This window comes from Centrocercus urophasianus, unplaced genomic scaffold (assembly GCF_019232065.1).
Source record: "Centrocercus urophasianus isolate 14NV4802_14NV808 unplaced genomic scaffold, USGS_Curo_1.0 seq_34, whole genome shotgun sequence".
Taxonomy (NCBI): domain Eukaryota; kingdom Metazoa; phylum Chordata; class Aves; order Galliformes; family Phasianidae; genus Centrocercus; species Centrocercus urophasianus.
In genome coordinates, this window is record NW_024884911.1 from 7,569,876 (window position 1) to 7,641,387 (window position 71,512).

Here is a 71,512-nt window from a genome sequence, read left to right on the forward strand (position 1 = left end):
AGAAGGCAATATATAAACTTATTTATAAGTGTTTCTGTGTGTCACAATCCCTCTTCTAATATTACTTTTTAATATTTGATAAATAAATCGATAATTGAGAAAGACTGAGCAGGAGGGAGAAGGAAACAATGCTAATGACCAAACCAACCTGTAAAAAGCAGCCTGCTCTGACTGGAGCCCCAGCCATCAGCTGAGTGTCATGTAGAGAGGCAGGAAGAGCTGGGGGAGGCTGTGGAGGGGTTGGCGAACTGAAGACTGGCAGCATCATTGGTTTGAACAGGCCGTGATTGATTTGTCACCGGAGGCCCATTTGACTGGGCAAAAAGCCCTTCTGATCTCAGTCTCTCTCTGTCTCCTTACCTCTGCTATCCCTTTCTCCTTCTCTACATTTTGACACTGGCACAGCATCTGGGCAAGGGGACTCAAGTTGTGGCCGACACAGAGCAAAAGGGTTGAAGGTCATTGCTGCCGAAAACGTATAACGACAGACAAGAGAGATCCAGCTCATCATACTTCTCATTTTCTATCTTGCCTTTAGATCTCCAGAGGTTTACAAAGCCCCAAATACACATACAGACAAATACAAGCACGCCATTCCCCACGCAGAAACACATAACCAAAGCCTCTGTCCTTCCCTTTCCCTCTCTCTCCCCCTCTCTCTCACACATACTCACGCACACACACACGCACACATTCTCTCCCCACCCCTTCCACCTTCTTGTTATCTGTGGCTGGGAGAAACATCTAGATCTACAAATATTAATTACAAAGGACAACAAAAGGTAAGAAGGCATAAATTATCAAAGGTGTCGTGATGTTATTTCAAGTCAATTGCAAATGTGTGAGAGGGGAAGATTTCACCCCAGTGATTCCTGTTTGCCTGTCTGATGGGGACCGGAGCCGATTCCCTCCCAGAACTGCTGCAGCTATGCCTCAAACCACACACTTTCCAGCAGGAGCCATCAGCATGGGCCTTTCTGAATTCTCTCTTTATTTCATTCATTAAGGGCATTAGGCAAGTTGGAATTTGTATGAAAAGGATCCTATGGGAATACTGTCTCCAGGGTAGGTATTTTCATGACTCTCCACATCCTGGGGCTTTCTCTGTATCTCTTTCTCTCTCTTCTGTTAGATGGAGCTTTAAAGGAGGCTGCACTCATCTTCCAGCTAATCTGGGGGAAGGAAATAATCTGAGCTGCATATATTGAATGAAAAAGTATTTTATTTTATAAAGTGATAGTTACTAAGAAATTATGAGACCTTTCCTGCTTAGTTTTGTTAATTGGCTTTGTTACTATTATTGTTACTCCTGATTGTTTTCAGGTTTTTCTCACATGGGAAAATGAAGATTGCCTTCGTAATGCAAAAAGAAAGATATAGCAGACAGGACAACAGCAAAGAAATATTAGTCAAACAAAGGCAGACTTTAAATTAAATGTGCTGTCGTGTTCCCATAAAAGCAGGACGATCTCAGTGCAGTAGCTCATTTCACTTGGCAAAAGAACATGGCATCAGTTTTTTAACTTTAAAATAGTTTAATGAACACGAATGGAGAAATAATTTTTCTGTGTATTTAGCTGCTTATAAAGAAGAGAGAATGCTTTAACTTTGATCGCCACAATTAGTTCCCTGGGTATCTAGAGGGGAACAGGGCAGCCCTGGGAGCCTCAGTTCTTTAGATACAAAAGCATTTAGATCGCTTTAGAGCAGTTAATCCTGAGACTGGCTAGGGTCCCTTTTGTTTTCTAACTCCATTGTGGGTTTTGTTCAGTTTTTTCTATTCGCATGATTGACTGCCCAATGGATGCTAATTATCCAAATGTCGCTTCTGTCCTTTGAGTGACTTTCTATGTATTATGGGCAACTGTCATGCATTCTGTCATTCTATATCATATTACATGTATTATCATATGAAAATGGTACTCTGCATAAAGGAAGGTGTCTGAACCAGCAGATGCTGCAGATATTTAAAGGACTTGCTTAATCTGAATGGATTTTCTATAGAAAAAATTGGTCAGAAAGCATATAGGGGAGAGTCAGAAATGGAAAGTTTATCAGGTAATTATTTTTGTCCTTTTGCTGTTTACATGATAATGCACAACGCATTAACTGTCTGTGCTTCTGAAATCTGCAGCCACCTTCCTCCTCCCGAACCAGGCAACCCGTCTGTATTTATTAGAGTATGACAGCTTAAGCTAATTAAACTGATATCTGTCTAAAATAATAAGCCCTGAAACTTAGAATAAACATTATGATTATAAGCTGAAAAGGCAGCTATACAAATGTAGCATCAATGCAATATTTTAATGATAATCTGAAATTCCTGTATGAAAAACATAGGATGTGGGACTGCAAACAATAATAAAGTTCTGCAAAGAGATTTTCTCTATAAATATTTTTACTTGGATCATTATCTCTTTACTTGATATTAATAAGACTGAGGGCTAGCACACATGTGAACTGGCATATTTTTTTTATTTTGCACATATGTGAACGTATATTTGAAAGGATATAAAAAGAAAGGTTTTTGCTACAATATTTCCACTAAAATAAACTTAACACACCTCAGTGTAACGTGCATGTCAACACTTAACAGGAATGCAAGATTTATAGCAATAGGGCTTTTTAGATTTGTACTCTGGGGTCCATTGAATCCATAGGCACATCTAGAGTTTCCTCTCCCAAATGTTAGAATAGCATTCTACGTGTGGCACTGATAGAAATACAGTGGATGTGTAACACTGAAATTAATGATCTTGTCCTGCATCAGATATATTTGCAATACGTTTCCATTAATTGTAAAGCTAAATCTTGTGAAATCTGTACTTTATGAAACAACAAAAAGATCCCATAGAAAGACTTGCTCTGCTGCATCAAGATGCTTTGAAATTTTACAGTGATCAAATATACATGATCAAGCTGTGCTTGTTAGGGTATGAGGGGCTCAAAACGGTCAATGATTATTGATCAGACTGTTAAGTATTTGTTCACGATTCTTTATATCCCAAAAGATTCAGGGAAATGAACAGTGAAAAATTGCATCAGAGTCCACCTTTGTTTGAGATTGATGTATTAAAACAGAGTATTCATTTGCCAAATCTGTGGGAAAAATTGTGTGATAAATGATGACACTATAACTCAAAGTGCAGAAATCAGGTTCTCCCTTTTTAAATTATCTTTGTTTAATTTTAAATGCTAATTTGAAAATGTGAAGACAGTCTTTGTAGAACATGAATAGTGAATTATTGATAAGAGCAGATTTACGCAGAAAAAAGCCAGAGGTACAAGCGTTGCTAATCCACTGACCTTTACTTTTCATCTTACATTGTGCTCGTGCAAAAAATTTCTGAAGTCGCAGTGAGAGGGATTTAAGAGAATCCGCAATGGAAAAGTGGAAATTTCTGTTCTTTTTACAAAATAGCAGATTTCACCGAGGTGCTGTTACTGTCTTCTGGTAGTTTAATAAATATTACTTCTCATGAGTACTTCCAATTAAATGTTTTCTTACCGTGTCACCATTTGGCAAAAGTCCCAAAATATTTGAATAATAATTCCTTTTTTGTTTCTTGATATTTCTACTGCATCTGTTTCTTCAAGTCCTCCTTACATACTATTTATTATTTGAAGATTGACTATAAGGTTTGTTCCGTAATTCAGAATATTGCATGTGTTGAAAGGGAGTGCTAATGTATAATTCTTGCAAAATCAGTAGGCATACTTTATTTGACTTCGTTATGCTTTACATTCCATAAATTCACAAGATCTTCCCTGAACACAGAGATCAGTTAAGATAAACTTACTACACATTGAGGAAAACTACTGAACACAAAGAATTATTTCTGCAGATATTTGCCTCTAAGAAATGATGGCATATGTCTGTGTCTGAATCTACAAATAGATAGATGGATATACACACATATGCTCACTCACACACACACATAGCCTCATAGTCATGTCTCTTATACATATTTATATAAACAAATTTACATACAGAGTCTTTTGTAAATTTTAAAATCAACAACACGTATCTTGTATCTCATTTTTAGGGGTTAATTCCCTTAAAGTTACTTCCTATCTCTCTAAATGTGAACTACCTTGAAAATAATCAGCCACGTACACACTTACATAAAAAGTTTGCAAAGTATAAAATTGGCAAAGCGTCACCGATTGGTTGGAAATGCCCTTTCACCTCCTTGTGTCTGACCTGCCATTTAATTAATCTGTTCTTGTCTGAGAGCAGACAGTGTTAAAGATAAGCAGCACAGTGAGCAAAGCCTACAGCACTTTGAATATCTATTCAGCTTTTCTATAAAATGATTTCACTTACTTGGCTATATTGATAAGATTCATAATTTCTACTTCAGTTTGTATCTCATCTGATTTATCCTGATTGCAAATATTTACACGTAAGAGTCTGCATTTGCCTCTCTTCTTTCAGCTGCATCTGTTCTAATTACCCAGGCTGGTGCTGTAAAGTTTGCATCTGCTTTCCATACCTGCTTTCTGTGTTTTCAGATCATTTTTTCGGAGACGTGCAGTGGGCTTTCAGGTAGTCCAGATAAGGATTTATAGTGACAAAATATTGACTGGATTTGGTATTCACTTATGAAGGATGACGTTAGTGCCACAAAAATCCCTGTGATGTACAGGGAATAGTTAATTAATTAAAGGACCTGCTAATTGCTACTTGAGGTACTGTGTGGAGATGATGAAGAGTGCTTGGTACAAGGTTAGGTTCTCAGTTTTGACTGAACATTTTCACTTAAAGGATTTCTTTAAAGTACATCCTAATTTTTTTTAATTTTTTTTCCAGGTTACTGTATCTGGTTCAGACTCAAGTGTTCAATTGAGCCTCAATTAATTATAATATATAGTCAGGGTGCTTTAGCTGGGGTAGATTGATGGAGAAGCTTTGTTTCATTTGGTGCAGGTGGCACTGTTTAATAAGCACAGGAGAGAGTGAATAATGTAGTGTTTGCAAAGAGAAATAAGTGCAAAATAGAGAGGTGCAATTAGATCAGCTCAGAAAAAAAATAAAGGACAAATATTAAATGGTCAGGTATCTTGCAAATAACAGATAAAATACTAATAAGTATCTCATTGAAAACTGCCATTTTAATTTATGAATATGTAAAAGTATTCTCTTAAAATAAATCTAGCGAGCCAGTCTTCTGCCTTCATTAGGCAGGCACATTTCCATATCTGAAAAATGCCAGAGTACTAATTTTTAAACACTTCCTATTATTTTTCTCATACTGAAGTATAGGTAGGATTCTAAATATAAAAATGACTTCAAATATGAACTTCTAACCTGTATTATAAAATACTCAAACCTTTGGCATTCTTTAATTATTGCTTTTTTATAGTGGAGAAAAATTACCCCATGTAAAATTAATCTGTGCAAACTTGTAAATCTTTATCAATAATTTACTAGCAGATGAGTGGCTTCATGCTTCTCATTCATGCACTGAAGATAAAATAAAGTTGCAGATTATACAAAAGAAAACGAGATTGTAGATAAAAATAAAGCCCTTGAGAATGAAAATCTCCTTCTAATTGCACACAGAAGAATAAAAAGAAGTATATACCACTGAAAGTAATGTTATTCGACTTAAAAAAAGAAGTATCTGGTAGCCAAGAGGATACTCTTGTGAGTTACTTAATAAAAGTGTGTGTATGTATTAGGCATTTCAGCAACACTTCTGCATCTAAAAATTTCAGCTGCAGACAGATTTTCCACAGACGATTCCCCCCTACTGCTAACCTCTTAAATATACGTATAAAATACAAAATGTTCCCAATCACCTCCAATAAAGGAAGCTTCCTTACATTAAATGCATCTAATATTTGTGTTGGAAATCTGAAGTGCTTTCTGATGTGGTTAAACTCACGAAGAAATGCGGTTGTAGAGCAGAAGGGAATGCATTGAGCACATCACTCTGAATATTTGCAGATGGACGCAGAGCTGTGGCAGTTTACTTATGAAATATGGAAATCATCATATTCTTAGCCTCTGATTATTCAGCAGGGGTAACACTGTCGGACTCTTCATCTACCAACCTTATTTTTGCTATGTAGCCATGTTTACCAAATCCATGATATACCCAATCAGGGCAGCCTCCCAGAGCTCCAGGATTGGCTGGTATTGAACTTGTAAAATGTTTATGAGTGAGTGTTTGCCTGGTAATGTAGCCCTGGGTGCCCTGCTGTCAGCACGGAATTACTGATACTATTACACTCGCAGGGTTTGGAGGGAAGAGAAGGGGAGCTGGGTAATGGCAGGGAACTTCCTCATCTGAAGTCTTGGCGTGCATTTAGACAAAATAATTTTCACCAAAAAACTTCACTGCTTTGTTTAAAAAAAATCCGTACACTTACTCTAAAAAAATGTTGTGCTACAGATTGCAGGTACGCGAGCTCAAACTGTGTACTGTCTATATAGGATAAATTAAAAATAAATTATTAAGAACCAGCTGCACTGCCAGATTCAAAAAGAGACGTTTTTGCAATCTTTACCATTTTCTGTGCATGAATTTTGCCAAATGACTAAAAATTAACAATTCATATTATGTAAAAATATTATATTATTTACTACGGTAGAATCTCAAGTCAGGCAATCAAATCTAAATACAGTATCAAAAATCTATATTCTCCAGAAAAACTCTCCACAGCTATCTTGGATATACAGCCACTGACCTTCAGAATCCTATTTTCTTTACCAATTCACTGTAATAAAAATGAACATTTTGTCATCACTTTGGGAAACTGTGCCAAACACCTTAAAACACATGTCACATGCCAACTTTACTTCGTTTTTCTCCTCAGGGAATAGATACATCTGGAATCATAATCACAGATAAAAACCTTGACAAAACTGCACATGAGCCCAGCCCTTCTCTCCAACACCTACCTTTTCATAACATTTAATACAATATTAATATCAGTTACTAAAAAGGCTTCCAACCTTTACATTTCTGACATAACATGTTCAAACCCATATTTCACACTTCTTGTTCTGTTTTAAGTTCAGTGGATTTAACAGGACTCTGGAGAGAAGATCATGTGGCTGAAGATTTCCCTCCCTCTCTAACACCCGTAGAGGCAGTTTTGGAATTGTTTAAATAGCTGTGGCTATATAAACTGAAGTATTCAAGATTATGGGTATCTTGTTTCTCTCTTGCACACACAGATAGATGCTTGTATATTTATCTGAAATCTACCGCTTGTACCAGCACCAAACAATTTCTACACAACATCTGGGCAAAACATTCTGAATATTTTCCTTTGAAACTTTGTGATTTATTTTTCCTGCGTATTCTTGGATTATCAGACAAACATTATTAGCTCTTATATAATGATACTACTTGGTCTTTTTATCTATGATTGACAGTTTTTCAAATCAAAATAAAACCCATTCTTAGCCAATCATCTTCTTGAAAGCATGTTGCTGTTTTAAGCTCGGTTTGCTTCAGAGACAGCCAGAGATCTTATTCAGCCAGGGGTAAACGGTGAAATTACAGATCCAACAGATTCCCCACTCCCCCCAGAATGCCTGGCTTAGGTAATATTTAATGGCTAATTCCTAGACTGATGCTTTTACTGTATGTTTTTTTATAACAGTAATCAGCTGATGCTGCAAAGAAATGGAATTTGAGAACTTTGCGAATTTTCATTTTTTATTGTGTTTGCAATTAGTACCATGCTGGAAGTACCTCAGGCAGCTCGCTGTATGGCTTTGTTCATGTCAGAATGGTGATAGCAACCTCTTTTTGTTACATATTTAACAGCTTTGAAAGACATTTTTTATACAGCAAATGTACTAGACAGCTTTAAAGCAAGGGACATTAAATAGGTTGCCAATTATTCATTCAACAGCTCTACATGCATCAAAAAAATGCATACCACCAAATTTTCCTGAGACAAACCACTTAAATTTCCTGTGACTCATGCACCATTTCTGCACTAACTGGGTAGGGACAGCAATCATTTAGACAGAGAAACAGATATTAAATCTTTCTTACCCTGGAATACTAAAAACATCTATAAATATGCTCATTTACAGTTTGGGGACAGCATCTGTGGCAAGAAGAGTCTTTTTTTAAAACTGAATGGTGTTTCTTAATAAGCTTATTTCATTATTTTCTTTCACTTTAAAATCACCCAAAGTGCCTCATTTGGCATATAGCAAGTGCAAAAAGTGATATATGAATGGAGCAATAATTTCCCAGAATCGTTTCAAGTCAGCCTATTGAGCAAGTGAATCTGTAGCACACTGGTCTGCCTCCAGCAGCTCAGGGAGATGAAGCTGAGCTGAGCTCCACTTGCTGACAAGAAGCAAACTGTCTCGCATTTTAGGAGAACAACATCATTGCCTATAAAAATGAAGAAGAGACAAAATAAATAAAACCAGTTAATGTTGTAGTTAACTTGCAAATCAAGTAAATCTGTTGATACAGTATTTTAGAAATAAATGATAACAGCATCACACCAAACACACATTTCCGAACGTATAAGCGCTCTGATTTTGATTTAATGGTGTATCAGCGTCAACTATTGCTTCCTTTGCTGGTACACACTTCCTGATGCCTACTGTGAAGGGTGCCCATATTTACAACTGAGTAAGATGATTAATTACACCTTGTCAATCACGGTGCATGAAGACATAACACCACAGCAGACAATGAAGAAGATGCCTGAAGCTACAATTACATTTTAATTCATAGTTTATTGTATGCCCCCATATATTGCAGTCTAATAACCGTAGGGGCATCAAAAACATATGAGATATCAATCACTCTGCCCCCTGGTTTTTCATGTTTATATTATTTCACAGCCTTTAAATTACCATAAGTAGTTACTTATTTCCTAAGCTTTCTTATCTCTTACCTTTTGCTTCCATTTATCTTTTATTCTTAGTACCTTTATCCAACAGCTATAAGTATTTGATGGAAGTTTGTAGCTCACTTAAAATCTGTAACAGACAACCTGAAACCCAGCAATTAGCAAAGACAGCTTAGACTTGTGTTCCTTTGTTGAAGGAGGCGTTGAGTCTTTTGTTCTGATTTAGTCACGGTAGCTGGGTGGAAGCTGGTACCTCATTATGTGGTTGGTCTGTTTGTCTGGTAGGTAGCAGATGGTGCTGGAGATGACGTTACCAAGAGAGGCAGGGTAGAGAAACTCAAGACCTGTGATTTGTTCACCTGTCACCTATAACAAAATACAGGTTAAAAGACTTTATTATTAGCTGCACCATTTTTTAATGAAAAAAAACTCTTACTTCAAATGAATCTGCAGTTGATTGTAAAGATTATTTTGCTGTAGCAATTTTTCTGCTGCTCATTATTCAAGAATACCCTGGATTTTATTCTGAACAATGTAAATGTCATTCATGTGTCAGTGTGTACATTAGCAGCTTTGTGTTTACATTCTGCTACTCTCCCTGTGTTTTGGTAGCAAGGGTTGGATGTCTTCATGTGTTTGTATATGCATTTAGAAGGTAATCAGAGATGGCCTGTGGTTGGAAGTCACGGCTTACCTGCCTGACATGCTACTGGTTTTAATGGTTCCAGCCACTTAGGCAATACATAAAATATCGTATTTTAATTTAAAAAAAAAAATCTTTTAGATAATCGGTATTGTCAGATGGAGTGTACAAATCCATGACCTTTCCCACTTCCAAAATCTGTGTGATCAGTTACATGACACAGAACTGAACTGCATGCTGCTGTTGCACGGCAAGATACGGTGTCCATGGTGTCAAGTGAGCAGTACTCCACATCAGCATTACTGGAGGCAAACCTCCCGCGTGAGACGGTGTTTGAGATGTCTTGTAATTGAAGGAAGGGATAAATTACTTTATTGACATAAGCATTACACAGTCCTAGTAATTCTTTGTAGAATTCTAATCTGAACTAAAACATGAACATCTGCTGTCTTCAAGATGTGGTTTTAGGACAGTCTTTGACTAGTTCCCATGGATGACAAACTAGCTTGTGTTCTGAACGGTTTCCAGTGCAGTCCAGTGGCAATTTCACACGCACCTCTACCAGAGACTTTGTTCTCCTCTGTGACATGCAAGTATATTTAACTGCTCAGAGCAATTCACCAGAAAGATGGTAAAAAGCCTTGATTATTCTAAGAACAGAACACATAAACCTAGCCAGCTGTGAATCTAAATGAAGTCACTCCAATTGTAGCAAAGACAGCGATACCTTTACCGCACCTGGAAGAGGTACATCCCTGCTTCAGACCCGTAATTCTGGTGCCCCAAGTGATGTAATCATTTGCAGGCACGGACAAAGCAGCGGGTCTCATCATCTCAGATGTACGTTCAGGTTTACTTTCCATTGCTCTACTTTTCTAGTATAATTCTAACTGTGATATTGGCGTCTTTAACACTAATTACTGCACCCTTAGTATCCACCTTCTGAGTACATACTAAGACATGATGAGCGCTTTCCCATTTTGCACTCCCCGTCTTTTCTGGAGGTTTCCCGAAGCTTCTCCTGAAGTTCAGGGCAGGCCTTTCTGGCCCAGCGCTCCTGCGGCCGGCTCGGGCGGAGGAGCAGAAGCCGCCACCAGCAGAAGGCTTCGCGGCCAAGGGCGGCACAGCCGGCCACGTTCTCGTGGCAGACGTTGTTCGGGAAGGGCCTCGTTGGAGGCGCTCGGCGTGCCATCAGCGGGTTCGGTGCCTCCAACTCGGAGGGCTACCGACCTCCGCAGTCCCCAGAGCGCCGCCAACGCGGGACGCGAGCCGCCGTGCACGCTGGGCCGGGAGCGGAGCGGCCGGGAGCGGGGCGGCGGGGCCGACGAGGGCCGAGGAGGGCCGCGGCCCCTGCGCGCCTCCCAGCCCCGAGCACATGCCGGCGGGCCCGGGCGCGGCGGCAGCCAATGGCGGCGGGGCAGGACATGATGTCAGAGGGGCTGTAGAAAAGGCGCGGAGCCTCGCGCGGCGCCCGAGCTGCAGACGCGCCGCTCGCAGGCACCGCGGCGGGCGGCGGCTCCGGCTCCGCTGCCACCGCCGCCGCCGCCACCGCCGCCGCTTCTGCTACCGCCACCGCTTCTGCTGTGCTCCTGCTGTGCTCCCCCGCGGTGCGGCGCGGCCGCCCCCCGCCAGCAGTGCCCCGCCAGCAGCCTCCCGGGCCCGCGGGCCGCGCCGCTTTAAGGAGAGAGGGGGGCCGCCGAGTGCCCGTCCCATCTGGTGCCCATCCAACTCTTCCTCCTTCCCCTTGGCTTTTTCTTTTCCCAATGAGCTCCAGCAGGCTGGGGGAGGAGCGGGGGAAGGAGCAAACTTTGCCCCTGAGCTGCTGCCGCTGCCAGCCCTCTGGACTGTGAGTGCGTACGGTGGGCACCCGCCCCATCCTCTTGCAGCATCAGCCTGCTCTCCGCCTGCCGCGCTCCCTCTCCCTCGCTTTCTAAATTTCGCACTGTACGATGTAGGGGCTGGTCATCACTCTTTTTATTTCTCACCGAAGATGGTGTATTTTTTTTAATATATATTTATCTTATTTATTAATTCCTCCCGATCGTATGCCTGCCCAGCCTCCTGTCAGCTGGGCCAGAGCATAAAGCCTGGGACTGCACCTGGGGCGATGAGCCCTGCGCTGAAGAAGCCTCCCGGAGGGATGCGCCGGGGCCGCGCAGCAGCCTAGCTCGGCGTCCCGGGGCGCGCAGCGCCTCTCGGCCCCTCTCCCTCATCCCCTCCGCTCGCCTGCTTTGCACCCCGTCCCCTTGAAACCTCGGATCAGAGCCTGCGCCCCGCTCCGGAGATCTCCGCCGGGTGGAGAGCCCTGAGCCCGAGGAAAGACGGGGCGTGCTAGATGCATGGGGGAGGGCTCCGCTTAATGCAAGTTCTGGGCTCCTGCAGGGACCCCGACAACTGTCAGCTGAAGCAGCAATTCGGGGCCTCCTCCTCGTCTTCCTCAGCGATGCTTTTCCACAGCCTGTCCGGCTCGGAGATGCACGGGGTCATCGACGAGATGGATCGGAGAACCAAAAGCGAAGCACCGGCCATCAGCTCGGCTATAGACAGGGGAGAGACCGAAACGGTAGGAGGCAAAGGAATGGGAGAGTCGTTCAACTCCCTAAACGTAACGAACCCTTCAAAAATACAGCTTTTCCCTTAAAGTAACAGATCGGGGGGAAACGTCTGCATAATACTAAATCGGAAGAAATTTAAGCATGAAGGCACTCCAAAAGATTGAGTAAAACCATGGGGAAAGGCATGAAACTGTTAATTATTAATAACATGCATAGTAATAGTAACGCTTGGGTGGAACAAACGGTGCTGCTCTTGCAAGAAACAGAAAGCTGGAGCAGCCTTTTGGTAGCGTCCACGCACGCCTTCCCTTCCCCCAGCCAGTTCGGCCTTCAGAAGTTTTTTGGGAGAGGCAAAGTATGCTTTTGTACAGATAACGTTTGGGCACAGCAAAATTTTTGTCTGCAGAATGGAAATAAATACCAGAGAATCCAATTCGGTGTTGTTTTTCAGGTGAGATATCTACACTGAAGTAGACATTATAGCATAGAAAAGCCCAAACAAAAGCAAACAAACAAATAAGCAAAACAAAATCCCCAAATTTCTACCATCTTTAAATCATGATTTCTTGTAGTAGGAAGATCCATGAGCACTGGATTTCTGAACTTGGTGAACGGATCTGGAAGACGAGTTTCAGGGAAATGGATGCAAGTCTTTGTAACTTTACCACATCTTATCTTATATCTGCTGGTGGGCAGTGCTTTTAGATGATAAAAGGATGCATCCTTCGAGCCAGAATTAAGCAGCAAAGCAGAAGAAATTTTATAAGAATATTAATTTAACTGAGTCAGTATTTATCGTGTACTTTATTTTTTTTTATTTTTTATTTTTTTTAAAGAAAAGAAATTTCTGGAGTGAAATTATTCCATTTAAGTAACTCTGTCCTGTAAGGTGATGTGCAAGGAGGGTGTCTGATCGTGGCTTTCAAGGCTTCAGCAATGCGTTACGTCTAAATGTTATGTAGAAATGTTCTTAAAAGTGACAGTCAGATTATTTAATCCCAAAATATGGGCTAGAGCAGCCTTTGTACAATAGCATGATTTCTCATCTGAAGGGTTTGGTTGGTTGTTTTTTGTTTTTTGTGTTTTTTTGGGTTTTTTTGGTCATTGTTTTTTTTTAAGTTTATATTTCTGCATATAATTAAACAATATCAAGTTTTCTTTACTGGAATAAATATTGTGGCACGATATCTTTATCTATTGATATAATTTATTTACATTCACATGTGGATGCAATGAATAGTGGAATAGAATACTGGATTCTTAAATACCAATTCCAGGCATCAGAATATTTTTGATACTGGATAAGCAAAGCAGAAAAGTTGCGTTTCATTTGAAGTTGGTTTATGAGAAACTACTTCTTGTGTAAAACAATCCCCAGTCGGAGTTCAGTTCATGCCTTAAGGAAATTAGGCATCAGTGGACTCGTGGCTGTCGTAGTGCCATCGTTGTGTTCACATGCACTTCTGATAGTGGAAATGCTGTACTGCAAACAGTGGTGCTCACAGCGATGGGGTTTTGTGATCTGCTGGGTGGATGCAGCCGGTCTCGCCTGTGCTGGAACAAATAGCTCCTTTCTTTTGGGTCTCCCGGTTAGCTGCATTCTCTCTTCTCGCTTTGCGCAGGGACTTCAGGCTCTAGAGGAGGTAAAAGTAAACAAACAGATCGCCCCCCTTCCCGAATCAAAACAAACTGCGTGTTTGGGGGGGGGAAAGTGTTTGGAGTTGTCTTGCACAAGGACAAATCTGCAGTGTGGTTTTGAGCAGAGTGCCATGATAACAGTAAGTTTAGAATGAAATGGGCATTGCCAGACCTGCCGTAAATATTGCTCTGTTCTGCACCTCTCGTCTCCAACTCTGTTTTGGGGTGCGGGGTGAAACACATGAGAGCACTTAAACGGTTTCCGATATTTTTTGCTTTTTTTTTTTTTTCTCCCTCTTGGTAGGAGTTGACAGAATTTGTATGTATTTGTTTTTCTTTCTTTCTTTCTTTTTTCCAGGGGGTTTCGATTGGATTGCGATTTGACACTGAACTATTAAATTATATAGGGGTTACATTTAGTTTTATTGCTTCCAAGTTTATCCCAGCATAATCTAAAGCATTCTGTTGTTTCGTCCCACTTTATTTCTCACTATTTCGTTTTCCCGGTAAAACATTCTGCACCTCAGATTTAGTAACGCTCGTCTTCTTCACAGTTTTATTTACCGATCCCTCCGGTGCTTTGGGTCACGGCAGCTTTGGGTACATTTGTTTGGAAGCAGCTTGCAGGGAGCTGCGCCTGTGCCACTGTGGCTGCTGGGGGTTTGATCGTAATTCACTTGGAGTTTTATTGCTAGGAAAATACACACGCGGACACGCTCCACATATACGCACTCACGGAGCATTAACTATGCAGATACTCTCCGTGTATCCATAATAATCAAATTTAAAATGAACTGTCTGCGATTTTCCCTGTTCTGATTGTTGCACCTGGCTGGTGAGGAGCATCTTTTCTCGTTCCTGGGATTGGCAAATTCATAAAAGAAAAAAAAAAAAAAAAAAAAAAAAAAAAAAGAGAGAGAGAAAAAAAAAAAAAAAGAATTCCTGGGTCTCATCCAGACGCCTCCCAGGTTCCTTCTTGCTGCGTTTCCCCCTCCCGCCGGGCCGGGCAGTGTCTGCCCCCGGGGAGCCACGGGGCCGGACCGGACGGAGCCCCAACGGCGCGCTCTGCGCTGCAGCGGGGGGACACGCGGCCGTGCAGAGGCGGGAGAGCGCAGCAGCGCCCGAGCTTCTCCCTCTCGCTAACGGTCCGAAATTGTTTTCCCCCAGCAGACCATGCCTTCCATCAGCAGTGACCGGGCTGCCCTGTGCGCCGGCTGCGGGGGGAAAATCTCCGACCGTTATTACCTCCTGGCTGTGGACAAACAGTGGCACATGCGCTGCCTGAAGTGCTGTGAATGTAAACTCAACCTGGAGTCCGAGCTCACCTGCTTCAGCAAGGACGGCAGCATTTACTGCAAGGAGGATTACTACAGGTACAGCCCGTCCCGGCGCGGGGGGACCCGCTCGGACTTCTCACGTCCGGTCGGTCCTGGGGGCTGCGTAGGGGTCGGAGGGCGCGGGTCCCCGGGGGCGGCAGCTTCCGAAGCGCCGGCGGGGGGGATGGCGCGGGGAAGGGACGCGGCTCTCCCCGGCTGTGCGCGGGGCAGGGAGCAGAGCCGTACCGGGAGGGCTCGCTGTCCCCACGCGTGTCTCCGCGCGGGGCCGAGGACTCGGGGCACGCTGTCCTCCCGGCCGGTTGCGGGCCCACCGCCGGGACCGTTCGTGGGGTGGGGGGCAGCCCCGACCGCCGCGATGCCGGTGGGAAGCGGCCCCGAGGCCGCTGGCGGCTCTGTGCGGCGCCGGCTCTGTACGGCCCCGGCCCGCGGCCCCTCTTCTTCTGTCGTCTCCCAAGCAGACACGACGAAGAGCGGGATGCGCCTCTCACCGCCTCCTCTGGCCGTTCTGTTTTGCAGGAGATTTTCCGTGCAGAGATGTGCGAGATGTCACCTGGGGATTTCTGCCTCCGAAATGGTCATGAGGGCCAGGGATTTGGTATACCACTTAAACTGCTTCACTTGCACCACTTGCAACAAGATGCTGACCACCGGCGACCACTTCGGCATGAAGGACAATCTGGTGTATTGCCGCCTCCATTTCGAGACTCTCATCCAGGGGGAGTACCAGGTGCATTTCAATCACTCGGATGTAGCCGCTGGGAAGGGCCCAGCGTTGGGTGCGGGCTCTGCCAATACTTTGGGACTGCCTTATTATAACGGCGTGGGGACTGTCCAGAAGGGGAGACCCAGGAAAAGGAAAAGCCCAGGGCCTGGGGCAGATCTGGCAGCCTACAATGCAGGTAAGAGACCCTGTCTTCCCCCAGCAACAATTCAAACGGTTTGTTTCTGTTCACTTCCAAAGGGGGATTTCCGTTTATTTTAGCTTAAACCGTTAATAATAGTTTAGCTGCAGCATAATTATTGAGATCAAGTGCTGTCAAACTGCAATTACAGAAGCTAATATGTTAGCATTTTTCACTTCAGCTGGAAATAAAATGTTTTGAAGCAAGGTCATCTGGTTAAGGAGGGGGAGAAGGGGGGGGGGGGGGGGGGTGTAGCCTGAAATAAAATCTGGAAACCAGAGATTGTAAGTTAGCACTTCAGAGAGCTGTGAATTTTCTTTAGTAGCTACACCCTCAAAGGCTGCTGATGAGTGAATGTTTCTGTCCTTCTCCCGAGCTCTTGCGCCTCGGAGTTTTGGAAGGAAAAGGAGAGAGAGAGGAGGGACAGGGGTGGCTGTTTCCTGGCAGGTTGGGCTGCGGTGCCCGCGGAGCCTGCAGGGGCTGCAGGAAGCATGTGCTGCAGCAGCCTCGAGTCTGCTCCTGCGGTGCCAGACTCGGCCGGATTTGTGTGCATCAGAGGTGATTCAGAGGAGTCAGGAAACTCACAGCATCTCCATTCGCTGCCCCGAGTCGCAGCCTCTTCCTCTTAACTGAGAACAGCAGTAAGAAGAAAGTGGGCAAACCCGGTGACAGCCACAAGCCTGCGGACTGCGCAGGAACTCCGTGTCTCAGGCTCTAGGCGCTCAGCTGCTGAGCTGATGTCCTTCCTCGTTTAATCTCCCCACCATAACAGCACTGTAATTCCGTAGGTAAAGGAATTCCGGCAGTCTCCTGCCTCCCTCCTTCCCTCGCCAGAACACCGTGATCGCCGGCGCTGCTCCTTGTGTGCAAAAGGGAAAAGTTCTTGGACGGTAGAAAACGCTTAGATCTAGGTGCGGTTCGAACTCAAGGCGGAGGTGGGGTTTCCTTCAGACCTGAGCACCCATAAGCTGTCCCGTTAGGCGCCCGTTTCGTTGTGCCACTTCCGTATTGTTTGCGATGTTTCCCGTTGTTTCGAGCGCGTTTTCTCTTCAATCTGCGGGGCTCAGATTCGTCCCGTAGGGCTCCCGTCCTTCCGTCGCGTTTTGCCTCCCCGAGGTGGCGCCAGATGGGGGGGGAAGGAGGGAAGGGAGCATCCGGACCGGGCAGCGGGCAGGGAGAGAGAACGCGTGGGGAACGGGGAGCCGGAGCCGACGCTTTGTGCTGAAAATGGCAAGGAGAAAAGGAGCGTCTCCGAGTGCCAAGTACGCCTCAGGAATAAAATTGCCACCAATCGCGGGTTTTACCGATAGCTGAATAATATGGAAATCCGTACAAAAATCCGTAGGTGTCCCGTGGTGAAAGGTGTGTGCAACTGCGAGCTTTCAAACGCTCAGAAAATGTGCGTCCTGCCCGTTTAGAAATGTTTCCTTTTCGGAGGGATTCGACTGTAATTGCCGTTCCGCTGTCCCCCTGTGCAGGGCAGATGTTCGGTTTCAAAGGACCTGTAACCGAACCGGCGGCATCTGTCCCGGCTGGGAGCAGCCTGAGAAAGCCCTGCCGCTCCCTGACCTCCCGAAGGAACCGTCCTTAAATGTACCTTAACAAATCGTTCAAAAATAATTGCCCTCCCGTTTTGCTTTTCTAATTTTGGGTTAGACCCCGTAACTGAAGCTTAACAGGTCTTCGAGGAATCTTCAGCTTCTCTGCTGAAGCTATTTATCTACTTAACTGCTTACTAAACCAATAATCAATTAATTTACATGGTAATAAGTGCCATTGAGCTTGGAAATCAGAGCGGGTGTTCCGTTGGTTTAAAATTTCACAAAGCAGGAAATGATTGCAAAGCCTTCTATTTTGTGTCTTCTAAAGGAGACCGTTGAAAAGTGCGTGATGGTTTCTCTCGAGTTATTTTTAATGGACCTTCTCCTTCCCTTCTGAGAATTGCACTAGGAACGAACAATATTGTCCTTCGAGAGTGTTTGTTGCTGGTAATTTGTGTAGAATACTTTGTGTAAATAAATCTACACCCAGAGGTGGTGGGAAAAGGGGGACCCGTAAATACAGCCGGAGTTGAGATGGGAATTATTTCGTAAGTAGCAGCAAACATTCATCTGCGACGTGAATTGGTCTGGCTCGCTGCCTCTTTTTTTCTACTTAAACGAAACGCTGTTTGCACGGGGACGATGAGTTCTGGATGTGGATGGAGCCTGACAAGTGGAAAATAGCTTAGAAGGATGCCGAAACTTCAAAAAGATTTCGTGGTTTTTTTTTTTTCCCTCCCCTCCCCCCAACCCCCAAAGTGTGTTCTGTGATCATCGCTCCTTTTTTCACTTTTGGGTTGGATTCTTGATTATTTTTTTTTTTTTTTTTTGTTTGGTTTTCCTTTTTTTTTAGGTCAGTAAATCAGTGGCTGAAAGCTTGCTGAACACAGACGCACCTGTAAAGAATTCTGAACGCTCCCTTTGTGAATTAGGCCCCAAACCTCCCACAGCTTGCTATATTTTATTCATGTCTATCTGGTCTGTCTTTAATATGAAGACAGTACAATAACCCTTAACATGATAGTTGTAGGGGCTGGGGGCGGCACGAGCTGGTAAAACACCCGCGATCTGTGCAAACAGCAAAGGTGTCGAGAAACATTTCCTTCCATCGCTAGCTGCGTGCTGCGGGGCGTTGCGGGGCGTTGCGGGGCCGGGCCGCTCCGTGTGGCAGCGCGGGGCTCTGCGGATCGCCGCCCTGCAGGCGCCTTTGCGGAAAGTTTTCTCTCGACGGAATTCGGAAAAACCCGGAAAGTTTCGCAGAGCTGATTTCTCTTTTCTCTCCTCACGTCCTCCGGGACCGAAAGCTCAAAATCAGCGTTCCCGCGGGTACAGTAGCAGAACGAGCAAACAGAAGCCACAGCTAAAATAGGGGTCGTTTCACAGCAGTTTCCTAAGAAAAAATGAGAGTTCCGTCCTTTCCCTCCTCCTTTTCTTCCCCCGGCGCTCGGACGGGTCACCCCGGGCGCAAGCAGCCGCTCTCCAGGGCGCACTGCCGGCCCGGGGCTGCCGGGGGCTCCGCCGTGTCCCGTGGGCGCCCCGTGCAGCCTCCGCCCGCTCCGGACCCTGCGGGCAGAGCGGATCCGCGGCCGGCCGGGTTAATCGCGGAGCGCGGGGACCGACGGCGCGCTCGCACCGGCCATTCAGCGCCATTCAATTGGCTTAATTGAGGGGAAAAGCCCTCCGCGGACGGCTCCTCCCGCAGCGCCCGGCCCGGCCGCCTCCCGCCCTTTGTCCGCTCCGGGCCCGGGCCGCTCTCTCCCCCTAGAGGCGCCGCGGGGCCGGGCCGCTCTCGGGGTGCCGTGGCAGGGCCGCCGTTCCGCGCCCCGCGCTCTGCGGCCCTGCCCGGTGCTTCTCCAGGGTGCCGCCGGGCGCCCCAGCGGCAGGGGGGAAACGTCGCGTGCTCCGCACACCACGGAATCCTTACGGGAGCCGGGTTAAATTTTAATCCTGGTTGCGATGAGGGTTCCGGTGACTGAGTGTCTCCTCCTGCCACTGGGGAGGAAGGCTGCTTCCGACCCCACTGTTTCTCCACAGAGTCCTTCGAGTGCTCCTACCCAGCAACAAACGGGGCCGCAGCCCTGCCCCATCTCCTTAACCTAAGTTCTGTCTCCAGGCAGAGGTCTCTTGCAGAAGGAAAGGGGTGCATGTTCCAGAGCCATTGGAACGGCTAGCTGATACGTGCTCCTAATGTGCTTCTTGTTTCACCATGCTTTCAGCATCAGGATTCATTTGTTTTCTTTTTGGGTAACTTGACGTGTCAAACAAACTACTAAGAAGAGAAGTTCCTCCCAAGGAAATTCCTCTTTCCCATCTTCTTCACGTTCCATAACTTTTCTACCTGCTAGCAAAGCACGTGCTTTGCTCTGACTCCCAGCACACACAATCTGGTGATCGAAGTGTGAAGCAGTGCTCCTGAGTTTTCTTCTTCAAATAGTATTTACTGTAAGGATAACAGTGCATCCCTCTTTGTTCTCACATTGTTGGTTTTAGAGACAGCTGTGCACATTATTCTGTAGATGATATTTTGATCACCAATATTGATCTTAGGGAGCAGGACCCAATTTCTAGTGATGTTCTCAGTGGACTTCACTTTCTGTGGCCAAAAAGAATCTCTGTCACAATGCTGTGGTAAGGCTGTGAGCTGAGAGCAGCTGGGGGACGGCAGGGTGATGGTCTGGTGTGGGACTGTTGAGGGTTGGGGGGCAGAAAGGGCCTAGAAATAAATGGTCTGGGATCTAAAAGACACTTGGCACCACTTCAGAATTTGTTTTATCACAAAGCAGAAATGAAATGGTTAATTTAAAACTCTTCAGTTTGACCTGAATTTTGCCAGTTGTATTTCTGAAATTCCCAGCATGAGTCCTAGGCACTGCAATTGAATGGGAACTGTAAGCATGGGTGGTTGAGCAGTTCCTTTGGGAGACACAGGGATGCCACGAAGGAACAGGGAGCACGTGCCTGAAAAGAAGCTGGCTGCAGGAGGAGCCTGTATGGTGTCTGGCATCGTGACACCTTCTGCAGAAACTCCACTCTGCAAACCTCCTTGTGCTTCTGTACCTCCACACCTGCAATGCCCATAGACATGGCATGTTGATGTAAGAGATGTACCTCGGATCAGATCTAATAAAACAGCATTTTGGAGATGGTGCCAAGTACCACAACCACATGTGAGACTGGCGCTAATGTCAAGCTGGGTGGTGCCTGGTGAGGAGCAGCTCATGCTCTCACGCACTTCAAAATCTGCTTTGTGACTTTCTTCCCAGCAAAGGACAAGAGTGGTGCATATTTACTGCTATTTTAGTATTATTTTTATTAAGAATTATGAGAAATTCATAGAGCAAATTGCTCATTATCAAGTAAGGGCTTGATGAAAAGCTGATACCTTCATTCCCTTCTGGGAGCGTTTAGAATCAAGTCTATTTTCTTGGGTCCTGATTGTATATCATTCTTTACAGAAGAGGATAAGATCCAACTACTAGCAGCCGTAGGACTTGTTTTGTTGCATATCAACATGAACAGATCTCAGTCCTCCAGATAGATATTTTGCTGCATTTTCTCCTAGCTCTTGGCCTTGTTATTTCTGGAATTTGAAAGCGTTTAAGGGAACACAGAGATCTTTTCTATTTCTAATATATGAAACTCTGTATGTTTAGAACCAAACACCATGTTGTTCCACATTTCCATAATGCCATTTGCTATAAGCAATATAGTTTCAGTTATTCTTCACAGTATTCTTCAGAGGAAGAACTTAGCTGTGAAGGATTCTGGGGCTGGTGGGATTGCTGCAGCTTTGCACCTTGGATCTCAGTTCTTCAACCAAAGGACAGATCTTGCTGCACTCTGTCCAGCTCCATGGATTCTATGATTTTACAGTCTCCTTTTGTATGTCTTACACCTTCTAAGTTCAGGTGCTCCAGTTCCTCCATACACGACAAGAAGCAGAAATGCTTCTTATTACTAGGAATTGGGCATAAGGAAGCTGACTGTGAAGGGTTTATACAGATGTATGCACACACACACTTACATGTACAGCACAATTTTTGTCTTTTTTTTTTTAATTGTAGCAGTACAGAAGCACAGAGATGTTGTAGCACTGAGCTCTCGCAGGCCTCGTTTGTACTGCACCATAGCTTGTAAAAAGTTTTTGAGAAGCTGAAGTTCACAAAGCAGCTACAGTACATGCTGCTGAACTGCTTTCCATTGTCTCTCTTTGCACGTTTTTCTTATAAGAACACACATTTAATGTAGGTTTTTAAAAAGCAATTTTAATGCATGCCTTTCAGAAATCGTATGTATTCAGCAGGGCTAAAAAACTGATAAATGATATGAAGTTAAGTTAGACTACAAATATATGCATGTCCATGAGATGGACTCCATTGTAGCAAACGAGCTGTAGTGGAGAAGTGAAAAAAAACCTGTTTATCTGCTTAAGAGTTTCACCAATAATTCACATTTTAAAATGTGTTTGTGAGAGGTTTTTTTTTGCATGCAGCACAGAACAGACATTGGTGAGTTGTCATTACTTTTAACATAAAACTTATAGGGAATTAAAAGGGAGTTGCAGATATTGGTGCAGAAAAAGTAAATGAATGACAGCTCATCAGAGCTCATTTTTAGATAGATCCATGATTTTTTTACTGAATCTAAGCTTGGTGCTTAATGGTTTGTTTTTTTTTTTTCCAGAGTTTTTCTATGACTTGCTGCATGCACATATAAATCAAGATTGACTTTTGGTCCGTGAGACTGTTTTGCTTGGCATTCAACATGCAATACAATTGGATAATTATTGCAGTGTTCCTTGGTTGCAGAGGTCTCTTGCAGACTTTAATTTATGCAAATGTATCAGTCATTCCCATTCAGTGATTTAAAAGATTTTAAGAGAATCAATCATTCAAACTATTACTTTCAAATACTTAAAGAGTGAAATATTAATAATAAAAAAAATTAATTTTGAATTTGGTGCTGATATATTGTATTAACAGCTTTATTTCTCGAGCTAGTCAAATTATAATTTGCTGTCTGGTACCTACAAACTTTATTTCTTTTATAGTGTTTCATTTAATGGTCTCTCTTGTACTCTACAGGGTTTAGTTTGATGGAGGAAATAATTATAATTTTAACTGGTCTGTTCCATCGAGGTTTAAGTGGACTCTATTGTGCAGCTTTCTTTGTACATTACAATGCAATTTATAGTGATACAAAGTACATTAAAACACTTTACAGAGTTGAGGACAGCTACTGTCCTACAAACAGAAAGTGGAGGAAAGGCTGTGTGGAGATGGAGGAAAGAAAAAAGGAAACAGACTTGACATTTTAAAAGCCATAAAGAGGCAGGTGAGGGTCCTTGCAGACTGGTTATTGTAAGGGAAACATAGAAGATGCAGAAATGGAGGGGAAGGCAAGTAGGGTTTGTACCAGTACAATACATGCCATGGTATGTTATTTTAATTGCTGCACTCAGATGAACTGCAAACAATGTTGGTCACGGAGCAATAGATTTCCACGCCTTTTCCTCTTGTTGCCTTAAGCTTTAAGCTGCAATGAAAACGATGGTGACCACCTGGATAGAGACCAGCAATACCCCAGCAATCAAAAAACAAAGCGAATGAGGACATCATTCAAACACCACCAGTTGCGGACAATGAAGTCATACTTTGCTATTAACCACAATCCTGATGCCAAGGACTTGAAACAGCTAGCTCAGAAAACTGGCCTGACCAAAAGAGTTCTTCAGGTAAGAAGAGCAGTCTTTTGTCTTGAAAAGTAAATAAAATATCAATTTTATGTTTGGAATGCTGTGGATTTTGCTTATCCTCGAGCTTTTCATAGTCATTCATACCTCCTGGGAAAATTCAGTTCAATTCTGGAAAGTATGAGAAAAGTTGTTTAGTTTCAGCTTCCCAAAAGCAGATCGCTCGCGCTCTGATTTTTAATGGCAGTTGTTAAGGTTTGGGGTCTGCTTACTTTCCTGAAGTTAGTTAACTCTGGTGCATGGTTTGACTTCTGATCTGCTGCAAGAAAAAGTAAATTATTTCAGTTAATGTAAATAGGTTTTAATTTAGAAATTAATGTGAGCAGTTGTCTTTATAAGAAAGTAATCAGGCATTTGGATCTATTTTATCTGGACAGGAAAGATCTCTTTTCTGTCAAAATGCAAGAGGACACATTTAATTTCGCAAAGATACATTTTGTTTAGTCATAGCATAGGGCTTAGAGTGAAAGAAGACTGCTTTGAAAGTACTTTTTCGAGTAGGAGGGTACATGCTCTGAGTTTTTATGGGAAGGAAAGGTAAGAATATCAGTTGGCTCAGTTCCATTTTAATTTGTAGTTCTGATTCAGTAAGTCCATTTTAATGAGCACTTATTCAATAACTGTAACTAGAGATAAATTTAGGCATATAGGAGCTGTGATGCTCCAGAATCCAGAACTGAAATCTTTAAATAGATCTTAATAATAGAAAAATAAAGTTTGGGGCCTCATAGAGAAAGCTGGAGCTCAGAGATGGACTCGTGGGAAAGCACAGTGGATAGCTCTTGCAGCCAAACAGAGGGCAGTAGACAAAAATACAGAAAAACCTGACTTTACTGGAGATATTGTGGGTCTTACAGAGTTAATACCTAAAGGTCTGTAGGCTTCCTAATAAAAACTGCTAATAAAAGACTGTGTGTAATTCATTTTCTTGGCTAGATCCCCCAGAACTGGATTTTGTTTGTTTTTTGAAGCTGATTTGCGGTGGTGGAACGGATTCCTCCTTCATTACTGGTGCACATCCTGGCACTTGGCATAGTGTCTCTTACAGCGGCTCTCCTTTATCCACGCATGTGGAGGAAAGGATTTTCAGCATTTAGCTATCATTATTTTGAAACTTCTTCATTTCATCATCAGTTTGCACACTTCAGTAGTATCTGCTGTCTGTTACAGTATATTCACACCTGAATTATCTTAGAAATTTCACACAGTGTGTGAAGAAATCACTTCCGTGTCTGGAAAACACCTCTGTCTTGGTCATCTTTCTGTTTTCTTTCCTCAACCTGCACCACCACCTGACTTCCATCTCTCCTTTTATTTCACCTCACAGGTCTGTCCTTCCAACTGCTTTCTAAGACATTTTGTCTGTCCCTTCCTTCTTATTTACATTTCCTCATCTCCGAAACTGAACTCCATGTCTCCATTCAGACTCTATTTCATTTTCTTGATTGCTTCTGTTTCCATATTAAATACAACTTCCTGTTTTAAGGTGTGCTTTTTTTTTGTGCCAATCCCTTACAATTTCACTAACTTTTTTTTCATGGTTTCAGTAATTAGTGTTTCACTTCTCTTACTTCCACAGTTAAATACTCCTTTATCTCTGGGTGTCTTTAGATAAAGAGAGTTGCAAGGTAACAGTTGGTGGTGGGGACTGCACACAGAGGATGATCTGTTGGAGGCACTTCAAGAAAATGACTCCGAGTGATACCTTGTCTCGTATTGCTTGAGTTTTCCTGTCTGCTAGGAGCATTCTCTACTTTATACTTTGCTGGTTGTTTGTGTTTGAAAATTAATTTGGGCCAGTTAAAAAATATTTATTTTAAAAAATTTTGGAATCTTTGTGCCCAGTTGGCTTATTTCTAACCTTTGAGAGCAAATAATGCGGTCTTGTGAAGCTGTGGAGGTAATTTTTCAAACACTGAAGTTTACCTGTACAAGTTTCAAGGTTGCTCCTTGCTGGGGAAAACTCTTCATGATGTTGGTTACTGAGATAGTGTCACTTGTTAATTCTTCTGTACCAGAAAGGTTGGCATTCTATCTGTGTCATTTACTGAACACAAAGTAATTCCCTGACACTATTGATCTAAACAAGCACCATTAGTATTAGTCTGCCTTACATATTAGAGGCGCACGGACTCCCAGATGTATGCGCACACATTCCAGTGGTGAGAAATTTTCTGTTTTCCCTGTGTTGTTTCTAGGTGTATCTGTAAGCTCTTCTATTTTCTGTATGCTCAGATTTCAGTTCAGCAGATGAAGGATAATGACTTCATATATCGTTAGAAGAATGTATTTTAATAGAAAGCATAAGGTAGCAGATGAAGGGACAAACAAATTCTGAAACCGGTGGGATTTCCAAACACACAGAGCAGAGTTCCTAATGTTTTAGAGCCCTTACTGTAGAGGCAGTGCCATATAACATGTAATGAAGGTGGTTTATCTGTAAATCAGAACCGGGTTTGTCCATCTTCTTAATGATCTATAATATTAGACCTGGAAGACCTGACTTCTGTCTTGCCTTTGTATACAATCAGTCATCAGCTGGCCAAATCCAGAAGCAGAATGGCAGGGAAATGTAACACACTGCTTCAAGAATGACGTTTCCTTCAGTGGCCCTGTAATGCAGACTATTTTCCTAAAGTAAACACATTAGAATTACAGTAAGCCTCTTTATACTTTTACTCCCTGTTTGATTTATCTTGACTCTCATTTAGCCTCATGTTTGCAATTTAATGCAACTGCAGCTAGGGTGCACAAGCCCATTGCTGTGAACTATCATTTGTAATTAAAGTGACCAGTTAATGGTAAGCCAAGTAAATGTCATAAATGTTACTCATTTGGAATTGATCTTTATTTTTATGAGTTCAGAAACTGAAGGTGGAAGTAGATAGACATAAGGACATAGGATTTGCTGGCCATAGCTATGCGTACCTCCTCTCTACCCAGGAGTCTGCAATACGGCCAGGTCTGCCGTACCCCTGGCAGAAGCAGTTTAGGAACATGAACCATTGTTTTTCAGTGGTGTCTTTACACCGCTCATCCTTTTGGAATCGCTCTCCAATAATGTTGCTCTGAAGACCTCCCAAAGGTTACTGCATACATTTGCACTTTGCTAACTTTCCGCTAGTTGACAAATATGAAAATTTTCTCAATCACGCATGAGTTTCCTGCACTCCTCTGTGGTGAAGGTTTGCTGTAGGTCAGCATACTGCGGACGACTTACTGAGACTTTGTTCCTATAATATCCTACAGTTCTTTCAACTGTGCACTTAATAATAGGGACAGAACAGCCAGAATGTGTGTGCAGTGACTGAACAGTTTGCTATGTGCTGGCACATCCTTTGCATTTTTATTTGTACAACCAGCATATAACAATTGCAACAATGGAGACATTACAAAATTAAGTTATCTCAGACGATTACTTGGCTTCATACATGACAGTATCAGAATTCTTTACAACACTTAGCATATTTATTATCAATACTTTCCTTTCTTATGGAGATAATATTTTATTCCCATTTTACAGTTGGAGAATGGAGACAAAGAGAGCTGAACTAGTTGTGCAGATCTCTGAAGCACTAGCATGACATTTTAACTGCAGCACCACTCTGCCTAGCTGCTGAGTGCCCAGCGACAGGCATTCAGCTCTGCTCACCAGAATGTAGGAGCATCAGTGGATCTCACAGCTGCTTTTATTTTTCACTGGGAGTTTTTAATCCATATTTTTCCCCTTTGATTTGAAATAGCTCAGCCCTATAAATGATACAGTTGGACAGAAAAACACTACATACTTCTCAATGATTTTGTTTATTTTTTCAGAAGGCCAGATTCCTAATTGTGTAATTGATGTGAGTTAAGTCCTTCTGGAACAATTCTTTCAGTTATGTATATTTGGATTATTATTGCTTTACTTCAATGTAATGCTGTTCCGGGTGCAGCACTGCTGCTATTCTGCACGGGGCAGCAGTCCTGCCTTGGCAGCTCCTGCATGCTGCTGTGCACAGCTCTGAGTAACAGTGCAGAGCAGCAGAGAATCAGGACTGCCTTCCTACAGCTCAGAAAACAGTAGTTCCAATTCTTTCACTGCTCTTCAATGTGAAGCCTTTGCTAAATACTTCTGTATCTTAATTGCATACTGGAATATCACTGTTACAGTAATTATTTTGTTATTCATTTCTATAATAAAACACAGCATTTTCAGAATTTCAGCTAAGAAATATTTAGATGCCTTTTCAGTAATAACTCAAATATTTATTGTTAGACGAATTGAGAGAGCTCTACAGTCATTAGCTGGAAAACCTTGGCAATAACTCAGTGAGGAAGAAGGAGAAAGGGTCATATTGTCTATTTTTTTAATAATGCTTGCAAGAATATGAAATATTTGCTATGCCTGATGTGAGCTAACACTGCTAAAGAGAGGATGAACCACCTCACATTCACAGCTCCTGAAAGCAGCATTAGTGGTTGAGAGCCATCTGGGCTCAGGTTTTCATGTTTAGTAGAAGATAGAGGGGAATACAGAAGCACCAACAATCTTGCTCATTTTCTTACTACATTTCAAATCAGAATCAGAAATAATACCATAGAGTTTTTTGCCCTGTGAAAGTTAAGGAGCAGCTGGACTGAACAAAATGCTGTTCTGCAGTTTCACATACTTTACACAAGAAAATTGTCTGTGAGTAGGAATGGAAATTTTACTCATATTTGAGACTGACATACGTAAACAACTGTATTTTCAGTGAACACAAATGTGAAATTTTGCAGAGGTGTGTGTATACACAACTGGTCTAGTGATTTTTTCTGCTTTAATTATGATGTAACTATGGTACATATCAACAGTGGCACCTCTCTAAATTTACATTTAAACTTCATACACGTGATCCTTTTTGGAAAGGGTATTTAAAAAAAATCAAAGCCAAATAAATTCATTTGTGGGACAAATATAAATGATCTCTTATAGAAAAGTAAAACAATCCCAAAAGTGATAGAATTGCTGATTTTTACCATTCCTACTCATTGGTGATTGAGACTTTACAGCTTGAATGACCAGAGCAAAAGTAATTTGGTTCACCTGCACACCCTGCACAGGATGTTGGCTCAGAGCCGTGCAGTGGCTCTTCCACTTCTCCTTCTTGCAGGCTCTGAATGAGCAGCCATGTGAGAGGAATGTGCTGGCTGACAATGTTTCAAGCAAAAGTACTGCATTTATTGTTTTCATACAGCATCACTGGCCTTTAATAGCATCACTGCTATTACGGACTGTTTAAAAAAATAATACATATATTTTTGCCAGTGCTGATCTAGAAGATTTTTGTTTTCTTGATATATGTAAAACCAATATTTACTCTTTAAACCAAGTGTTTTAACAAAGGGAGTCATAAAATGCTTTGAAATACTAAACTTCCAGAAACAAGTGAGGGTGTAAGGTATGAATGCAGCTCTCATGGCCACCAAGAGAACCAATGCCTGAGAATCATTTCCTTGTGGCACTGATGGGAGGAAGTGCAAGAGGGAGTGCGTGCACTTACAGATCCTTGGCTGGGGGTGATGGCTTTCCTGAGAAAAAGCAGGAGTGCATAATAGGGGAAACTTGGGGCTGGACCATCTGCAGATGAGAAGCAAACCAGTCAAAGGAAAAATGGTCTGAGACATCTTCATCAATTCTAACTGCAGCTGGTGAGATGAGAGGAGAAAGAGGAGACTTCACAGGACTGCAACTTGTGTATTACTCCTCTGCTAGCAGTCTAGCTTAAAGCAGATCTTGCAGCAGGAGCTGGGCTGGCTCAGAGTTAGAAGTCAGAGTTTCTGTGTAGGATGTTGTGACCACATCACAGCCTCGTGAGCTCTGCACACTTATTTTTCCTCTATGAACCACCGGGGAGAAATCTGATGGAATAAGGCTGAGCAGGTACTTTGACTCTCTCAGTTCCTTTCTTTGACAGACACAGAGATGATGAATTTAATTACACCTGGAATTGAAAGACCCGATCTTATTCCTTAAATAGGTCAATGTGAGAACAGTGGGATCAGCACTGAGTCAATTACAGAGAAAGTGGCAGTGACAGAAGGCCTCCTGATAAACAAGCACTATGGAATTTCGGCTAGTTGCAGCAGTAGAATTGGATGGCACCAACAAGTTGAATATGGAGCATTTAATGACATTTTCAAATTTAATCCACGTAATATTCTGTTCCTAGATTTTGTGTGAGTTTCAGAAATAAATTTTATTATATCTATTTTCAAATAGGTCAGAAAAGTATTATATCTTTAAACAAACTCTGCTTGGAGAGGGTTATTAACTTTGACCTAAACGCAGCAATTTAACTGAAAAAGCTGAAGTCCTATTTTTGTCCTTTACATACAGTGAGATAATAAATAATGCAGGAAGTAGAAATCTTGGAAACAACTTTGCTGTATATGGATATCACCTATTCTGAAATCACATTTTTTTAATGTAATGTGAGTATTTAATACCACTCAAGACACTTTTTCAATCATTATTCCAGGATGGAAAAATTTAAAATAAGTTTGGCATAGGAGCTGAAGCATTTGAGAAAGAAGAGTAAGAAAGAGAGGCAGAAAAAATGAGAGCGCTGCTGAGGCCGAGGCATGAGAAAGCTCCCAGGAGGGCTCCAGGAGCACGGGCAGGCAGGGCACTGCAGGCCAGGTCACTGCTGCATGCCATGGGAGGCAGACTTGAGATGTGAGGTGCTCAAACCCATTAGCTTGTATTCATCAGATGCTTGATTTCCATCTCATCCTGAGAAGTACTTCTGGGAGCGAGAGAAATTGAGCGTTTGCAGGAGCCCCCAAACCTATCGGCATCTTCACAGGCAGCCTTGACACAACTCCCCTCCTCCCTCCTCAGCCTGTTTCTGCCCCAAGCAGACTGTTTACACAGAGAACTGCAGGAAAGGGAAAGAGGAAGGCTTCATAGGCATCCAGAGGACACTTTTCGTGACTGGGGCTACTTTTCTTACATGTTACCATAAAAGCATCTTCCCCCATTCAAGCTTTGATGAATTTGTGAGTTTGCTTTTGCTTTCTAAACACTGCAGCTCTTTAAATGCTACCCTGTTATATTAAACTATTTCAGGTTTGGTTTCAAAATGCTCGAGCCAAATTCAGACGGAACCTCTTACGTCAAGAAAACACAGGGGTGGATAAGACTTCAGATTCAACACTCCAAGCAGGGACCCCATCAGGTCCTGCATCAGAAATATCCAATGCCTCCATGAGTCCATCCAGCACTCCCACTACCTTAACGGACTTGACTAATCCTACTATGCCTACTGTGACATCTGTCTTGACGTCAGTGCCCGGAAGTCTTGAGGTTCATGAATCCCGAAGTCCTTCACAGACAACTCTTACAAATCTTTTCTGATGACTCTTAATAATTTCTTTAAAAAAGAAATTATCCTTAGTTGAAATTCCAAGTGTATTTTAATAGAGGCTTTGAGCAACTGACTAACCACCGTTAGGATCTCTCCTAAGAAAACAGAAGGAAATTAGTGTTCTGGTGTTACAGAGTATGGACTGAAGAATAACTTGGAAGATCTATTGCAACACAACATTTGTGTAACTGTACAGTTTTGTGGACTGAGCAAGGGAAACAGCAATTAATTTAAGTTGGCTAAAGCTTCTGTATTTTCAAAGACTGCCATGTGCCTTATACACTGTTTTATCTACATACTTTGAATTCTGTGTCCACTTCTCTCTTTTTCTCTCTGTATATTTATGACCAGGGCAAAAATGATAAGAGTTTGTTACTTTGAGTAGTCCTAAGTCTTTCATTGGTTGCTTTGTTGTTTTAGAAGTTTGAAGTCAAAGTCTGTTTGAATACCAGAATTTGTAAAATCTAACCAATAATAAAACCACTTCTGGAAACTACTTCATAATGGCTACAGTTACATCTAACGTGAGTTTCACAATCCAGATAGGCTGATTGTATTTAAAAGGATTAGAAAATTGCACTTCAAACATGGTATCTGCCTAGAATAACTCTAATGTGATGTATGCATTTCTTCTGTTCCTGAAGTATATATGGGTGAGAAGTCTGCCTTGTGCAACAGTCTAGCTATTTGCAGTATAGAGAAATAAATGTTAGTTGCAGATAGAAATCATCAGATACCGTTAAAATTCAAACAGACAAAATATACTTAATTTTGTTGCGTGAAAAAAGCTTGACTTCAGCTGGCATTCATGAAAGCAGTCTTGCTTTAGCACAGGAGATGGCTCGTCCCCTTCCATGGTGGAGGCAGGCGAGGTACCTGCCGGCCGTGCGGCCACCAGCGCTCTGCTAAGAGGTGGCATTAGGTAATATTTTCCCTAGGAAAAAGACGGAAGTATTTCAGGTAATTTTACAAAATTGGTGGGCAAAAATGAGGCAAAACTATGTTTTACAAAGTCACAGCCTTACATTTTTCGTAATGCTTTGAAGGAATAAAAAGCCAAGGAAGAATATTACATTATCAGTACCAATAAATGTGATTATTCCTTTAACTATTATGGACCTTTGAATATGACTGAATTCATTCTCCAGGAGAAAAAAAAAGTGCAGAATATAACTGATATTTTGAGTTCTTTTTCCTACTGTTCTTAAAGATGCTTTTCTGTAATTAAAGAAATACCTCAGCAAAGTTTAAATATGTGTAAGGATGAGTTACGCTCTGCTGTTTGCCCAGCAGTTGTACAGATCTGGAGCTGCACACCACGTGCATGCGGTCGTTCCTTTTCAAACCCGCCGCAGCCCGACTGCGGGCGCTGTTAGGCGGCTCTGCAGCAGCAGCGCTCTGTCATCCCGCCGGATCACGATCGATAAAAGATGATTCCAAATAAACAGCAAGACAGGTGCCAGTATTCGTGTTGTTCGCCCTTTTCAGAGCACTGAAGATGATTTATTGGGCCAGACCTTTCGGTAACAATGTTTTGGTTTTAAAAGCACTGTATTTATTCAGCTTTCTCAGCTGAAAATTTGCCATTCTTGTGCAAGCCACATTCCTTCCAATCTTGGTGAGAGATCTCAGAGAAGGAGGACTGTGGATAGAAGTGCTGACATAATCGGGTCATATATTAACCTTTTTTCATGCTTTTGCTTAAAAAAAAATCAGGTGAGTTATCTGAAAGGCGAGATAGTTCCAAAAATCATAACTAGCTTAGATCTGTGAAAGGAATTACGTTCTGCTCTCTACAACTAACAGACTAGCGTAGCCCTTTGTGCTCATGCACAATGATGGAACATTTTAAAAGCTAATTCGGGTTTAATTATTTGCCTTTACAGATTTGTCCAAGGCACTTTTTTTCTCAAAATAGAAATGTCCAATAAGTAAATTGTACTGGTTATGAACTGTAACAGAGAACGTATCTGCCTTCTGAAGAAATTCAGGCACAGAGATTCTGCTGTGTGTAAAGTTTTGCTCATTGTCAACTACCTTGGAGATTCTTATTTTTATTTTTGACATGCTTGTTTCTTTTCTTGATTTAAAAGGCAATGTTGGTCCAGTGTTAAATGGATACAGCCCATAATTAGAAATGCTGTGTGTTCACCTGTCAGAAGTTCTAAAAACCAGAATCCTGAATTTGTAAGTGTTACGGCTGATACAGCAGACGACTGTTCCGATGGTTCTTATTTGTGACCTTGTGTTTTAACTACCTGAATCCACACGGCTGGAAATACCTTTCAAAACAATTCTCAATATTGCCTTTTCAAATGACTGAAATTTATGAAGGGGAATCCTCTAGTGTTAATATTACCTGAAACCTATAGGAGACAATTAGATAAATTGTCCAGTTTAATCAAATCAGGGATTTTGCATATAAATAAGAGACGATATTCTATGTAGGGTCTTTATGTAGGTGCATTAGGATTCACTCACTGGCTCCAATGACCTATGTTGCCCCCATGATTGTTTCAATCCTGTGGTATTGTTTGGTTGTTTAGAGCTTGTTGGTTTTGAATGCTGTACATTTTTTTTACTACTGCAATCCTAATGTTTCTTCACATACTTGTACAGTTCCACATTTGATGTATTAGTCTGAAATTCTGTTAAAAACATGAACAAAAAATGGAAATGATATTTCTTTGAAAGTGTATTTTTACTGTATATCTAATTTGATCTAGTTGAACATACTTCTTTACATTTTGCATGATAGGTGTGTAGTTCATTTTTTAAATATGAAAGAGACTAAAGAGTAACTTAGAATGAGAATATAATGAAACCTATATATGAAAAATACATACAATGATTTGCTACCTTTTGACTCAAGAAACTTTTTGAAATACATTTTATCTAGATTATTTAAGATAATGCAGATATTTTGTCTTTGAGTTCATACACAATAAAGAGTAAAAAAGGAAAACACACATTAGAAACAATTCTAAGTCACCTTGGTACCTGGCAGCATACTGGATTGTTCTTGTCAAGCAAAGGAAGAATATTTGATCTTAAGAATGCTGAGTAGACACACTTTGATATACAGCACGGAGGGACGGTATCTCTGTAAGCAATATGTGATAACAGTGAGAGAATGGTTCGGGTTGGAAAGGACCCTAAGCTCATTTCATTCCAACCCTCTTTCTTGGGCAGAGACACTTCCCTTCAGAGCAGCTTGCCCAGGGCCCATCCAGCCTGCCCTCAAACACCAACGGGGCTGAGCACCCACAGCTTCCTTGGGCAGAGATGCAGTTCAGAGTGACATTTCATAAAACTTGTTTCTTCACTCGTATTGTCCAAATCTGGGCAGAGGATGCTAAGGATCATCATACAAACGACGCTGAATACTTGCTCTGGAAGCAAAAGTGAATTGATAGAAGGTACTATAGACTGTGAATGTGCCTGTAGAGTATTTTGTATTCCAAACTGTAATTTCTAACTGTTAGGAACACATTTAGAGCACTTTCTTATGACTCTTTGCTATTTTTTTCCCACTGAAATATAAAGATTAAAACGTAGACAGCTGTAATAGTCACCTCATTTGATCAGAAAAATAAGAACAACAACAAAATAAAAAGAAAAAAACAGCCTTCAGAATTAGGCATAACGGCAGCAAAGGAATCAGGTAACTAAGAGAAGTTCCAAGTGTGCATGCTTACGAGCTTCAGAGTGATTTCATGTTGCTTGGAAGGAGAGATTTTTATCGAATGTAAGTGGATTACAAAGTATCCCTTCTGAATAAGGAGTTTTTAGCCATTTACATCATTCCTGGTAGCAATTATTTTATCCACAATGAATATGGAATTTTTATTTATTTATTTATTTATTTATTTGGAAGTGTATTTAACACTTTGGGAGAGCCAATATAGTAAAATAATGACTGGCAAAATGATGGTCTGTGCATTTTCCAGACCACTTTGACTGGCATTTGAAAAAGCTATAGAGTGAAATACTTGTGTGAGGTGCCCAATTCACATTAGCTGCCAGGGTTTGGTTGTGTGTGAAATGCTCATGCATCTACAATTTGGTGCATACAACTTACACAGTTGCCAGCAGTATGCATTTCTGCTTTCCAAGTTTTCAATATGAAACCCCCTTTCCAGACCTCCCAGTCCTTTTTGTTTTGTTCTGAAAGTGAGTTGTCTGGAACTCTGCTTACTCCCAGGCTTGAAATCATTATTCCTGAGCCCACAGCACCTTTGTTTAAAACCTACATGGAGCAAACCAGGCCACCTGTCCATACAGCCATACATTGCACTTCAGGCTGGTTGGTCACTGGTGCCATGCTTCACTACCAGCAGACAGCAGGGGCAATGCATAGCACAGCCTGTCCTCAGCCTAATTAAAGAGAAGCAGAAGAATTACATTATTGGTCTACAATTCATAAACATGTGTTTTAAGAGTATCTTAGGACCGGCAAATCACTTTAAAAAGGGAATAAAGAGGGCATCTTTCTGGCACACAGGAAGCTGCTGCAGTTATGAAGACAAGCAACAAAGCAGCCGGGCTGCAAGCGCTCGTGTTTTCACTTCCATAAATGGAGAGATGGTCTTTCATTCATTGCAGGATTTAGCTGAGATGCTTAAAATGATGTGAGTTCAGTCCAGAAAGCGAAGAATCAAGTTTGACTCTGTCGTGACATTAGGTGAGTTACCAGTAATTTGTCTGAAAATTACTGTCAATGGGGAAAGGATGGCTGTCAGTAAACTCAAATCTAACATTATCATTTAGCATGCTGATGGTAACACTGCGCAAATTACAGTTACTTCCTGGGAATGCCACTTCTGTGGAAACTCTTCTTTTGTTAAAAAAATCTCTGTAAATGGTATGGCTCTCTCTGCATATTTACACAGCTTGTTTACATGGCATAGAATCAATTTATTAGACTGTAAAATCAAGCACTTAAGTAAAGTTTTTGCACCACCCTCCAGAGAAAAATAAGTAGTTAAGCTTTTCATCAGAAAGAAAGACCTGTTCTGGACATCGCATCGTTCAGCCACGTACTGACGAAAAAAAAGTAACAGCCAAAATAGGAAGAACGTAAATATTTGGAAAGCGTTACACAGTTCTGCAGAGAGCTGATTTAATCGATAAAAATCAGCAATGACTTTTTCCAGGTGCAGAGAGATTACTGGGAATTATCGTTAGGGAAGTCACAGCGAATCTGCAGCACAGTAAACAAAGAAATAACCATCTCTTTTTCTTGCACTGGCACAGAACTAACCAGGCTGTTATCCATAGACTGCATGGTAATTACTGTGTAGTCTAATGTTCCTTGGTTACTGTTTGAAAGCAGTGAGAAGACAGACATGCTTGGGTAATTGAGAATGTTCCTAGGATGGGATTTTGAATTTCCACAAACATATTGGTCCAGTAAGGAATAAAAACGGTAAGAAACTCTAATCCATGTATTATTTGTGTTGACCAAAACTTTTAAAGCTACAGTTTGTTCCATCAGGTCCTACACAGGGGCCAAACATCTCAGTTCTTCCTTCCTGATGTACAGCTCTGTCAGATGTTTTTGCTCTCCTTCATGTCTAAGGCAGAATTAAGTTCAAGAGGCATTTTATGTTCTGATCAGTTCTGATCTTGGTGTGTTTACAAGAAGATTCTGGCAGCTGTGGTTTATTCAGTTTGGCTGAATGCCTCTGACTCATACAGCTGTGCCCCTGGAGCTACCCAGTGGCTCAGGCAGCTCACTCAGATCCACCTTAGCTTGTCACACCTTCAAAATATTGTTAGAACCAGGTTTTTACCTAACTAACATGACATCAGCTATGTTCCATCTGCTTAACCTCGCATGTGGGAAGTGCAGATGTGAGATCATTGTGGACAGGTTTCAACCGAGTTTTCTGGTTACAGTCTCTAGCATCCAGGAGTTGCTTTTCCACCAGTAATTTCATTTGCTTTCTCACATCATTTCCACATGCTTGAACCCTCACTTTTTGCTGTCCTTGTTCTGGAAATCAAGACAAACAAGCTACTCTGGAACACTGTTCTGCAGGTTGTGTTTGGGCAAGAAGTTGGTCAGGACAAGGATTCTGTGCATGTAGGGAAGAAAGATTTCTGAGAGGCCAGACCTGTCACCCACAGTCAGACAGGAGAGAAAACAGGCGGCATCGCCCAGACCGTGTCCCTGTGGACATCTCATCTTTTGCCCCTAGAGGTTCTGAGGGTTTGTTAATGGTTGGGTGACAGTTTTTTTTGAGGCAGGACTCCTCATTTCACGTGGCTTTAGCATTTATTATGGACACGCAGTTTCAGATTTTCTACTAGACTCGCTGAACATTTTGTACTGAGTTACAAACTGTTGTCAGTGGATTTAACCCAGCTGACCACAGACTTGCCTTTATTAGTGCACATGCACAGAGCCCTTAGAACTAGCTCAAAAGCTTTTATATCCATTTTTGTTAGTGTATGATCTGCCTGGTTCTGGAGAGGCAGGCAGACAAGCACGAGCTACCCATGGACTCAGGAGATAAGATGTTTCATACCCACGAGCCTGCGCTGCTCTTTGAAACAAGGCTCTTCCCCTCCAGCACTGTCTGCAGTGCTCACTTTCATCTGGGCAGACTTTGGAAGAGAAATCTTGGAATGGCCTGCTGCACTGACCAGCTGCTGAGGCCTTTTGGAGATTGTATTATGCTTAAAGAAATCAATCGCGAATGTTCCAACGATCTCTTTCATTCAATCCTAATTAATACAGACCTAGACTTTCTCCATTTCATATACACTTGACACTGGTTTCTAAAACATCACCCAACATACTAAATGATGGCAAAAGTTATGCTGCAGCCAGTTTCATTCACGTTACAGAAATAGGGTGAACCACACACATCCCAAAAGCCTTTTGAATGTAATCCCCATTTGTGGCCTTCATTTATCTTTATGTCTTTTCCAGTTCTACTCCCATTGTGCCTACAGAATTCAGGGATCCATTTTAGATTAATACAAAAGCTGTACAATGCTCTTTTCTGTGGATCTTTACTCTTTGGCTCCCCAAGTGCAGGCTGTTCCCTGTCTTGTTTTGTGTGCACACTCTTTTTCTGCCTTTCTGTTTTGTCCCAGAGGTTACAGCCTGCGTGCACCAACACCCACCAGCACTGACAGGATTCTCTGGAGCCCCCTCCTCCCCCCCCCCTCCCCGGCTGCTCCAGCACAAAAGAGAAGTCATAGAAAAGACATTTGCAGCTATTTGTAGAACTACTTTCTCTGCACACAACAGCTCCAGCTCCTGGGGATCTGTGTTTGGAATGTAAGGTGTGCTGCTGCCGCTTACATGCAGACACCATCATTACTTGCTGGCTTAGAAAAGACTGAAAGCCAGGCTGCTTTTATGGTTTACAAGATCTGCATATAAATATAATCCATTTTAATTCCACAATTATACTGGAGGTGATGCCAGGTGTTAAAAGTAGAATGAGTTTCTGGCAGGACTCCAAACTTCTCTGTTCTCTCTATTTCTATGGGTTGGAGCAGAGACCAAGGCAGAACTCCTGCATCCGGTTTCCACCACTGATGTGAGTTTACTTCGTAGCTGCCACATGGAAGCTGTCCAGAGGTTACTTAACTTTATTTTGAGACAGTTCTTTGAAATCTTTGAGTGAGCAGTGCCAAACGAGTGCAAAATGTGTGTAACTGCAAAGCAGAAGTTACTGCATTTCACACAGGAAGCTGCAGCAAGTGAATGTGGCCATGTGTGTGTATCTCTCGTTCCGCCTCTGAGCCTTAACTGATGCTAGACAAAGCCATGCTGGAGACAGCAGAACCAGATTTATGGTATTTTGGGAAAAGCAGAATCTGATTTGTGTTATTTTGGGAAATGGAAACCATGAACTACTGTGTGTCCATTTGGAGATTTGCAAGTTATGTGAGAACGCACAAGTCTATCATACATAACAAACACAGAGGAATTTATACTGGCTGGTACTGAAGGAAATCTTCCTTCCTGGGAAGGAGACACTAGATGATATTATTTGCTAGTTGTAGTCAGAAAGCACGGACCTGTGAAGCAGGGCTGTGGAAAACGAAATGCGGTTAAAAGAGGTAAGGCTGTGAGAGCATGAAGAGCTATCTGTTCTCCTTTCCTGAGAGACAGGAGAAGTCCCAGGAGCTTTACAATGGAAAGAAGGTAAGGATGCACTTCTGTATAAAAACCACTGGAAGAGTGTTTGGGGAGAACACGGGTCTCAGAGTTCAGGAGCGCAGGATTGCTATGATAAGGGGGAGTTCAGTGTCAGAGGTGGCACGAACCCAGACACCAGCAAGGCTGTGGTTTGAGGAAGGATTTCAGGTTTGTGCTGAGGAGGTTAGGGAGGAAACAGCCTATACTGAGGGTAGACATACTTAAACATTCAGTACTTTCTAACTGGTTGGCATCCCAGCCCATGCTGTTAGCACAAAGTAAACCCTGGTAAGAGTACATCAGAGAGCTGGTTGTGTTCGTTCACGTGCCCAAGCTTTCTGTCAGAAATATGCACGGGCCAATCCCGGGGCACTGCATCTGTTGCCCCTGAAGCCAGCACTGTGCTTCACTACTTTGAGCTGGTTTTCTTCATTAAATACATTTACTGAGCAGTAAATCTCTTGTTCACTATGAATAATTAACAAGGAAAGGTGTCGCTTACTGCATTAGTGCTTCACAGTCCTGGCCATCGGAGTTTCCAGCTCTACAAAGCCTGTAGAGGGAAACTGTCAGCCCAACTTCTCGTCTCTTTACAGAGTTAATTTTGGGTATGTTTCTTATCTTGGGGCTTTACCTAGCTGTTGAAAGTGACAAAAACAGATGCCATAAAACACAGGAAAAATGCAGCTGGACTGAGCCAAAGTATTAGCAAGGCATATTCCCTTGACATGCACTAATCTTTTACCTTCAAAACCAGGAAAGATTCAGTTAAACTCACAATCATTTTATAGTCTCCATAGAACCGTAGAAGCCTGGGGATCCTTTGTTATTCCTCCATAAAGAGGAAGTTATATTGGAAGTGCCCTGTTTAAGTTGGTTGTTTTTAAATACTAACATTTATTGCTCTGCAGTTTCTCTTTAATGTGTGCATAGAGAACAAGAAAACACCTAACTGCTCGGGTATATATTTAGAAACAGCAAGAGTCCTCTGTTAGTAACTGGTTACCCATTTTGCCATTTGTATAACTGATCATTGTTAATGATCCAGTTAATGGGATTCATTAGGGAGGTTGATGGCTTGCAGTTATACAGCACATGATCTGTGGAGCTTAGGAATGAGCTTGCTGTAGCTGTCACCTTTTTGGGAAAGCTCCCTTGGTTGGACACACACCGACTGCCCTGTGCAAACCTGTCCAACCCTGCATTTTCATTAATTCACAAAAATGGACCGATATGTTGGCACAGGTCTGCAGCTCCTCCTTGCAGCTTTTTAGCAGGTGATGCCCTGGCCAGGTTGGTCGGCTGGCTGCAGTGTGTCCCAGGAGGCTGCTGATGGCACGGAGCACTGGAGCCGGCTGGGTTATTTGCCTCTGTGCCATCTCGCGCCCAGCAGAGCAAACCTACCTGCTGCACCCTGCTTGTGTCCTCACCAAACGGAACCAGATGGGTCCATCAGTCTGAGGTTCCATCTACAGCCAATTGCACACAGTGTCTTTTAAAAATATACATCTTTGTCCACATTTTCAGCAAGGCTATTTCCACTGTTTAAGGGGAACAGTAATGAAAAACTGGTTTAATTTTGTGAGTTCCTGAGGTGATATCTGGATGGTCAAAATATTACATTAAGTTGTCCCCCAAGCAAAAGTGTTCTTAAAAAAAAAAACAAGTTACCAATACACCAACATGAGCGTTGTGCACAGAGCTCAGCTGTACGTCCGTGTGTGGGAAACACAATACTTTGATTGAAAGCTGAGCCCTGTGTATCTCACAGGACATTAATGCAAAAACGAGAGAAATCTAATCTTAATCTTCTAGAGACTGAAACACTGATACAACATGTCGTGCCCTGTCATCACCTGTTGCTAAGGGTCGAGATATTCCCAGTGTAGGAAGGAGGCTGTGAATGAGGAGTGCATTTTGATGACTGCAGGGGAGGGCAGAGTCTCAGGAGCAGCTGAAGATGCTGCTATTTTATAGTGTATAAGATACACCTGACCCGGGCAGCAGATCAGCAGGGGCAGCCTGAGGTACATGCACAGAAAACATCTCCTTTGGAGCTGCTGGTACATTTAGCAGCTGTCAGTCAATGAGGAGAGCTGATTCTCTCAGAAGCAGAGCTCCTCACAAACTGCGGTTGCAGAGGCCTAAAATGTGGCTTCTTCAGCCTTCCCTTGTCCCAGATCTAGCTTCTCTCTCCCGCAAAACTTTACAGGAGCAGACTGTAAACTAACTTTAGCATTATGCCACCAAAGGCTAAAAGACTCTCAAGACTGAAATGCAGGCGTGCTGTGCCATAAAGCAGCATCACACGCACTGTCCCACCAGCAGCCAGCTGGAGCAGGCAGACAGCACCCTCAGGTGTGGGCTTCTGCAGAAAGCACAGGGCAGAAAGGGCTCCCAGTATCTCAAGGGAGGAACTTGGCCAGTTATCTGGTGGTAGAAGCAATGAACGAGATTAGAAGCAATTGAAATCACAGTGCACCGTGCTCTCCTCCTGCCTCCAGTGAACAGGCCAGAAGCCCTGCTGCTTGGGGCGCTGGACGTGGATTTGGCAAAGCGGCGCGAGATGCAGTGATAGCAGAGAAGCTGGGGCTGCAGCATCGAGTTTCTGTCTGAGGATTTCCTGCCCTAGAGAAGGGCCGGAGCCTCCCCTTCCCTGCAGCAAGAATTCTCTTGAACAGCGCCCTCAGAACCTGCACACAAACTACCGCCGTGTCCCTGGGCAGTGAGCAGAGCCCAGCACAGAACCTGCGAGGCTCTGAGAAGCAGGGCTCAGCGATCGCCTTTAATTTTAATTACAAGTGCAGGCTTGCTCCGCTCAGCCCCACCCACACGCCATTTCACGCCTGATTTCTTCTCTGATTTCTTTGGGGAAAGAGAGGGAATTCGAGTGTGTGTAATTTGGGTTAACAAGACGCATTATATGCAGCCTCATTCTTGTAAAAACTTTCACAGGGAAATCACCCAGCCCATGGAGGGAAAAAGTTCTCTCCTTATTGTAATTTTTCCAAGGCTAATCAAACTCTCACCGTTATCCTATTGATCACAGGGAAGGTTTGATTTTCTACTGGCTCCTAGTTAAGGTACAGTTGCTTTGGCTTACTGCATGCTGTGAGTACAACAGAGATCAACCCTCCATTTCTATGCTTCTTTTTGTCCCTTTCCCAGATCCCTTTTCCTTCAAAGCTCACCTGCCTTCTGCTTTTGTGGTGCCCTACCTGCATTTTGCCATCTCCTATATCCGTTAAGCAACAAAAGGTGAAGAGCTGGGTCTATACAATTAAAATTGACAGAATGAGAACGGGAAAAAAGCAAAAAAATCCTAAACAGGTGTGAAAACAGGAGGAAAAAAGGTAAAAGTTTGGTATGGATGCAGCATTTCCCAGCAACGCGGACCAATAGGCTCTGTGTGCAGTACCTGTGGCTGTCATTAGCATAACCTCCTTCCTGCTTGGACAAGTAATTAAAAGGCGCGTGCGCTTAATGGCGCGCATCCAGAATTGTCCCTGAATGCATGAGATCTGATCCTGCCATTATTGCCATATGCTTTCTAGTCTCCAAAGCTTGTCTTCCTGTGTGAGGGAAAGCACCAGCCTGCAATTCAAGGTGCAGCTCCTGTCCCTCTGGTGGACAGCTGCTGTGTGTCAGTGCATGGTGAGAGGCCCAGAGCAGCTCCACAAGAGCAGCATGCTGGAGAAAGGTGCAGGCTTTGCTTTGCCTTCCTGAGCAAGGGTTTCTTTGGATGTGTTTTGTGTCCCTTCAAGTCACTTGGGAGTTTAGGAGAGCCAGAGAGAATAGATTTTTCTGTCATTATTTGATAACCAATACAGTTCCCTTTGACCCTCTCCCTTCTTCCCAAAAAAGAAAGACCGGCTCAGCATTGTGTTATTTTTCAAAGCCTTTACAAATTAAGACAGTAACGTGGAAATCCTCGTTGGGTTTCAGTTCATACTTCCTCCCATGCTGGGCTGAAACGGGGATTCTTTTGTGATGGCTGTGCTGCTTATTTTTTTAAACCTCCTGAATTTGGCACACTGCCCTACTTTATTTTCTTTCCATTCTCTAGTGCTGCTCCCAATGGGAGGCTCATTCGCTTCTAATGCATGGTGTTATCTTTTGCAAGTTGAACTCTAAATCCCAATGTTGTTTTTCCTCGCTTGTTATTCAGGTGCAGGGAATGTTAATGATGTCTCTTTGGTTGGTGGATGCTCTGGCTATGTGGCTTTAATCGTTTTTATTAATGTATTTTACAAAGTAAATTTCAGCTAAATGTAGATTTTGAGTATAGCTAAGAGACAGCACACCCGGGAGACACCATAACCATGCATCCGTGTGTGAAACGCATCTTCTGTGGCAAGGAAGGACACTCACAGGTGAGACTGGGAGAAGTTTTACAAAAGCTAAAGTTCCTGAACCATAAAGTGACACCTGGTTTGCAGAGATACAGAGGAGGGTGATCTGCAGACTAACCTGTTTGAGGGTCACTGGGTACCACTCCTGTGTGGGGACAGATGCCCACACCAAGGAGAGCTCTTTGATTAGCAGCACTTAACAGTCCCTCTCCACAGAACTAGCATTAGAGGATTTGGCGGAAGAAAATACATACTAGTGTCTGTCACTTGTCTGTTTGTTATTGAGCCGAGAGTCCCGTGGGAGCCATGCAGTAAGTAAGCAGTAAAATCATCCAACAATGCCTTGAAAACAGTTCTGTCTCTAAACACCGCATCTCACAGGCACTGATTGTGTTCAGAATGGCTTTCTTCATCCCAGGAGACCGTGTTACCTTGGACAACACACAGCCTTGGCCAAGAATAAATAATTAAAGCTGGGTGGTGCTTGACTTGTTGCTGCAAAGAGAGGATACAGGGCTAGAAAACAAGTTGATGGATTTTACATGGGCAAAATCTCCAGGCCATTATCCCCTTCCCAAGCACTTGCCCTTAATTCCTATGCAAGAGACACTGTCAGTTTGTGGGATTCTTACCAGGAGCTTGTGAGAGAAATGTTGAAAAGGGATTTTTCCAGGTTGCCTTTTCCGTCTTCCTGCTGCATTAACTGCAGGTGGTGCAGCTGCTGTTTCGGCATTTCTTCTTCAAAAGCTACATCACGTAATATCACTGAGATCACAAGGAGATGAGAAGAAAAATGGCCCTATAGGATTTTTGATAAAAAAAGGATACATCCATAAAAGATGAAAGGTTAAATTGCTTTTAGAAACACAGCAGCGTTTAAACAGGTGAAGATCCTCGGAAATGGAGTTTGGATTCAATAAAGTAGCCGTGCAGAAGGGCAGAGGAAGGCCTTTCTTTGGAGGGAAATGTCACACTTTAGTGTTAATAAAATGTCTAGTGGTATGATAATAATGATAGCAATCAGGAGCCTTTATTTTTCACCTGGCAGGGCTGGTTCATGCGTGTTTTTTTCAAAGCTACCTGCAATTCAGGAAAGAATAAAAAAAGAATCAGGCATGCATTGACTGAAAAATATCACAGTGTAAGAGAAGAGAGCCGAAACGGCCCAAGACACCTGAATGTTACTGGGGAGATAAAACGTGCTGCTCCCAGGTGGCAGGACATTTTCTTCTTCAGCCTTTTAGATATTGCCTCTTCACAGCTGAGTTGTAAAGACATTGCAGGAGATTTACAATCCTAAAAGAATATACAATGAAAATGTCAAAAGGAAAAGGCAATTGCAAACAATAGTTTTGCTCTGGGCTGGCTCACTCTACGCTCTGCTTAGTAGTGATGTATCACAAAGGCAATGAGCACACAGCATTAGATTCTGCTGCATCTCCTGCATATTTAATGTACAAAAACTCGGTGGAACAGAATTTGTTCTGCGCTGACAGAGATGTCACTTACAACTTTTCTGTGGAAAGAGAGGCAGAATGGGGAACATTGGTCTGTAGGGGCAGGCGGTGGCCCCACCGAGACTGACAACGGACCGAGAGGTCTCACTGTGTGCTCTCTGCACACACACACAAGTGTCCACAAAAATCACTCCTTCTTCCTCCTCTTTTTCCCATTAGCACATTGCTCGCCGTACCTCTGGTGCATCCTGCATAACTGCTCCATCTGCATCATTAGGTTAATTGACTCTTTTTCTCTGAAATATTGTTTACCCCCAAATAAAAAGCGACGTGCCTCTCTGTCAGTGTGCAGCTTTGGTTTGGGCAATGACATGTGCCCACCATGGGGACAGGGGCTGCCAGCAGTTCTGCTCTGCCATTCCCTAAAGGAGCTCTTTTGGTGAACTAGCCGAGGGTGGGAACACAGCAATCATCACTATCAATGGCTGTTTTTTTTCCCAAAAGCACTTCAGGACACGAAAATACATAGCTCTGGCAAGCTGATTAATTCTGTGGGGATGAGAATTAAATATAGCATCCACCAAACTGGTAACTTCACTGTAGTTAAATACACAGAGAGAAACAGCTTATTTTTTATGATTGCACCCTTCAACCGAATAACATTTCCTTTACTGAAAGTTATTAAGTCGTGTACAGGTACCGGTCTGGTCTCTGGCCTGCTAGTCCTGTGTATGGCAAACACAAACCCACCTATGTTAACAATGCACACGTGGGCTGATACACGCCTATGGGCTGGGCAGGTGGGAGTATCTGCCACACGGAGCAGAGAAGCAGGTCCTCACAGCCATCCAGACCTGCACTGGGGCAGCAGCAGCCCTGGGGGCTGGGACGGGGCAGCAGCAGCGAGGCTTTGCCACATTCCCAGGCAGGAGCCCTGCTGCACAGCCCCACTGTTTGCGGTCATGTCAGGAACAGCGTGGGACGGAGTGGGACGGGCAGCTCGAGCAGAAGCTTCTCAGAAATGTTTCCTACACATGTTTGGCACGTGCAGAGCTTGCCACCTCCCCAGCGCTCAGACGTTCTGGAGCTGAATGCCAGAGTGCGCATCTGGAAGGAGGAGGCTGCTGTCCTGCAGAGAACTAAAAGGCTGCCGGGACTTTTCCGATATAAACTCTCCTCTTGCCCTGTGCAGCAGCTGGCTGAGTTAGCTGTAGCATTAATATTGCAGCATTAATATTAACTTCAGCAAGGCTCACACTGGAGATGATACACTCCAGCCCCAGGAGCCAAGTCTTTTGAACAGTTTTTGCAAGATTCAGCCATGAGCACTCACTCCAGCATTTACTTTGAGACTCCTCGACTGTAGATAGGCTGTTCATGCCGGCCCAGAGTGTGTGTTGATGGGGAAGGTGCCAGCTCTTGTCAGTCACAAGTGTTGTAATGAATTACCAGGGGGCTCACAGGGTGCAGCTGTGTGTGTCAGCCCTGAGAATGATCACTGGAGCAAGATGCAAAACCATGAGGACCTGCTAAGACAAAGTATCAGAGAGAGAAGGAGCTTCCTTGGCACAGGAGCCTGTGGATGCTGCTCATCCTGAGCCCCTTGCTGTGCTGATCCCTGACAACAGCATTGCTACTGCAGGAGACATGAATGCAGAAACATCAGTAACTGATATAGAAAGGACTGACCTAATGCAGGACTCCATGGCATTTCAAACTAAAGGCCTCAGCAGTAAAAGGCAGCCAGCAAAGCTGCAGAGGGGATGGGAGCTGGTGGGATTTTGCATGGGTCTCCCTGGGATCCAAAATTTGCTCTGCCATCCTGTCCTTGAGAGGAGCTGAAGAAGTTTGACGCCAGTAAGAAGTGCCATCCCGAGCCTGGAGCAGACACTGCATCCTTACAGAACGAATCTACAGGTAGCCTTCACAATTTGTCTCCTCTCTGTCAGGAAATGGAGTGTTTTTCGCAATGAACCCAAGCATTTTGCTTGAGGAGGATTCGGTGGGAGCAGGAAATATCATGGAAAGTCAGATGAGAAAAGAAGCAGTGTATTGTTACAGGGAACTGGTGTGCTAATTGCCTTTCAATAGTTAATGCATTTTCCCAGCGTATCTTTGCTACTGTAATTTGTGCATCAAAAATACATCATTTATTGCTGTACACCTCGCACAACTCTGAGCTGGCTGAGTGCTGTGGCTGTTGATTCATCAGCAGTACACTTGGGAGAGCTCTGGGCTTACCTTTGCCAGGGCAACGCGTCTTTTGGACTAACTCTGATCCAGGATTGTCTTGGAAAGGAAAAACAACCCAGAGTCTGCTCAGATCTGAACTGTGCTGCACATCTGGGAATTTGTGTCCCTGGGCCTCTCTGCCTCCCATTGCTGGGTGCACGGCGCACAGAATAAACTCACCCCTAAAGTCTGGGGCTGGATCACCTCTTAGCAGAACATCAGACCATTTTCACTCTAAAACTCACGTGATACGGAAATGAAAAGAAGCAGGAAATGTGAAGATTATTAATGCAAATACAAAAGTGTCTTTTTTTTTTTTTTTTTTTTTTCCCTGGCACTAATTTTGAGTTTTCACTGTTACACTGAAAGGTTCACAAACAAATTTTGCAACTTTCCACCAGAGCCCAGGACAGCAGGCAGCTCTCCGCCTGGCTTTCTGGTTCCTTCATACTTTTGCCTGTTTCCCCCTCGTCATTTTTGGAGCAAACTTGAGCCTCTGCCAAGGAGGGGGTGTTACAGGCAGGCTGCTCCAAAAGTTCTCCATGTTCTGTTTTAGCTGGGTTTAGGTATGGCTCTAAAAATATAGCAGCTCTGTAATATAACGAGAAACACGAGAGAACCAAAAGTGAAGCAGCCTCAGAAAACTGCCAGCAACAGCGAAATGAGCTCGTCTGCGGGTTGGAGGGGCAGAAAGAAACAGTGTAAGTTTCACAATTTCAGAAATGCCTCCAGTATGAAGAAAGTTACCCAGACAATACATAAGAAGGAATATTTGGCACTTTTCTAAAATAATGTGCTATCTGTGGGACAGGGAACATTGCATTTTGAATCTAATGGTTTATAATGCTAAAAGGAAGAATATCTTTCCAACATTCTCATGCATTCCCTGTTTGTGACTACTTAGGGCATCTCTCACCAGCATCTCTGATCCGTTTGGGCCCAGGCACACGTAGGCCCTGCCTGAGGAAGGAGCTTTGGCTCAGCACGGTCAGCTGTGAGGGATGCTGTGGTTCCGCACAGCCTGGCTGTGCAGCAGTCAGGAGAGGCACTGTGCTCCTCAGTGCCCATGGAGGTGGCCTTTCCCAGCAGTGAGAGCATCTTTCCACACCCAGTGACACGGTGAGCTCAGGGCTCACTGACTTCCAGCTCCCTGATGGCCACTGGCTAAATCCACATGGCAATCCTCCATTCGGATTTTGGTCCAAAGTCGCGCTGCCTCTCCTCTCCTGCACTCTCACTGCAGGATTCTCTGGGAACTGGAGAGGCTGAGGCAAATAATAGATACAAATTACGACCAAAGAAGAAATGACTGTCATTGTAAAAATGTATTTATTAATGATCTTCACATAATTCTCCGGGAGTGATATTCTGCAAGACAGAATTGTAATAGATTTTCACCAAATGGGAATTTTTTCCTCCAGAACTGTGTAGCATTAAAGGGAGTGAAGCAGCTGAATATATTTCCTCCAGTCAGGGAAATGACGGATCAGGGACAAGAGACAATACATTAGTAAACAATATAAAAAATGTACATTTTGTCATTTTGTATTCCTGAGTTATTCTAAATCTGTGAATAAATCGAGAGCTTAAAGTCTCTGGAGCTGTTTTGAAGTCTCTTGCTTTCTATAAATATTGCATTTGCCTCAAGTAAGAATTTCTGACATGTATTAAAAAAATACACATTAGCAAAGCTTATAAAATAGATATTTGGAATGCTGTTATTGTTATTTTTTTTATTCAAAATACAGTTTAATGCAACAATTGAGTTCTACTTCAAAGTGTCAAAATTATTTTTCATGCTTTTTCTCCACGTTCTTTGAACTTTACGGTTGAAGCTCTAATTTTCTGCTTTCCGACTCTGTCCTCCTTTGAAGCAGTTCCGCGCACAGATAACGCGCTCCTCTCGCTATTAGCCCTTCCGTTAGCGCTCATTTCGGTCTCCTGGCGCTGCCCACCACGGGCTGTGTTTGCCGGCCAGTCCCGCGCAGTCAGACCGACCCGCAGAGCTGAGGGCATCGCGTGCAGCCGCTCGTAGCGCCGTTACGGGGGAGAATCAACGTGAGACGCGAGCATGTGCTGCTGCCCACGCTTCAGCTAACCAAACGGTGCGGGGAGATCGCTTACTGTAACAAACCAGCATGTAATTGTTTGCAAAGGGAGAGCTCTGGAGCCGGGACGTATGGGAGAAAGCAGCTGCGGGTTTTCCTGTTCGTGACACGCCGCGTTTGATGCCGTCCCGCAACTTTCAGTCCGGCCGATGCCCGGAGCACCGCAGGGCCGCGTTCCCGCGGTGCAACGTCGGGAACCTCCAGAACCTCCCGGGTGCGGCTCTTCCAGCCCTGCAGGCCGGGGACGCGCGGAGCGCTCCGGTGGTGCTCGGAGCTCCAGGAACGAACGGAGCGGGTGGGGGGCCGCGGCCGGCACCGTGTGTCACAGCGGGACCGTCCACGCAGTGCAGCAGCAGCGTGAGCTCACGGCACCGACGGCCAAGAGCCCTCGACGCAATCGCCAGCGGTGGGAATGCGTGGGCTCGCTTTTGTGCTCACAAGGAGTGGCTCCGCGATTGACTCCTTTCCACAGCTTTTCCAGGCTCTTCGTCCCGACCTACGAAGAACGCCATCCCCGGGACGGCTGCACCTTCCGGCGCCGAGAGCGGAGGTTCCCCGCGGCAGGCCGGGTCGTCGCTCCCCGGGGCGCAGCCGAGAACCGCCCCGAGGGAGCGCCGGCTGCTCCTCGGCAGCCACGTGCTGAGCGCGGCGCTTCGCGGAGCCGCGGGGCTTTCCTCGGGCGGGCCTCGCGTTCCGTGGGCACGGAGGGACACGAAGAAAACCCTAGCACTTCCTCGAGCAGAGCGGCCGAAGAGCCGGGTCCTGGCTGCCGCCGTCCCCCACGTGGACGTCCCCGCTACCGGCCTTCCTCCGCACGGGCGGAGCCGCTGCCGTGGCCGGGAGGCGGCTGTGCACGGGGCGTTCGCAGCACGTGCCTGGCGGCTGATGTGCGCGTGCCCGGCGGCTGGTGCGCACGTGCACCGCTAGGCGCGGCCTCGTCCTCCCATCCTGAGCCCTCAGAGTGCGCCGTGTGTGAGCGCCGTGTCGGTCCGGGGCTGCCCGTGAGCAGAGCAGTGCGGAGAGGAGGCCGTGAGACGGCGGTAAGGCTTGGCTTTATTTCTGCTAGCGTGGAGTTGAGGTCCTGTGAAAATGGTGTTAAAAGAGCGCCACGCAGGTGGCCGCCGTGCGGGTTGGCGCTGTGATGTGTAGAAGTGGGGCCGCCTCCTCCCCTCCCCTCCCGCTCCCTTGGCGGCCCGGTGCTGCCCTGCCCGGAGCCGTGCTGCCCTGCACGGGCGGTGGCGGCGGGCGTGCGGCCCAGCAGGCGGCAGAGGTGGGGAAGCGGAGGATCTCCGTGTCGAAGTGGCAAAGACAACACCTGGCAGCCCCGCTGCGTGCCCTGCCAGGGGAGGAACCGCGGCCCCGCTGCTCCTCTGCAATGCGGGCGGCCCGCAGGAGGCGGTCTGAGAAACGCCGTTTGCAGCAGGGCGCTGCGGTGTTGGGTACGCATTTATTTCCCGACTCTTTGACACAACAAATCGGCACCTGAATCCCGGTGGGTGTAAGGTTGGGTGCAGAGATGCATTTTCACATATTTATGTCAGTTGCATCATTATTGTTCTCTTAGTTTTTATCCACTGCCCACTTCAGTTAGCGACAAAGGATTTCAATGCTGGCCATGCAAATTAAAGCAAGAGCTGCTATTGTTTTTCCAGATACCTGACAGCTCCTCTTATTCAACCTAACGCAGACTGAATTTGAAAATAGAGCTGGGCCGGGTATTCCTGGCGCAATGATAGCTGACAGGCCGCTCGCAGGCTCCAGAATCAGCGTCATGTCTGACACGGAGGAACGTGTGTTGGCAGCCTTGCTTGAGCCGTGTTTCCAGAGCCGTAAAGAAACGGGAGCTCTTCCAGGGGATGACAGCAAAGCTGCTGTTTGAGAGGAGAGCCAGAGGCCGTGTCGTTGTCATTCTTCTCTGTGTGGCAGTCTGCACTCACTCCTTGGAAGAGCACCTTGGAGCATATATGGGACAGGAAGCGTAATAAACGTTGAAGTGATGGACCAGTACCAGCAAGGAAAAGAATTAATGAACATGTATGGTGACAGTGGATCTTATGCTTAGCGTGGACTTGTTGCTGTTCTACTGGGGGCAGGGCAGTTCTGCTGGGGCACAGTGTGCATGGTGTGACACCACAGCCAGCAGGGGAAGACTGCTGTCCTGTTTGTTCCTTGGGAATCTGGCTGTGGTGATACTGGTGTTAGTTACTCCATGAGGTGCCTGCTGAACCGGGTGCACTGTGAGTGCATTTAGAGTGACTGCCAGTAGTACTGCAGCAGACTGAAAGATCCCACTTAGTGATTCACAAAGCTTTGTTTTGCTCAAGATGCATCTGAAAAGCTTCCCAGATTAAACATCTGTCCCTTTAATGCTGAAGCAGTTGTGCAAATTGGAGACCAGAAAGAACACAAAACAGATCTAATCTGGGCTGTTCTTTGGGACAAGGATGGTGTGTCTGCTTAGAAAGCAGTGGGTGAGCTACACCAACCTAGGATAATTCTTAGAGCAGGAGGTCTTGGTGCCAAAAAATTGCAAGTGTGATTGGAATCCTGGAAAAAGCAATGATTTCTTATAAGTCTGTGTTGTACTGTCCATGGATGGCAGGTAAATTGAAAGTTGCCCTCCTGCTCCAGTTGCCGGAGGAGATGGTTCAGTGCTTAAAGCCGGAGCGAGGCTAAGACACAAACATGGTCAAATGTTGTCTGACCAGTTCATGACAAATTCTAAGCCATTAAGGAATGCGGGAAAGGTGGGAAAGTTAGTGATAGTAAAGAGTGGAATTTTAGCAAATGGGTTATGGTAAGCATTAACCACAAAAGCCTGCCGAGCAAGTTGTGTCTCGGATGGGTGCTGCTGAACGAACTTTGAGGTGAGAATCGTTTGCTTCCAGCTTCTCAGAGTTGCCCACAGAGTGGCAGTGATTGCTGCTTACCTCCTTAGCACCTCCTGTGCAAGCTGGAAAATGTCACATAATTTCTAAATACTGTTGACTTGGTTCCATGTGTTGTGAGAAACTATAGATGCATTTCTCCTCCATGAGTGTGCTTCCTCTGTCCTTGTGTGAGAGCATGGAGATGAGGATACCTTGTCTACCCAGTGGGATGCAAACCACTTCTCGGCTGTGGGTTTTCTACTGCACCTAGTGCAATGGGAAGTGGTCTGGAGCACCCTGACACAAAGAATGACTTCTGTGGGAAGGACCTGCAAAATGTGTGGGGGAGGAAGCAGTCATAGAAGGGCTGAGGTGAACTGCTTTTGAATGTGGCTGGGAAATTCCTGCCTTTCAGTTATTGTGTTATATTAATATGTGACGAAAGAAGGGGAGCTAGCTGTTGATTGTTCTGCTAGTTTTGTTGTGATGCAATCTGTAGGAAAAGAGGCAAATCTGTACTCATGGTCCTTTGTAGACCCTTTGGCATTTGGCTGAAGCCTTTGGCACAGTCTCCTCTAAAGGCAGTCGGGTGTGAGGGTCTCCTTGCTGCTGTTGATGGGATGGGAGGCACCCTCAGCACTCTTGCGGATGACCACCAAACTGCAGGTGTTACCTCTGGGCTGTTTTCTGGGTTGCAGTGGGGGCAGTGAGCATCAGAACTGTCTCTGCTCATGCACTTCTTTCTGCCACTGTAAGCCATGAGCTCCGGAAGACTTTCCAGGACTAGATCTAAATAAGAAAAAGTGAAGCACATCTTAGCCAGTGCTTCTCTTGTCTTTATAGCAGCTACAGTGCAGGAGTGTGGGCCTTGTCTGAGCCTTGCTTCTTAGGAAGGTGAGACCAGAAATGTTCCTTACTCTTTGCTGTCCAGGCTTTTGACACAGACCAACCTGCCCTGTATTAACTTTTGCATTTCTCATCAAGATGCAACATACTTTAAATAGCATCTGCATGACTGGCTCTTCTTTTTTTTTTTTTTTCCTATGGAGGCTGATATACAAAGTACCTCAAGTGGCAGCTGTCACCAGTGAGGTGGCATTTTTCTTCACTGAGGCTGACAGCAGCTGTCCAGGAGAAGTATGAATGGAATGAGAATGACATCATGTTTATTCAGGAATGACATTCCCAGCCATGGATCAGTGTCAGCAATATTTTGATAAGTTTTAGAATGAGAAAACATTTCTTGAAATGTTCCCTGATTTATCCTTTGTAAAATACACAACACAAAAAATAATTGAAGAGATTGCAGCAGGACAAAGCAGGGCTTGCCTAGCATATGTTTCAATACACACTTTTATCGGTACTGGAGACAGTCTGTTGGCACTGGGGCTCACAGCATCTTTAACTCTTGTGAGCCCAACGAGTTTTCTGAGCCTGCTATTCTCTCTGCTCCTCCTTGCCCTGGGCCTGTTTGTAGCTGGACACGGGACAGGTTTCTTAAATATATGTGGATTATTCAGTTCTGTGTGCAGTGTGATGACCGATGAGGATTCTTACAAGTGTTGGTTTATCCTGAAGCCTAACGAAATGTTTCAGGGAACTAAATGTACAGCGCAGTGAATTTGAACACCTGAGTCCCACAGGCCTGGAGATCTGTTTGACTTTGTTGTATTACTTCTTGTGAACTCTCTCACCACTACAGTACAACTTGGCTACTGCCATGGTGACGCCTTCCCATTACCCAGTGCCTGTTTTTAATGCCCAGGCTTTTAATCCCCTCCTTGCCATTATGCACGCAGGCAGTGCTGCCCGATGTCCCACCCCAGCTGCTTTCCCCAGTGGGTCTGAGCAGTGCTTGAGCACAGTGGAAGCAGATCCCCATCAGGTGGGTGCCAGGAGGAGCCTGGGTCTGCACCACAGCAGGAGCTGCTGCCAGCCTAGTTGTGGCTCTTTGGCATCCGCTGCCAGCTGGATCACGATCTGCTGCCACCGGGCTGCAGAGATAGTCCTGGCGTAGTGGCCTCTGGGGGCACTGACTTCCCATCGGTCAGGTGCTGCTGTGCATGCTGACAGATCACAGTGTCTGAATTTTCCTTCTGCCTGTGATATTTGGAGACCTGTGTGTATCTGTCTAGCGGGGCACAAAGTGGAGGGACGTGTGGTGGTGACCTCACTGCAATGAATGCTGCGGGATGAGCTCGGCCAGCACCACAGCCCGGTGTGCAGGCTGGTGTTAACTTCACAGCTCGTTGTGTGCTTGTTCAGTTGTGGTTGCCCATTTGTTCTGCCTCCAGCCTTGGCTCTCTCATGGTATCGCATTCAGCAGAGTTATATTTAATTTGAGTTCAACAGAAGGGCTTATTTAAATATAAACCATGTGAGTGACAGCACACGGCTCGGTGTGTACGGAGATGCTGTGTGGCAGAAGGCCGCAGAGATGCCCTGCTGCCCTGCCCTGCCCTGCCCTGCCTGTCTGCAGCTCTCAGGGCTGTGAGGTCATTCTGGAGGTTTGCACGGTGCAGGGGGAGCTGTGCCAGCTGCTTCCCTTTGCATCCTGACTCTTCGTGGTATGCCGGTTGCTGCCATCAGGCTAGGAAGCAGTAGCTGGCAGCCCTGTGTCCCTGAACACGTGGGCAGATGAACTCTGCTATAATCTGGAAGGAGTACTGGTGGTGTAGTGTGGTTCCTGGGTATCTCCCAAACCATCCTCCCCAGGAAGGTGTAAAGGTATTTTTTTTATTTATTTGCAGCTATTGATCTGTTCTGACCGGTCTGGCCTCAGGAGAGGCATGTGGCCATCAGCTGGGCTCTTCCGGCCAGGCTGCCTCGTGTCTGCTGGAGTGGCACTGCAGCACAGCTTGTGCAGGGGTTGGAAAAGAGCAAGGAAGGTGGGAAAAGGCTGCAGGTTTGTGGCTGCCGAGTAAGGACTGTGATCACTGCGTAAAGACGTGCTCCTCCAGATGGAGAACATCTTACACTGGGTGCAGAGGAAGCAACCGCTTCATCTCTGCGAGCTGTCCAATTCTGGGAAACAGATTCCTTGGTTGATTGCTTTACAACCACATTCTAAACATTTTAAACAATTCATGCGTTTAAACTGTATGTTTCTCTCCCCCAGAACTTGCTACTCTGCAGTGTTCCACAGATCTTGTTTATAACACGTTCATCTAAAATTATCTCAGTGCACACAGCACCCTCCTATAGAACAGATGCTATGTAACCTGCAGTTCTGTTTTGATCTCAAATCAACGTGTTTAAGCTACTTGTGTGAATTATAAATTGAAACAAAAGTAAGAAAATGAAATTGTTGTGTTTTTTGCCGTGATGCTTCTGCAGTTCAATAGTTCTATTCATTTTAGAGTGCCTTTCTGGTGTGACACTCACAGTTGCTATTTCAGGTTTAACTATTTTTGTATTTAAGGAGTTTCTGGGTTATCTTAAAATAATCTCGAAAAATTAACCTTTCCCAACTACATTACTGAACTTTTCCTGAGGTCTACTGGATTTGTTTTTGCATCGCTTCTGAATTTAGATGAGATTTATATACAAGAGACATTTTCCTTTGTAATTAGCCTACTTGTGTGTCTTCGCGCATCTTGAAAGGATGGCTAAGTATCTCAGGAGATTATCACAGCATCCCGGGGCTGTTTCATATCTAAATCACTGGTTATCATCCTCAGATAATTATTCCTATTTATTTACTATTTATATTACAGTAATTCCTAAAGGAATCTCCCAGGTTGGGGCCCAGAGTGCTTGAGGCTGTAGGTGCATGAATGAAATATGCAGCTGCAAATACCCCCACGTTGCTCTAAGGTTAAGGTTATGTTTTGCAGTGCCAGCAGGACTCTGAGTGTGCTTGTGACCCCTCTAGGCAGAGGAGGCTGAGGATGGTTGCAGGCTGGAACCCAGCATCTTTTTGCTTTTAGAAGGAGATTCAGGTTTCACATTCTGGGCAAGGCAGGCTGCGGCCAGGGTTTTTACTGCTACTGTCTATGTGATGAAAAGTGGACTTCGTGATCTGGAGCTGCCTGGTTTGGTCCTGTACACATTCCTGGCTTTGCAGACCTATCAAGATGCAGTTTTATCCTCTTGTGGAGCCCTGCAAAAGCCCTCTGTTTTGACACTGGACTTTCATTTCTGAAGTCTGAAAATATTTCAGCATCTTAAATTCTCTTGCTTTGGTGAGTTGGAGAGAAACTGATCTCTCTTCTCAGAACCTCCTGATCAGAATGGAGCTGGTGACTTTTTCACTGCCCCTCTAAAAATTTTCTGGACAAAAATGTTTCTTTCTGAGAATGCTTCACATACATTTCTGAGAATGAACAACTGAAGCATCAGATCCACTTTCAGTGTCTCACCATAGGAAAGCTAGGAGTCACAAATGTGAGTGAGCCAATGGCAGCAGTAAGGAAACTTTGGACTGAGATTCCCCTAGATTTGAGGTACTTTGAATTATTTGTCTTGTCCTGGCCCTGCTGGGTCCCCGCACTGTCAGTTCTTCTCAGCCTGATGCTCCTTCTTGAGATTTGAGAGAATCACATCTCCTTCCTCCTCACTCCTCCTGCCGCTCAGGACACAGCAGCTCCGTGCTGCAGTCTGGGCACTGGAAGGGACTCATGTGTGCAGCTCAGTGGGAACAGACTGGGGAAGAAGGTGGGTTAGGAGGAGAGGGGACATCTGCAATCCATGGGGAATTACAGAAGAAAGTAATGGTGTTGTGGCCAGCGAGGTGGAACAACGCAGGTACAAGGAGGCACCAACCTGGAGCCTGCTGCTGGCACAGCACGATGGTGCTGACAGGCAGAAAGGGGAAGGTGTCAGCCCTGCCAGGGCTCCCTGAATCCAGTAACATGAGGTGCCGGGCCACAGCCAGCTGTGGGCTCATCGTCCGTCCCCAGCGTGGACAGCTCTGCCTCACCACGGCCCAGCCAGCCCCGACCTCTGGGCAGGAGGGCAGGCAGGTGGGGCCCTCACTGCTGCAGTGCGCTCGGCTGCAGCGCTGCTCTGTGGATGGAAGCGCAGGGCTTGGGGGGTGGAAGCGTGGCTGCAGCAGCGGTGCAGCAGGTTGAACAGAAAGCTGTGCCTGGCTGAGCAGGACGTGCGTTTTCCTGGTGGCCGTTGTTTAATTAGGCTGTTGTTGATGCTGACACTGTGTATTTTCTTTGCTCTATCTCCTTTCTTTCTTTATTATTTCCTACTTTGGTTTGATGTTGTTGGTATATAAAATTTAAAGAGCTCTAAATTTTTTTAAAGGCCCCTAAAGGGAACGGTGCGTTTTGTGTTAAAGTCATTACATGAACACCTGTGAACCGTTGAGTTTAATTGGGCTACAGCTGTTGGGGAGCGAGTGGGGATTTATTGGTTTGATCGGCTGTCTTCAGGCTGCGGTGCATTGTCAGGCACTGCCCTTCCAACTTGTCTCTTTAAACAGGAGCCATGCGTACACATCAGCCGGCTGTGGGCACTGTGGATCCCAGGGATGGGGCTGCCATGGCACAGTGATGGTGTGGCCATGCGAGGGCACGGTGGCAGCCAGCAAGGAGCACAGGAGCTGCATCAGTGAGGGGACAGCAGCCAGCTGTGGGTGTGTGGGACCTGCTGGGTGTGGGGATATGACTGGGCAAGGGCGGAGCAGAGGAGGAGTGTGAAAACAAGGCCTGGTCTGGAACATTGTGTGTCTGCATGGTCAGCTCTGGAGGTCATGTGAAAAACAGCTCCATTAAGGATGCAGCCGGTTAGAAAGACAGCAATAAGCCTGGATGCATCCTCTCGCTAAGAAGATGGATCCCATGCACAAATAGTTGGTGCTTTTTTGCAGATTGCAAGGGCACGATGTGCATATCAGAGGTGGAGAGGTAGGATGGGGAAACCTCCATCGTACCAATGGTGGAGACAGACTGCCCAGTCCTTCTGTCCCCCCCTCCTCACCCACGTGGGAGGCAGTGGCTGGGACTGATGCTTACCTGGCTGCGTGCACCCTGGGGCCAGGAGCCCGCTGAGCTCTGCAGCATCTGGTGGGTGGCTGAGTGCTATGCCCATCGGCTGCGTGTGAGAGCTGCCCGCCTCAGGTGAGCGCTGTAATGAGGCTGATCCTCTCTCTACCAATCGTCTGCAACTCACATCCTTGTGCAAACATCCAGAACCTCAGTGGGCTCTGTGGGACCCACTGCTGGTGTGCCCTGCCTCTATTGTTGTGAGTCCCTTCCCTACCAGTGTCTGGGAGGGATGTGGATGGAGATGTCTCTGCGCTGTGCCTCAGGGGAGGGGGGAGGGTAAGAAAATTCCTTTTGATTTTTTTTTTTTCCTGTTGTTTTCACACCATTAGGAAATAATTAACCTCCTTAGTGAAAGCATGTCTCCTTTGCACCCGAGTAGGAAAACCTTAAAATATACATACAATACTTTTAACGCTAAGCTTAAATTATGCAGTTGCTGCATTTTGATGATAAATATGCAGATGAGAAGATTTCTGCCTCTTTTATCTTGTGATTCTAACTCTGTCTAAAAACAGATTGTCGCAGCCACCCTAATTCTGAGAAAAACAGCCTTTTGTGCATTGAAAAGCCAAAACAAGCAAGTCTGATGATCAGATCTTCTCTTCCTGGCTGGCATATGTCTGCCATGCTAGTGAAGGAATCGCTTATCTTTTGTGGCGATGGCAGTTGGTGCCATCAATTCCTGTCAGCTGGGAAAAGGGATGGGAAGCCAAATTCACACACTGGTGATTAATTCTGGAAGCACATGATAAGAAAGACATTGTGAATACCACTGGAAAACTCTGAAATTGCAGCGGAATGGGCAGAGTAGATACATTATGCCCAGGTTGCATTGGGTAATTCTTGTCTTTCTGCACCACAGGACAGCCCTGAGCAGGGATCCTCTCAGACCAACTGCTGATGGTAAATGTTCCTGCCAGGCCAGCCTGAGCTGAGTGCGATGCAGGTGTTGAGGAAGGAAGGCTGCTGATCTCAGTCAGTAGCGTATCTCATCCTGTGCCTCTGCTTACTGCTTGCCTTTGGTTTTGCAGGTGACGCTTTCCTTAGAGGCCACAACTGCTTTGGGCACTTTGAGGATGGGTATGGCATTTAAGAAGTAGCCTGTTTTGTTCCTACCATTTATTTCTCCCCTGGTCTCTCTTGCTTATTCTCATATATACGTGCATGCAATCATTTTGTCTCCAAAACATAATAAACATAATTGCCTATTGCCCTGCCTGTTGCAAATGGGCTGCCCCATTGACCATTGTGCCCTTTACAGTGTTTGCTGAATACTCAAGGTCAGGAAACAAAGCTGTTGAGGGAGTCGGGCTAGCCTCTCAGCTACAAGAGACAACAAAACCTTGTGCTTGCCTAGCAATCCAGAGCTTGTATCTGCCAAGCAGCTCTCTTGAGCTTTGGTTAAAAATAAAGAAAGAGGACTCTAGGGTTCACCTCTCCAGGCAGTGGCTGGGAATAAGCTGCTGCTGCCCCTGAGCGTGACTGAGCTGCACTGCGTGAGGCATCGGCATCTTTTTGCTCTCCTCATTTCTGAAATAGTCATCATGAAAGCATCTATTTCTCCTAAGTTTTGTCTTTTTTTCTGACTTTGCTGAGGGTCATTACCTCCCAAATACATATTCTGAAACTTGAGTTATTGAACATGGCAGAAAGCACATGGAAGCGGTTTCTGTTCAGATGCTGTGGTTTTGTGCTTTTGAGTCTTTCTGAACTTCATAGCATCCTCTCTGGTGCTGCTAATGACAAGCAAGAGCAAGTTGCTGTGTCCATCGTCAGCCGTTTGCCTTTTGCTGAGCAAACTCCAGGTACACGTATGGGCTCCTCTCAGGCCGTCCGCTGGCACCGGTGCTGTGCTGTGAGCAATGGCAGAGCAGGGAGAGAGCCTGTTGCTTGGCTAGATCCTCCTCCTTCCCCTTCACTGCTTGTCTCTGACAGACTGTAAATGAGGGTAAGAAATTTGGCAAAGTGTAATTAATAATGCTGAGCAGATCTGGAGTTTTGTAGTCCTGGCTCCCGGTCACCTCCCCACACTGCTGCGCAGCCCAGTGCATTTCTCTGGGCACCTGTCAGATCAGTGCTGAAAACACTGCTTCAAACCTTACATTTAATCAGGCAGTCAGTGGAGACGCTACAGAGTTTGGATATAACAGAATTTACATAGAAGATGGCCTCTGGTGGAAGTTAATTGGCCCTGCATTACCTCTGCAGAAACCCCCCACTGTAAAATAGCAGTTTGCAAGAGAGCAGCATTAAATCAAAGAGCTGTGGAAAGAAATCGCGCTGTCTGCGAGGATTGTGAAACTTTGTTCCCAGACAGTATAACTTCTCGTTTGACCTGTGCATATCCCACAGTCAAACATGAAGGGCTTTGGACTCTAATACCATCTGTGGGAATGTGATCCCTTGGCTAGTTTGCAGCTGTTCAGCACTCTCTCAAGATACACTGGAATTTCTAAGTTCAATTGTATAATGCAGTGAAAATAAGTGTGGAGGGTTTTAATATCGATCTATGAAGATTATGATGTTCATAGGCAAATAAACACTTTTGTGTTATGTTTTCTTGCACGAAGGGCACAGCATAACACTTTTCTTTTAGACTGTGGAAAGCTGTAGTGAGAAAGAACAGAAGGCAAGTCCCCATGGCAGCACGGCGTGTGTCTGCACACACATGTCTGTCAGTCTTCTGCAAATGGTTGCAGACGCTCTGAAAGCAAAGTGGTTGTTGAGCTGTGCATATGGGAGAGTTCTTACAGTCATACAGATGCAGCCCGTGGAAAGCAATGGGCCCTCAAAGCTTGGGCTGCACAATCCATACAGCCTCACACCTAAAAGTGTGTTTTCTGATCTTTGAAGACCCACCCTGCCATTTTAGGCCCTTGGGTAACGAGGGTGAGTCAGTCACATTAGGGTCTTATTCATCCTATTTCTTTGTGCTTAAGCAGGCAGTAGCCACTGGAACTGCACAGCCCATCTCTGCACTATCTCAATAGCACTGCTTATTTCTCCGTCTCTTTAAAACCTGTGTAAAACTGAACCTGCTGGAGCTGTGCATTAGTTTCCTTCAGAGTCCATAAGCGGTTCCTTTCCCAAGAAGCCCAGCACCTCGCTGCTCTGGACAATACAAAGTAGAACTGTAGGAGATTCTGTAGAGAATCTGCCATTTTTAATGTTTTTCTTGTTCTTCCTTCATATAAGAGATCTGCCGAAAGAGCAGTGGTTACAGAGGCCTGTTTCCCTGGGGGTCCGTGAACAGTAATTCCTCTTCTTAGCACCCTGATCTGGTATCTCCTCCTCTGTGTCATGAGTCCAGCATGTTTAGCATATTACACGTTCTGTTTGAATTGAATTGGTATTTCTGCAGCTGTATCATGTGATCACCAACATTAAAATGGTTGTTCCAGGATTAATAGTTCTTTCTCTACTTTTTGGACTGTAGCTTCCTTTTGCAGGAGGGGCAGGAAATCACATCCTGTGCTTTACACTCAGCCTTGGCTTTTACCCAGAGGAGAGCAGGATTTAATGCTGCTGATGCCTGCATCTTGCTCAGATTGTTCGTAGTGACGGGAGATGAGCTGTCGTGCAGGAGGGCGGGGAGTCCCCGAGACCCCAGGAGCTGAGGCGTTCTGACTGAGCCCTGCTGACTTCAGGCTGTGGCTTTCGGAGCAGGGACGGCATTTCCTAAATATGAGTGTGGAGTGCAGCCAGTTTGTCCACAGCTGGGGCATGGCAGTCCCGGGGCCCCATCCAGACAGAAGGGTGTGGGTTTGGGAACGCTGCCCAACCGCCGGCTGTGCCCACAGCTCCCAGCAGCCACTGTGCAGGGTTTCTGGGTGGCAAATCCGCAGGCAGTGGGGCTGCCCATCAGACTGGGCTATAGATACATCAGCATCCTTCCGACACTAAGTCTGACATATGTTCATGTCTCTTTGGCCTCCAAAGCTGAAACAGAACTGAAGAGGCTCCTCTTGTTTATTGCTCAAGAGACTGCAAGCATTTCTTCACTCTTACCATTGTTGCTTGTCACTTAGCAAGGCGCTGCAGGCTCTCCCTGGCAAGCATCAGACACAGACTCTCCCCTCTTGCAGCCTGTGGTGTCTACACAGCACAGTTCTGCCCTTCCATGTGGCTGTTCCCATTCTTTGCTGGTTTTCCAGATTTAAATCTCTTTGACTTCTGGACCACGGATAGTCCCACTGCAGCATGGCTGCCAAGCGCTGTCTTTGCCATGGGCTGCATTGGATGTGGCCCTTCAGCAGTTTCCTTGGAAGCGGGATAGCTGCAAAGCTGAGAAACGTGAAAACCAGAGAACTTAGTGAGATCATGTAAGGAACTGCAGTGCAAGGCTGTCTGCCCTCTGCAAAACAGAGCGGGGCACGCAGTGCTACAAGTGGATGGCGTTTGGATGCTAGTGTGCACTCTTAGATTAACCTGATGAAATGCAACAGGGTAGAGAGGAAATGAAAGATTTTGTACAAACTATAGGGGCAACATATGGCAGATTGGAGATGGGGAGACCTTGGAGAGCAGTTCGTGGCCACAAAGATACTCAGCCTGTTTTACAGCACAGCTGCTCTGAACAAAAGAGCCTGTCTAGATCGCTCTCGTGTTAGCTAATGCTGGTGACAGGAAGTTTGGAAAATGTCTGAAATATTGCTCGTTAAATGGGCAAATGCAGCACTCAGGTTTGAAACATACTGATCAAATGTGTTGGTCATAACGGTCATGGTTATGAGATGTGTCAACAATTTAACAGAGTGGGTGCGAAAGCAGGGAGCAGTGGGACCAGAAGAGCAGAGCAAGAAGTGTGTTGCTGCTTAGGGCTGCACGCTTCCCTTGCAGAAGAAATTTGTCCAGCTTGTGCAAATGAAATTAAAAAGGCAGAGCAGAGAGGGTATGTGGTTGAGCCACCCAAATGGACTTCTGAGTGCCCCAGTTTGGGTTTTTTGCAGAGAGTCAATGAAAATATCCTTTTTCTGGAGCTAAGTTCGCAGCTGCAAGCAGCAGATGGCTACGTGAGTCTCATGGGCAGGGAACACCCTGACTTTGGTGATCAACAGATCTAATGAGTTAATGTGGTTCAGAACTGATGGTGCAAAATTTCTCAATAAATCACGTGAAAGTGTAATCTGGGAAATAATATTGAGAGTTCTTCTGATGAATGGCTCTGCAGGTACACAAGCAGGGATCAGTAGGATCTCTGTTTTTATAGATTAGGCTGGATTTGCAGAGGGGCATGAAGGAATACCATCAATCAGGCAAATATTTTCAATAATGCCTGTGAGTTTATTATTCTTCTTTGGCATTCTTAAAATAACCGTGGATGGGAGGAATATTTGAGTCTGAGTTACACAGCAACTGCTGCTGCTTTGAGTACAGGGAGCAGCCCTGCTGTAGGGGGGGCAGTGAGCTTCTGAAACTGGCCTACAAAGGAAGATAGTTTTGATGGACTCTTTGTGACAGGTGTACGGTAAGTTCGCTGCCTGGAGTTGGTCTTGCCCTGCTCAGCAGCACGGTGAAGTCTCTTGGACGCCAAACAAAAGCCTGTCTGTTTCCCATTCTTCTTGAAGTAAGGGATGATTCCCCTTCCAGCTGAACAGTAAGAGCAGAGCTTTCTGTACAGTTGCTGTCACATTGCTGCCTGTGTATTTCTGCAGGCGCACAGCGATTCTGAGCATTCAGTCTCTGGGTGTGGAGGCAGGAGCTCCTTCGGCAGCGCTGTTGAAATTTAGGCTCCCCGAGACCCATTTGTTTCAGAAGCTGCGCATACAGCAACGCCCACCGCTGCGACTCCAGCGCCTGGAAAGGACTCCTGCTCAGAAAAATTACCGGCACGTAATGAGTGGGGACTGCCTTGGCCGGGCCGGCTTTGATCTTTGCTCAAGAACTGGTTTAGGATAATAACGGGCTGACATAAAATACAAATGGCCACTTTGCGAGACAAAGATGATTGCTTGTGTAGGGCTTTGGCTACTGTGCAATTCATTCCTTTTCACAGACATGCAGCTAATATCTAAGAGTCATTTGCAAGATATTTCTGATCTACATAGTGGCCCCACCTTTCCTGCAGCTGCCACCGGAAAGCCAGGTCGGCTGGGGGCTTACAGTGATAGCAATGAATAATGCATGATCTGCAATCTGGGCTCCCTTTGCCGTGCTGTTTGCAGGCCGCATCGTTTTCTGGCTTAAGCAGTGGCTGTTTCGGTGGCTGTGCTGGAATGTGGTTGTGTTCCTCCTGCGGTAACGGTGCCAGGGATGGCCGGAGCCGCGGGTGGGTTCCTGGGATGGATTATGGCTGTTGGAAGTGCTCTGTGCTGCTCATCCTCGTGCAGTGTGGTGGTGGGACAGAAATACACGAAGGAACTGAACTTGGGAGAGGAGCAAGCTGTGTTTCTCTGTGTTTGTTTTTTTTTCTTTTTTTTTTCCAACCCTGTTGGCTCTTGGCTCTCTCGATTTCACAGCTCTCGGGCAACCCGTTACAGTCCGTAGCGTTTCGTTTGGGCTGTGAGTTTGCCATCTAGCGGCTGCTGTGTTTGTCAGGGAGCTCCGGCCGGCCCACGGCCTCAGGGCTGTGCTGTGCGGGATGGAGATGTGCTGGGCTGTGCTGTGCGGGGTGGGGATGTGCTGTGCTGGGCTGTGCGGCGCTCGGAACAGCTCTGGCATTCTGAGCATTGTCCTGCCATGGAGCGTGAGTGCTTCGATGGGAGCAGGGAGGAGCAGATGGGCAAAAAGCAGATAGACGTGTGATGAGAAAGCATTGCAGTAGCTTCCTCTGCCTCCTTCTCCACACTGGTTTGGCAAAAGCAGACTTGGTTGTGTTTGCTGTGCTGGGTACCAGGAGAAATGATGTGCTGCTCCATGCATGCCTGCTCTGTGCCTTTCTCCTCCATGATCTCATGTATGAATCAAAGCTTGCCTACAGGTGGTGATCGAACCCCAAAGGCTTATCACTTACCAAGCAACTGTCTGCAATTATTTGTTTGTCCTCGGTAGCCAGCTTAGTTAGTTATTGATATCTCATGTTTGGCTCCCCATGTTATAATGAAAAGGAAGAGATAAAAGCCCTGTTTCTGCTTGAAGTGCCAAATTAGCTAAGGATAGTGACACTGCTACTGTTTTCTCATGTGCTCGGATTGAGACGCACACTATTGCTCCTTATAGGCAGGGGTAGCTTATTACCTGGGACAAGGCTGCCTGTACTGCATGAACTGCAACCCAGAAGCATGTGAAATATTTACTAGGCAGTTAAAATAGTGGAGATGCTGCCTTGCCAGATCAGATGTCACACCAGGAGTCAGCGTGAAGGAAGCAATTCCTCCAGGGTAGCTGTGATGGAGCCTTAAGCAATCAGCAAGGCCAATGGTTGGCTTTCAGGAGGCACTTCCTGAAGCATTTGTAAAACCTCCTGGAAGAGTTAGTGCCATTCTCTGATCTGGGGCTGCATGAGAGTGAGTTCAGCTGTACCTCTGGATGTGGCGATGTCGGCCAGGAGCAGCTGTTGGCAAAGAGCAGTGAATGTGCACAAGTGGCACTCACCTACCTCAGCATCTCCTGGGAGGCGGTGGGACTGGGCCCTTCCTCCTGCTTTTCAGTAGCCATTGTGCTTTAGAGGGTGAGAAAAGATTCAGCCAAGGCCCTGAACCACCAGTTAACCTGTTGCACTGGACAGTAGGGCACTTCAGGTGCTCCCTGAGTCTGTGTCGTGGGTGGCTGGATGAGAGCTGTTTGTAGATGGAGGGGGAACTTGCTGATCTCCAGTGCACAGCAGGATATAGATTTTTGGCAATATATTAGATGCCTGTTCTTTTTAGTAGCAACATTAAGGCAAATATTCTTGAGACAGTAAATTGGACCATGTGCTTCCCTTTCCTTGCCTTCCTCTGCAGCAAAAAGAAACAGCTGTTGAAATATTTTTAGTTATAATCTAGTGGGTATGAAAAAACCCATGTGCCTGTGCCTGTCTTTATGGCTGTGCCTACAGCCAGACCACCAGCGCTGGGAGCCCATCGGGCGGCAGGAGGTGGAGGGATGGTGCCCAGGCACCTTCGGCTCACAGGCAGCAGTAGGGGTGGCTCAGGAGGAGCTGCCTGCAGATTCCAAGGCAGCAGAGACATGACTGTGGCTGCCGCTACTGGGCCTGGGCAGGTGGTGGGATGGGGGCCCCTAAGCACCTATGCCTGCTGCTTCCCTACCCGGCCACTGCAGCTCTGCAGGGCCCCATCGTGCCTTCTGCTTGCACAGGTTTTTAGTTAGTTTTCAGGGTCCAGCTGCAAATCACAGTTTATAACCTCCAGGGATTTTTTTTTTTGTATGTATGTATGTGTGTTAAATTGTTGTAAAATGATGTCCACAGATACTCTGAGCAGACCACAGCATTCTGATGGAAGCCAGGGCTTGAATCAAAACCACCTCATTTTCCCCCAAACCCTGCATCTCGTTAGACTTGCCTGGATCCCATTAGAAATGTGTTAATCGGAGAAGAATGACACACATCTCTGCTCTGAGGTACGTAGAAATTTGGTGTGACACTGAAGGAGACCTTGAAGGTGGGACGCCTGCACTGCTGCTGCCAGTATGTGGCTGTGAGTCCCTCCTTAACTCCAGCGCTGATGATGTCCTCCTCCCATGGCTCCCATAATTTTCTTGTCCTGAGGCTGTCCCAGTAGCAGGCATTCAGTTTTTTTGATTGGCTTCATGGTGTGAAAGCAATAGTTGAGCTTTCTCTCCTCACAGAGCAATAACTTTATTTTTTCCCCTGGCAAGAGGAAGAGTGATAATGGAAAGAAGTTTCCTGATCTCTTCCTGAAGTATGGTACGGTCACATGGCGAGGACTGTTTTGCATAGGAGGCATCAGCAGGTGGTACAATTGCGTGCAGTATGCGCGACATTTCCTTACGGATATGAGAGAACTGTCAGCCTGGGGAGGAGTTGGCTCCGCATGGCCCGGGAGGTCGAGGTCAGCGCTCTCCTTGGCCACATTCCCAGGGCAGAGCTTGTGGGACCCCGGCACCCAGGCAGCCTGCGCTGACGGGAAGAGGCTCGCGGGTGTCCTGTGGGTACGTGACTAAGCGCTGTGGTATTTGGTGGGGCTTTACTTCCAGATGTTGAGAGAAATGGAGTTTGGTGCAATTTAAGCTCTGATTTTAGAAAATATATTTCTAATCTTTGTGGTTACGTGAGAACTCTCTAAAACATGAAATGAATGCAGCCTGCTGGCTCAGAGACCAGAAAGCAAAGGAGGAGAAGTGGAAGCGTCTCTGCGCTGTGCTGGGGAGCGCTGCGGTTCGTTGGGGCAGAGAGTGGATGGTGGGAGGGCGGCAGGGGCTGCGTGCTGCCCTGCTCACTGCAGGGCTCAGGGCTCGGTGCTCCCCTCTGATAGATCCTGCTGTCTCAGCACAGCCCCAATGCTGTGGCAGCTGCAGCCCTGGGAGGACCATTCTGGGGTGCAGCGCTGCAGCAGCCATTTAAGATGTACTTTACGGATTCATCAACTTATGCTTTAATTCTTGGTGCTCACAGCTTTAAGTTTTAAAACTCTGCTACTTTATAATCTCCACCTCTGAGATCCCTATTATTCCCGTTGTGCAATTACTGTGGATCAGAGTTGAATTTATTTTTACCCTCTTGTTTTTCTCTTTGCTGCAATGCCTCTGGGAGTGAATTCTGGGAAGAATCTGCTTTGGTTTTAAGCTGTGTGGTGCCGCCTCCTCTCCCATTATCACTCCCTGCTTTCAATGGCCCCATTGTGCTATTGGTGCCTGCACTTTGCCTGGTTTCGAGCATGGGGAAGAAGTTGCTCCATCCCGATGCTTCCTCCCTTTGCTCAGCAGTGCTCTCCTGCCCTGGCTGCACATGCATTGCAGGTGGAGCGGCCACGGGGAGGATTTGTGGTGTCAGTGCATTGCACATGGGATTTCTTTCAGGGCTGTTTTCTTGTGAAACCGTTGCCTTCTGCCACTGCTTGAGGAAGGATACAAAAAACATTCTGGTGATGCAAAAAAATGTTGTAAAATAGAATTATTTTTACGTAATTACTTTCTGACTGCATCAAACCCTGTCTGTTGTGCATTTCTCAGGCTTTATTGAATCTGAGTCAATTTCCTTCAGCTTTGTCTCATTTCTCTTCAAAGTTGTCTCATCTCAGCTCCGTGATATTTGTGTTGCTGTCCTTTCTGCAGACCCGCATCCGCGCTTCAACCCTGGTGAGAGATTGCTGGCCCCACACTGGAGGTGTCCATGGCTGCTGCACACCTGGCTGCTGTCCCACGCAGTCCCTGTGCAGGCTGACAGCACGAGGCAGCTGCTCTCCTGTGCTGTCCCCAGGAGCACAGCCCTTTTCTGTGCGTCCCGTTGTTTCCTGAAGGATTAAAATGCCCCCGGCCCAACTGCCTGCCCTGCTGACATTTCCCCCAGGTCTTTTCCCTTTCCTCTCCCCTTTTTGCCCAGCGCTCAGTCCTTTCTTTGGCTGCTGGGCCCCACGGGCACACTGTTAGCAGTGTGGGGCTGTGGGGGTTTGTGCGGCGCAGTGCGTTCAGCTCTGAGGAATATTTTGGATCCCAACGTGAGCACCTGGCTAATGAGCTGTGGTTCCAGTGCTCGCTGCAGAAGTGTTGCAAACATAATGGGGACAATATTTGCTTAAAATTTGTTTTGAACATTTGTGGCATTTTTTTCTTAGTTTGCTCAATGTGTTTTTTTTCCCCGCATCTTATTTATTTTGGACTGTGAAACTATTCTAGTTATTTCCCTTTTTTTTTTTGTTTTGAATAAATTTCCCTTTACTGTTCTGCAGACAGAATGACACTACAGGCTGTCATCTTTACTTCCTGGACATATTGTATTATTAATGCTTTTTTAAAACTTCTTCTTTTTATCAGTTCTATGATTAGAAAAGCTTGGTTTTTGAGTCTACAGCCTCCCTTCAGAAACAGGGTGTTAATTGCCTGTGACCCGTGTGCGGTGTGGAAATGGAGCGTGGGGTTTGCTGGGGAGTTCCCAGGTGGTGCAGGAACCCAGCCCTGCTCAGCACTGCCTGACTCTGCCTGACTCCCCGGGAAGGTTTCCCCCCTGCTGCCCCAAGGCAGTGCTGCTGTCAGCCAGGTCTGTGCCCCGCGCCAAGCGGCAGCTCCTGTCCCCCTGATGGCTCTCACAGAGCAGTTCTCAGCCTGGCCCATGTGATGGGTGAATCCAGGTCAGAGAGCATGGTCCCCTCACATCTGCTCAGTGCTTGCTGCTGACATTTTCATTCAGCCTGTCGGTACTGGGCAGCGATGGAGGTCTATGAAGGGGGGACAGAAACATCTTTCTGCTGGGCAGGACAATGGCAGGACCTCCCAGTAACTGCAGCTGTGTCGGGGCTCTGAATACAACAGGCCACTCTTGGCAGTGCTACTGAGGTCTGGCTCTTGGAAAGCAGCGCTGTGATTCAGCTGTCACTCAGCTCCCAGCAAAGGCAGCTTTGAAAAGGCGCCTCTGCTGCTCTCCTGGAGTAGCAAATATTTCCTAGGCCTCTGCTGCTGAATGGGAGAGATTGCCATTGTCCTCTGTCCCCTCTCAGGCTTGCTGGGCTTGCTATAAATGGGCCTTTTGCAAGGGAACAATAAGCTCAGCGAAGGGTCCAGGTTGCACATGTCTGAGCAGTGAGAACACTCGAGCACTTTTTCATTGGCTCCTGAGATGTGAAAAGCTGGGCAGCGAGAGCAGGTTTATTTTCCAGCCACAGCTGTGGGTTTGTTTTCTCTCTCAGGTTGCGCTGCGCTGGGTGTACATCTGCGCGTTTCAGCTCATTTCCTAGAAAATGTCTTCACCTCAGCGTTTCCTTTGGCCTCAGAAATCCGTTTCCTGCTGTACTCAGAGCTGTGTGATGTGTTCGCAGCAGAACCGCAGCCAGGTGGGACCGCCTGCTTTCGCATCTCTGCTGTGACAAACTTGGGCTCGGCTTTGGTAGAGTAGCCCCAAACTCGCATTGCTTTGTGGCTTTGTGGAAAACCGCAGGCACCTCTCTGATTCAAACCCGACTGAAAAGCCATGCATGGCTTGGGCTGAGGCTCACAGTGATTCTGGGGTTAATTCAGGCTGAAGATGATGTTCCTCAGCAATCTGAATGGAGGCAAAAGGTAAAATTTTCTGCCTGAACCACTGCAGCTGCAGAACATTTTCTTTTTTTTCTTTGACCTTGTCATGAAACTTCCAGCATCACAGAATTAGATGCTGCATTTTGGGTAGGACTGATATTATTCCTGTTCTCCTCCAGAAAATGAGCCATAGTGATCTTTGGGTCACTTTTAAACATCAGTGTAAGTTATTAAACCCCAGCCTGATCCCAAGTGTAGAATAATGTATTCACTTCCTCCACCTCTAACCTGTAATTCACTTTCTAGGGGGTCTTTTAGCAGTGATCTGTGTAGAAATGATGCAAGACCAAGGATCAGCATTCAGGGACTTGGAGCCTTCTTGCTCCCATGAGGGCAGCTGACGTTGTTTGCTTTGTTTTCCTGACACTGCATGGATAGAGAAGAGGGCACTGCTCAGTGTATGTGATCTCTGCTTCCATACGCTACAAATTAATGCTGGCTTTTATTTTAAAATGCTATCGGAAAAATGCTATCAGAAAAAACAATTATTTGTTCTTTTCAGATATTCTGTGGTCTGATTTTCCTCCTGTGCTAGTGTTACTCTGTTGCAATTTGCATCGGAGCTTTTCCTGATTTAGGCTTGAGTGAAAGGAGAACCAACAGCAGCCAGGCTGCAGGTCCAGGAGCTCTGTGCTGTGGCTCGTCCTCCAAATGCCAGTGAGGAAAATCTCTTTGGAAGTTTCTGCCTTGCTCATCCCATTTACTGAAACCAAATTTCAAGAAGCTAATCGGGCAGAGAGTGCAAAGGATGAAACATTAGAAATCAAATTAATGAAGCTGAATCACCAATTTGTGACCTAGAAGACTATTAGGAGTAGTCAGAATTAATTAACTCCTTTTTGCAATGCTTCAGAGGGAGGCAGCTAGACAGGAGTGGGGACCCGAAGGACACGGATGGGATCTGACTACCTGGGGCTGCACAAAAATGCAGCGTGCTGCTCCTGGGCCCCAGATGAACTCCAGGGGTGACCGGGAAGCGCAGTCAGGAGGAGCAGAACAGCTCTCCAGCTGCCATCGTCCCTTCCTGCATCCTGCTGCTTCATGCTTATTCAGGGACATGCAGAGAAGCTGTGAAAGGGCTGCCATGCAGTCCTGCCATCCAGCACAAGAGAAGCTGCACAGCTCCCAGTGGGCAGAGTGGACGTGGCAGCCTGGAGCTGGGTGCCAGCATCAGCCCTGCAGTGGGACGGGACATCAGCACACAGCAGAGCAGCCTCCCGTGGTCCCAGAGGGCTGGCAGCCACCAGCCAGAGGTATGGGAATGGTGACACAGTGCCCTGCTGATATGCTGCTGATTTGATCAGAAGTAGGACTGAGCCTAATTCTTTCAGGGTAAGGTGGTCCATGGATCAAACTGCGGATTCTTTCCTTTCAAAGGTGGGAGTTTTAGACAGCTCTGGCTAATCATTGCTGAAATAAGTTGGTCGTTTGCACTACTCAGTGATATGAAATCAGCTTATCAATTGAAGTGAACGTGAGAGGCAGTACCCAACTGAGTAATTCTCGAGAACTTTAAAGATGAGTATTTTCCTCACTGATCTTTTGGGGGCAAATATGGAAGGAAGAAGATATCACTTTTTTTTTTTTTCACTAACCAG

General features: G+C 45.3%; 1 protein-coding gene across 3 annotated transcripts; it reads left to right on the plus strand.

The window, feature by feature from the left end:
• Positions 1 to 11,709: 11,709 nt before the first annotated feature.
• On the plus strand, positions 11,710 to 31,096 carry LHX2 (LIM homeobox 2). 3 transcript variants are annotated; one of them, XM_042830894.1, is made up of 5 exons: positions 11,710 to 12,047; positions 14,845 to 15,050; positions 15,531 to 15,913; positions 22,986 to 23,191; positions 30,303 to 31,096. In XM_042830894.1, the coding sequence occupies exons 1-5, from the start codon at positions 11,820 to 11,822 to the stop codon at positions 30,588 to 30,590; spliced, it is 1,311 nt and encodes a 436-aa protein (XP_042686828.1). In that variant the 5' UTR covers positions 11,710 to 11,819; the 3' UTR covers positions 30,591 to 31,096. The 3 variants fall into 3 exon arrangements, with proteins under 3 accessions (XP_042686828.1, XP_042686829.1, XP_042686830.1); XM_042830895.1 differs by having other exon boundaries at positions 14,848 to 15,050; XM_042830896.1 differs by lacking the exon at positions 30,303 to 31,096 and adding an exon at positions 24,146 to 24,254.
• Positions 31,097 to 71,512: the final 40,416 nt, after the last annotated feature.

Bases quoted from the DNA above. Each gene is read 5' to 3' on its own strand.
- LHX2 (XM_042830894.1), top strand. From the start codon at position 11,820: ATGCATGGGGGAGGGCTCCGCTTAATGCAAGTTCTGGGCTCCTGCAGG. The intron at 15,051-15,530 runs GTACAGCCCGTC...TCTGTTTTGCAG, and splicing joins TGCAAGGAGGATTACTACAG to GAGATTTTCCGTGCAGAGAT. The intron at 15,914-22,985 runs GTAAGAGACCCT...TGTTGCCTTAAG, and splicing joins TCTGGCAGCCTACAATGCAG to CTTTAAGCTGCAATGAAAAC.